Raw genomic sequence first — 72,089 nt, 5'->3', positions numbered from 1 at the left:
AGAAGCTTATATTTTTCTCTCATCTAGCCTAGTACAGTAGTTTTATAACTGGTTTTCTTGACTCCTTTCTGTTAGTTTGTAACTCTTGTCTTCATAAAATCTGTTCTCCAAAAAATAGCCAGAGATTTATTTTTAAAAAAATTATATCACTCCCTTGCTTAAAACCTTACAAGGGCTGATTATAATTATAATATAGGGCTGAACTCCTTATTATCACCTATACAGTGCTATAAAATATGTCTCTTACTTGCCACTTTGACATCATTGCCTACCACTTATTCACTCTGGTCTTCTAGGCACTCATTGAACATTGCTCACCTCAGGGACTTTGCAGTTGTTCTTGTTTTCACCAGGAACTCTCTTCCCCAGATCTTCCCATGGGTAGTAACCTCTTGTCATTTAGCTCTCATTTCTAACACTACCTTAGTGAGATCTTTCTTAATTACCCAATTAAAACTTTCGATTTCCCTCTCCTAGTATGTTAGTTTTAGTTTTCCCCAAAAGCAAATCTTGAGACAAGGCCTTGAATGCAGGTAGTTTATTTAGAAGTTGATTCCAGGAATCACAAATGAAGGAATGGGGAAAGTGAGGCAGGGGAGTAAAGAAAAATGAGTAGGTTGCTGTAGCGAGAAAATGGAGCTAAATCCTTCTAGGATACTCTAAGAAACTGTGGAACACACTTTAGAATTGTCCCATCAGAGGAGGACACTGTGGTATTTATATACTAACTCTCATCCCCCATTGGTTGAGATTGAGGCGAACCCTGCCCCTTGCACTGCTGAGTTGTGCCTAGTCAGGCATACTATTATGGTGCCAGAGAAAGTCCTCAGGCAGAGAAGCAGAAATATGCATGTGCTTGAGGTTCCAGATGGTGTTCTACCATAGTTGCAGGTGAATTCAATGTAGGCCATGGAAATACATGGCAGGGCATTAATAGCATCTGTCACACACCTCTGTCCCCCAAACACATGTACACACTACCTATGCCTATGCTGCTTGTCAACTATAGTACATTTCTATATCTTCTCATTTATCACTGTCAAATTTATCTTACATATTTGCCTTCTTATTTACGTTTGCTTTCCCCACAAAGAATGTGAATTTCATAAAAACAAGGTTCTTGTGTTTCTTATTCACTGTGACTTTCTGAGTGCCTTGGACAGTGACTGGAATGCACACAGCAAATATCTTATAAATGAAGGAGAAAACAATATTCTCTGCAAATTTTTCCTATAAGTACTGGGATCATTTTCTAGAACACTTTAAGTTAAGGTCTACCTTATCATTTTCTTATAAGTCTATGATTTTCCTTTTTTTGTAAAAGCGGGAACTGTGCTTTCTAAACCGTGACTGTCTTGCATTATTTACTACTGGAGATATCAGCATATTTTGTGCAGTTGATGACATTTCTTCTAAAAAAATGCCATCTGCCAGCCATATCAATCAGTAAGTGACAAGGCATATATAGAAAAATGTCTCTAAGCTCAAGTGACAAGAACATATAAGCATACACATCACCAACTGCATGCAGCTCTCCCAAGAAAGAACTAAGTGCTCTACATAAGAGGAAGTGGAAAGGAAAGCGAAAGAAGAGAGAGAGAGAATGAATCATTAAAGTGATAGGAGTGAAACATCCTAAGTAGGTTCTAAAGATGCCACCAGAAAACTACCAGAGCTAATCAATGAATTTGGTAAAGTTGCAGGATACAAAATAAATGCACAGAAATCTCTTGCATTCCTATACACTAACAACGAAAGATCAGAAAGAGAAATTAAGGAAACAATCCCATTCACCATTGCAACAAAAAGAATAAAATACCTAGGAATAAACTTACCTAAGGAGGTAAAAGACCTGTACTCAGAAAACTATAAGACACTGATGAAAGAAATCAAAGATGACACAAACAGATGGAGAGATATACCATGTTCTTGGATTGGAAGAATCAATATTGTGAAAATGACTATACTACCCAAAGCAATCTACAGATTCAATGCAATCCCTATCAAATTACCAATGGCATTTTTACAGAACTAGAACAAAAAATCTTAAAATTGGTATGGAGACACAAAAAACCCCAAATAGCCAAAGCAATCTTGAGGGGAAAAACCAGAGCTGGAGGAATCAGACTCCCTGACTTCAGGCTATACTACAAAGCTACAGCAATCAAGACACTATGGTACTATTACAAAAACAGAAATATAGATCAATGGAACATGATAGAAAGCCCAGAGATAAACCCATGCACCTATGGTCAACTAATCTATGACAAAGGAGGCAAGGATATACAATGGAGAAAAGACATTCTCTTCAATAAGTGGTGCTGGGAAAACTGGACAGCTACATGTAAAAAATGAAATTACAACACTCCCTAACACCATACACAAAAATAAACTCAAAATGGATTAAAGACCTAAATATAAGACCGGACACTATAAAACTCTTAGAGGAAACATAGGAAGAACACTCTTTGACATAAATCACAGCAAGATCTTTTTTGATCCACCTCCTAGAGTAATGGAAATAAAAACGAAAATAAACAAATGGGACCTAATGAAACTTAAAAGCTTTTGCACAGCAAAGGAAAACATTATAAAGACGAAAAGACAACCCTCAGAATGGGAGAAAATATTTGCAAATGAATCAACGGAAAAAGGATTAATCTCCAAAATATATAAACAGCTCATGCAGCTCAATATTAAAAAAACAAACAACCCAATCCCAAAATGGGTAGAAGACCTAAATAGACATTTCTTCAAAGAAGACATACAGATGGCCAAGAGGCACATGAAAAGCTGCTCAACATCACTAATTATTAGAGAAATGCAAATCAAACCTACAATGAGGTATCACCTCACACCAGTTAGAATGAGCATCATCAGAAAATCTACAAACAACAAATGCTGGAGAGGGTGTGGAGAAAAGGGAACCCTCTTGCACTGTTGGTGGGAATGTAAATTGATACAGCCACTATGGAGAAGAGTATGGAGGTTCCTTAAAACACTAAAAATAGAACTACCATATGACCCAGCAATCCCACTACTGGGCATAGACCCAGAGAAAACCATAATTCAAAAAGACACATGCACCCCAATGTTCATTGCAGCACTATTTATAATAGCCAGGTCATGGAAGCAACCTAAGTGCCCATCGACAGAAGAATGGATAAAGAAGATGTGGTACATATATACAATGGAATATTACTCAGCCATAAAAAGGAACGAAATTGGGTCATTTGTAGAGACGTGGATGGACCTAGAGACTGTCATAGAGAGTGAAGTAAGTCAGAAAGAGAAAAACAAATATCATATATTAACGCATATATGTGGAATCTAGAAAAATGGTACAGATGAACCAGTTTGTGAGGCAGAAATAGAGACACAGATGTAGAGAACAAACGTATGGACACCAAGGGGGGAAAGCAAAGGGGTGCGTGGTGCTGGGATGAATTGGGAGATTGGGATTGACATATATACACCAATATCTATAAAATAGATAACTAATAAGAACCTGCTGTATAAAAAATAAAATTAAATTAAAAAAAAAAAAAGAGAGAAGCCATAAAAAGGAAACACATTTTTCAATGAAATTTAGAAGGAACATTAAGGACATGGGTTTATAGAAAAAATACATCAGGAAAAGGTGAGTGAGGGTGCATTGAAGGTGAAGCAGAGATTTTAATATTAATTGTGGAAAGAAGAAAGTGGGCTTTGGAGTGGAGATCAATGCTGTGAATCACAATCAGCTAAGCTCTTTAGACACTAATATGGATGTTTATAAATGTTTACACCTGTGAAATGGCTCGGCTTTTTAGAGAACCTCAGTGGTGTTGGGGAAAAATAGCTGTGAGTTCAGCACCTATAGCTTTTTCACCTCTAAAATTACTACCATGGTATTTTTTAATTTAGGATGAGTTGCTTTGGTGATTCATATCTTGAGCAGTCCTAGAGAGGACTAGGATAATGCATGATTATCTGGATTGGTACAGTGGACTAAACAGAGGCTATTTCTGACACAAACTAGTATCTTATTGATGAAGTGCAGGTTCCTGTTTCTGTAGATCACTCCTTGGCTTTGTGCCTCACCTTTGTTTCCAGATCAATCTTTAAATCTTCTGCCTTTAATGCATGAAACTATTTGATGTGGGGCTTCCCTGGTGGCGCAGTGGTTGGGAGTCCGCCTGCCAGTGCGGGGGAGGCGGGTTTCATCCCTGGTCCAGGAATATCCCACATGCTGCGGAGCAACTGGGCCCATGTGCCAAAATTACTGAGCCTGTGCTCTAGAGCCCACAAGCCACAACTACTGAAGCCCACGTGCCTAGAGCCCATGCTCCGCAACAAGAGAAGCCACCACAATGAGAAGCCCATGCACTGCAACGAAGAGTAGCCCCCGCTCGCAGCAACTAGAGAAAGCCCGCGTGCAGCAACGAAGACCCAATGCAGCCATAAATAAATAAATAAATAAATAAATTAATTAATTAATTAATTAAAAAAAAGGAAACTATTTGATGTAACACTTCTTTAGAAAGAAGAAAAATGGGGATAAATTCCTTGAAATATTTTCTTGTAATATTTTATAAATCATTCAAGGTGGAGATTATTGGTAAAACACCGAAAATGAAAATTCGAACTATCTTAAAAGAAACTAACAAGACAATAGTTTTACACATTTCTATCCACATACATGAAGGTTCATGTAGAGCATGAAAAGATAAGCACTTCAAGGAAGATTAATAACTTTATATATCCTTTTTAATTTCACTGAAGTCAGTATCTGAGTGTATATATACAATCTCCTCTTTAAATACATGTGAAGAATCGATGTGCAGGGTGTGTAAACCATGACATACTGAAGCAGAAATGGCGCTCAAATCGATTTTAGTATCTACCATATTACAGCCTCGCATGGTGTGTCATGATTGCAGATGGACGGGGAAACCACTGTAACCCGCCCTCTTGCTTGATGGACTCTTTTAATCCAAGGGATTCTCTGAGAAAAGATGAGAATACAACTGGGATGTTAAGAGAAGAGTTAAATCATTTGCCACTTGTCCAGAGAATAGGTACAGATATGAATAGAGAGAGAAATTCCAGGGCACTCAGGGTGGAACGTCATTGGTCCTGAATTGCTCATGTCAGAATTGCTCAGGCCACAAATAGATTCTAATCGCTGAGAATAGCAACACCTTTAATAATGCAGGCTAATAATAAATGTATGAAATGGGATGGGCTGTTGATGTTCAAACCCACAGTGAAAAGGCTCTTCCAAGTGTTGGTACTGCTGCATTGGGATTGGTTTTTTGCAGTCATCCTCAAAAGTAAAAAAATCACAACAGAAGAATCTAATTTTTTAGAGGGGAGGGGATAGGCATAGTGGAAATTATACACAGCAAGAGAATTAAACAAGTGACAATTAAGAAAGAAAAGAAAGGGCAACAGTGGATTATAGGAAGGAAGAAAGGGAGGGAAGGAAGGAGGGGGGAAGGAAAGAATGAACTAATATTCTTGGGATGATTATTGAATTTTGGACTCTTGGCTCTACACAAAACAATTTAAAATTCTACTTAAAACTTTACACATAGCTCTCTAAAATATCTAATTTTATTTATGCATTTTTTGTCTATAATTGGACTCTTCCACTAGTTAAGAAAGCTCTGTGAGGAAAAGACTTTGTCTTATTCATCCCTGTATCGCCTGTGTCTAAAACAGAGTCTGACTCATTGAAGACCTCGAGGGAACATTTGCTAAATAAACAGTCTAACAAAATAGGAATTCTTTTCCAGAAAAGGTAATAACTGAAGGCTGAGCTGCTGGTGGCAGGATGGACAAGAGAAGAATTTTTCCACCAAAAAACTAAAAATCTGGGGCTTCCCTGGTGGCGCCAGTGGTTGAGAATCTGCCTGCTAATGCAGGGGACACGGGTTCGAGCCCTGGTCTGGGAAGGCCCGTGAGCCACAACTACTGAGCCTGCGCGTCTGGAGCCTGTGCTCCGCAACAAGAGAGGCCCGTGAGCCACAACTACTGAGCCTGCGCGTCTGCTGCCCGCACACCGCGATGAAGAGTGGCCCCCGCTTGCCACAACTGGAGAAAGCCCTCGCACAGAAACGAAGACCCAACACAGCCAAAAATAAATATAAATAAATAAATCAATTTTTAAAAAAAACTAAAAATTTGTGTAATTTTCTTCTATTTCTCCTTACTAAAGACTGTTTTCATACACCTGATGTCCACTGTCAAGTTCAAGGTTCTATTATCCCTGAAAAAACAAGGTACATTCTTGTCTAGGCTCTAGACATATTTAATTCTGTTAAAAACTTCTAAGGTATCATTTCATATTTTTAAAATATATCTGACTCCCCCATAATTGAGAAGGTATTTGAGGGCAGAATATATTTCTTTCTTTCTTTCTTTTTTTTTGAAAAACACATGGTAGCCTCTTGGCTGTTGTACCAATTAAAATTTCATCAATAATGTGAGAGAGTTCCTTTTTAATAAGTAACTTATACATGCTGTCAGAAAAGAGGGCAAATGGAGTTATATTGAGAGAGCTGCAACAGTTAGATTAAGGAGACAAATAAAATTTGTGTAAACATTTGATAAATGGGAAAATCATAATGGCCTTTTCAGAATAACCATTTGATTTTTTTGTGGGTATTATTTGAGTGAAATTAATGAATTTTCATTTGAGCATGTTGGCTTTTTACGCATAAAGAAAAAGCAATTCAACAGAATAGTCAAAAGCAAAAACCTTTTAAAAATTTTACGTTCCAAGGGATAATTCAGCCCTCTTTACTTCGTCACTTTGAACTAGGCTGCTTACATTTATCAAATTAACTAGATGCTTTACAAACCTTTGTATGTGCTGGATAAAACTGGCTGATGTCTGATGAACTATAGTCTACAATCTCCACATCAGTGACCATTTGTGTTTGGTAATGGTCTTTATCTAAAAGAGAAAAAAATTTCCTGGATCTTTATGACAGGAGCTAGGTTTGCAACTTAGAGCCAGATATCAGCTAAACTTAGGCTCCTGTCCTCCGTGGAAACTGGGAGATAGGGGCACTATTTTCCTTGATGATTGCATTTCAAATCATGGCTCCCTGGTCCTTGAGGAAACATTACTGGGTTGTAGAACTAAAAAGAGGCTTACTTAGCTTTTGAAAAGATTTACATACATTTCAAAGAGGCAGAGAAAGATTTTATAATTACTGAAATTCTAAAGTAAATGCTTTAAGAAAAGGAAGGGGAAGGAGCCTGTTTCCCTGTTTGCACCAGGGAGAATTGATTTTTTTTTCTTATTTTTAATTTGTATTTTTTCTTACACCTGTAAACATCAGGAATGCAGCCCACAGAAAGGTTTACACAATATATTTAAATGCTTTGGATTACTTGAGATTTACAACAATCCTGTGAGGTAAGCCAGAAAGTAATTATTTCTATTGGTCCAGTTTAGTAGATGAGGAAATTAAGATGCAGAGAAGCCAGTTGAATTGTCGAATTACACACTTCTAAGAAGAAATAAAACCAAGGCCTCTCAAATCCAGCTTCTCTGGAGCTGTCTCCAGCCCTGCCACTCTATACTACCTTCTCAAAAGCTTATATATTAATAATCCCGAGTTTATGTTTAGGATCAAAGAGTAAACACATGCACACTTCGCAGGTCTCGACAAACGTTTAGGATATATAATTTAGCCATATTAAATGTACCCTTGATTGGTTCAGTTGACAAATAATTTGGCTGAGAGCAAAAGAGCCAACAGAGTTAATATTTATTGATACATTTATTATCAATACACACATCTCACCTCATTTATGCCTTCAAAAAATATTTATTGAATGTCTATTATGTACCACATATCATTTTAGGGGCTGGGGAAACAGTAATGAATCAAATTGATCAAGTCCCTGCCCACATGAAGCTTATATTCTAGTGGGTGGAAAAGAGAATAATACTTCAAAATACATAAAATATGTATATATATACACAAAGTGATTGCAATATATACAGTGTAGAAAACCAAAGACCAAAACAAGAAACAGGGGACAATATGTGTTAGGAGGATATAAGAGCATTTTTTTTTTTTTTTTTTTTTTTTGGCAAAGGCCTGAAGAAAGCTAAGAGTAAGCCATGATGATACCTAGGGAAAAAGCAAATAAATAGGGAAAAAATAAGTAAAATGTTCTTGAAGCAAGACTATGTTTGTGTATTCAAGTAACAGCAAAGACGATATGTGACTGGAGCTGAGTCCAGGAGGAAAGAGAGGTGGAAGGGGCCAGGTTATTAAGAGCCTTGTAAGTGAGATCAGAAGCCTTTGTGTTTTGAGAAAATGACATTGATCAAACATTTAAAAAGTTCACTCTGGCTGAGAAGACACTACAGTGGGTCTAGGGCACCAGCATTGAGACCAGATAGGAAACTATTGCAATTCAGCTGAATTCATGGTACCAAATAGGGGGAAATGTCCCTGCTTTACCTTATTGTTATAGTTTTAAAATTCACTTTTTTTCAAAATGTTTTTTTAAATTTATTACAGTGGTAATAGTTAGATTTATGATACCATGTAAATAGAAAATATGGACTTTAATACATCAGAAGGGCATTTGCTTAGGAAACATTTCATTGACATTTCATGTAGAAAAATAACTTCATATTTGCCTAGGATAGGCTGAGACCATGACAGAATGAGTAGTAAGAGCGCTCTGAGCTGTGTTTTTCAAATAAGAATTTACTTGATAGTTTATCAAGTAGACAACATGTGGAGAGAAAGATAGAGTTCGCACATCCAAATTCATCTTGTAGAAACATTTGCGATTGTGATTAAGGAGAGACATACTGAAGTAAATTCCTATCTGTTTAAGAACTGACAAAACTTGATTTACATTTGTCAGTTTCTCAGTATTACTGAAATATGTATTGGTCCACTAATAAATAATTGCAGTTAATATCTTCCACAAATTCAGTAACATTTTTTCTGCATGGTGTCCCTATTTTTATCTTAAATGTGACGAATTATAGAATATATGATTCCTCAACTTTAGGATAATCTTCAAATTCCTTTGCACGTTAAGTAAATTTATTCAAAGGGCTTTTAAATTGCTTTATAATTTTACTAAGATCTGAAATACAATTTCTAGGCTCTTTCTACTTTATTAGTTTGAAATAACTAACTGAAGGCTTTGGAAGAAAAATCAGTATCTAAAAATGTTTTCCCTTTTTCTATTGTTAGAGTAAAACAAAGTAAGTGTTGAGATCTCTTTGTCACCTATAGATTTCTCATTACCCTCATAGCATTCCATTGTTTGCTACATCCTTAAATGAAGGACTATTATAAACACTCATGATCATCGATCTTAGTAAGCTCACGTAATTTAATAGACTTCTTGTGGGGTAGTTGTTCCTCAAGAAAAAGTTGCTCTTTATTGTTCAGTTTATTTTCACATTAATGGTTGTTTGAGAAGCTGCATCTATTTTTTTCTTTTCTTTTCTGACAGCTTTTAACTTCTCCTCCTTTTTGTATTTATTTTATTATTATTATTTAAAGAATCTAGATCCTACCCTCATCTTTTACATAGATTTAACAATGAGAATGACTAAGGTAAAGATGTCACTGACATCCCCATGGCCACAACATAAATTCAGTCCAAATTAAAAGCCATCATCTTCCAGGCTTCCATTTCTTTGACCTACACCTAGGTATTTTTCTTTCTCATTTGAGTATACAAAGCCAACCTTCTTCACTTTCATACTCTTTTTCTAAGATCATAAAAACTTAAGTCCCTATTCCATAAATACACTCATTCAACACAATTTATATGTAGAATATATGAATCAGTGGTATCATCAGAAAAGGCAAAGGAATATGCATTGAATCTTGGGATCAGATATCACTGAGAGCTATAATGAACCTTCCAGATTATTTATACCAGCAATTTTATTTTATTGGTAAGGAAATTCAAAGGTCTGAGAAGTTAAGTAGCATACTTCAGGATACACAACAAAGTGCAAGTACTGAATTGGAACACTGGTATCTTGACTGCCATTTAGTGTTTCTGCTACTACACCACAATGATTTCACCTACATAAGTAGTCATAGTAACAGTATAATGAAACAATACTTCAAAAAGGAGAATTAAGATTATGTTGATGATAATTATATTACTAAGCACCTGCTTGGATATGCCCTTCTTTCTTTCATCCAAATTACTAAAATAGAATACAAAGCACTTAAAAAGATACAACTTCTATATTATAGTAACTTATAAAGAAGAAATGACCATGGTTATAATATAAATAATTTCCAGAAATGCACCTAATTATGGAACATTTTCAGAAAGTAAGCATTTGCTTTATAAAAAATTAGGTGGCAAGGTTTTCTTTGATTTGAAAGAGAAGAAATCAAAGGAGGTCAGGAAAAGTTGAATATGCACTTTTATTTTTGTTTTAAGGAGAGCAAAAATTTTAAGTGGATACTTCTATGTGAATTTTTTAATGTAGAAAGTTATAGAGGCATAAGGAGTTCTAAGAGAGAGTCAAATAAAAAGGTAATTCAACAATGAACCCCGTTTATTACATTCTTACTATGTAACAGATGTTTCCTGGCTCTGGGTGGTAAAAGAAAATAAGACCTAGTTTTGGATCTTAGGAATCTCAAGACTAATATTGAAACGAATTTATACTATTTAGTAAACTACAATATAGGTAGAAATATAGGTAGAAAACATGATACAGAGGGAGTACAAAAAAGGAATTTGTTTGCTCGACCTGTCAATGTCAAGAAAGGCCCTGCCAAGAAATGATGACTAATATTGGTGTCAAAAGTTAAGAGTTCACCATAGAGACATGAGGAATATTATATCTCAGCAGGGGAAGCAGTCTGTTTAATGGTTTGGGGACATCAAACAACATGACATGTTTGAGCAAGGGCCAAAATTTTTCCTTTTGGATTATGCTTAGAATGTTTCAGGAGATGAGGATATAGAATTAGATAGAGAGCAGGACCTGGGAAGCCTTGCTCTACATAACACATCAAACAGCTTTTTCACGAGAAGTGAAACAGACACATGGACGGAGAAAAAGAAAAACAAAAGAAATGAACAAATCTGGGTTTATTTTGGTGAAATCTGTTGAAGCAAACCTCAGGATCATGATCTTATAAATATTGTAGTGAAAAGTAATGCTTTAGGAAAGACAGAAAGTCATCCACAATTGCATCATCATTTACCTTGACTTCTTGAAAGGTGGTAGCATCACACTCCCCTCTACATGCCCCTTCTCACTTTCGTTTCCATGAAGAACCCCTCACTCCAACTTTTCTTCCTAGATATCTAAGCTCTTTGTTGTCATCATGCCCGTAACTTTGTGACTTGAGGATGTAGTGGGATTGTAAAAAATTCCTCAGCAAATAGTAGTGCAGCCAGGGAAAGAGGAATGGTCAAATCAGTTAAGTCAGGGGAGAAAATAGTATGGTTAAAGGCAATGGAAATTGAATAGGAGACTCATGTTTAAGTTGAGGAAAAATGAGGAGAAAGAAGACATAGTGATTTGTGTGAAAGAGACTAGAGGACTAGGGCCGAAATTAAAACCCTTAGAGCTGTATTTTAAACTAAATGTACAAAGTAATTTGAAGCAAAGCTAGTGGAGCAAAATATAATAAAGAGTCCAAATTGTGCCTTTTCATAAGCAAAGGTCATGAACCAGTGGCATTTTCTTTGTAATAGGAACCCTATAGGAAATCTAAGATCAATGCTGGATGTAGATTTACTTGCATTAAACATGCTGATTCTACACTATTTTTGAAAGGTTAAGAAAACATGTGAGGAGCCCAATACAATGAAAAGTGTTTGCATGATTTCTTTTTTGAACCTGAATAGGTTGAAGCAAACCCTAGACTGAATCTGTAAGATGATAGTTGTAGCAGACACAGATGGCATCCCACCCATATCCTTTCACCTTTACCATCTTGATTCATACTTGTGAACTTCAAACTGCCAGCTCTTAAATTTATGTGTGTGTGTTTTTTTTTTTTTTTGGCCCCTGGGGCTTGTTTAGCAGCTAGGCAGCAGACCAGAAATTATAGGCAATTAATAGCTCCCAGGACAGCTACATGTAAAAGAATGAAATTAGAACACTCCTTAACACCATACACAAAAGTAAACTCAAAATGGATTAAATACCTAAATGTAAGGCCAGACACTATCAAACTCTTAGAGGAAAACATAGGCAGAACGCTCTATGACATAAATCACAGCAAGATCCTTTTTGACCCACCTCCTAGAGAAATGGAAATAAAAACAGAAACAAATGGGACCTAATGAAACTTAAAAGCTTTTGCACAGCAAAGGAAACCATAAACAAGACGAAAAGACAACCCTCAGAATGGGAGAAAATATTTGCAAATGAAGCAACTGACAAAGGGTTAATCTCCAAAATTTACAAGCAGCTCATGCAGCTCAATATCAAAAAAACAAACAACCCAATCCAAAAATGGGCAGAAGACCTAGATAGACATTCCTCCAAAGAAGATATACAGATTGCCAACAAACACATGAAAGAATGCTCAACATCATTAATCATTAGAGAAATGCAAATCAAAACTACAATGAGATATCTCACACCGGTCAGAATGGCCATCATCAAAAAATCTACAAACAATAAATGCTGGAGAGGGTGTGGAGAAAAGGGAACCCTCTTGCACAGTTGGTGGGAATGTAAATTGATACAGCCACTATGGAGAACAGTATGGAGGTTCCTTAAAAAACTAAAAATAGAACTACCATACGACCCAGCAATCCCACTACTGGGCATACACCCTGAGAAAACCATAATTCAAAAAGACTCATGTACCACAATGTTCATTGCAGCTCTATTTACAATAGCCAGGACATGGAAGCAACCTAAGTGTCCATCATCGGATGAATGGATAAAGAAGATGTGGCACATATATACAATGGAATATTACTCAGCCATAAAAAGAAATGAAATTGAGTTATTTGTAGTGAGGTGGATGGACCTAGAGTCTGTCATACAGAGTGAACTAAGTCAGAAAGTGAAAAACAAATACCGTGTGCTAACACATATATATGGAATCTAAAAAAAAAAAATCCTTCTGAAGAACCTAGAGGCAGGACAGGAATAAAGAAGCAGATGTAGAGAATGGACTTGAGGACACGGGGAGTGGGAAGGGTAAGCTGGGAAGAAGTGAGAGAGTGGCATGGACATGTATACACTACCAAATGTAAAATAGATAGCTAGTGGGAAGCAGCCACATAGCACAGGGAGATCAGCTCGGTGCTTTGTGACCACCTAGAGGGGTGGGATAGGGAGGGTGGGAGGGAGACGCATGGGGGAGGAGATATGGGGATATTTGTATATGTATAGCTGATTCACTTTGTTATACAGCAGAAATTAACACACCATTGTAAAGCAATTATACTCCAATAAAGATGTTAAAAAAAAAGAATGCTAAGTGGTAAATTTTGAAATCTAATTTTATATTTAATATTTCAAAAATCTCCCTGTAACCAAAGGCTACCCCCATTAGAACAGTGGTAAGGATTCAGGTGTTATTATATCTCACTGATTCCGTATTTACAGGATATTAGAGAATATAAAATATGCTTCATCAGAGAAGGAAATGAATGCTTATTATTGTGCCATTGACAAGCTGAGAACCTTGGGGTCAGAGCAGTCAAGAATATCTACCTGTCACATACTAACGGTAAGTGTAAAATGTAAGAGGAAGGAAGATTTTTCCTAACCCTACAGCTTTCATTATATTCACCTATCTGTCTTTTATATCTTTGATTAATTCCATTTAGGGGCACATAGATGTTTTCACAGACAGTTATTTTGATACACAAAATGGAAAAACAAAGGACCTTTTTTCATTTTGCTTAAGCTTTAACTTCCAATTGAAGAAACCCACCTGGAATAAGCTTTACAATAGTGAGTACATTTTGTGAGTCAGTTGTCACTTAAAACATATAATTCCTGAAACAAATGGTTTACATGGATTTTAATTTTTGTCCTCCTGTTTACTTTCTCCCAATAAAATATGCACCAGATGGATGTTAAGAAAATGGATTGAGTGAAACAATACATTTTTGCAAAGGTGATTTCTCCTCAAGTAAATCCATTCATATTACTTCACCAAAAGTTTATGTCTAAGGAGGAGAAAATCAACTATACAAATGACTAACTATTAAACAGAACATATAATGTTTAGGGACAATTCTCTATGGGTCACTTGCATTTCTGCGTATCTTGTGAGGCACTGGCTGCCCTTTGTTTGATCTTTTCAACAAAGTCTGTGTATCAAACAGCCTTGGAAGTTATAAATAATGTCTCCAGAGCAGGGGGGAGGCATGCTTTCTGCCCATTATACAAAATTCAGGTTTCGTAAGCACAGGGCTCCTTTCCTGCAATGCAACTCACTGTATATTCTGGTGTCACCTGGACCTCTCCATGTCACTCTTTGGTTACTGGGACTTGGGTAACCAGCGTAAGAAAACGCATATACTCTGGCTATTACTATTGCTTTGAGTAATAACGTTCTTTATCTCTTACCCAAGAGTCTTGTGTTTTCTGCCAGCATCCATGAAACTGTGACAGGCTAACTTGTTAGCTTGCAAGAAGAATAAAAATCTTAGCTTCTTCACAGCTCTTGACGGCAACCAAATACCTCTCTTTTCCTATTTGCAAACAAAAAACAAACAAAATTAGCCTTTAAAATAGCATTTAAAATTTTCCTTTTGCTCCTATTTTTGTTTTAATATGTATCATAAGTCTGAATTTTTTCAAATCATTTAACTAGCTTCAAATATATCATTAAAATGTGAGATATGTAACATGATGAAGAGTGAAACTGTAAATCAAGGAATATAGTTTTGATATCAGTTATTTATCAAAGTGACTCTACAACCATTTTAACTTGTCTCCTTGTAGCACTGTGTTCTTTTTTTAACAGAACATCAAATTCACTGAGGTTAAGTAATGATGATAAAACTGAACTCTCTATTGTTACATATACATTATTTTTACTTGTTTATATTTTTTACTTTAAATGTTGTCAGAACTGTAAGAATAACATATATGTGTATATATTACACATGTATACATTATTTAGATCTAAATTTATATATATTTCAGTATTATTTATATACTTACGTTATATATAAATTTTTATATTTTTATTAACATACATTTGAGGAATATGTGTGAATATTTAAGCCACATCACTATAAGCTCCTTTGCTAATTACTTATCTAAATCTGAATTTCTTCTGTATTTAAGCAGAATAAACAATTTAAAATTGTAGGCAACAAATTAATTCTACTCATAATTTGCATTGATTATCTTATATAATTATCTAAAATGGTTGTACACAATGTTTGTATGGTGTTATATGCAAGAACATGGGGGAAACAAAGGTATTTAACTACTGAAAAATTTCATGACTTTCTGTCATAGGCTTTTGTCCTATCCCCTTCCCCATGTATTTTCTCTTTTTAATTTTAAGTACTGCACAATTTCAAACATGTGCTCCTATGGAGGAGAAGGGACATGCAGTTTTATATCCAGGTGTGATGCGACAGATATCATCACTGAGTTCTGTATACACAGAACAGTATTACCAATTCCATGTCATAGTTATCTATACTACTATAGTGCTTGCTAGAGCAGGGAACATCTTCTCCCTGGATTTCATCAGCATCAGGATTAATTTGCTGGCCTCAGTGTTGACCAGGATACTGGTGCTGGTGGGGTTAGAGGTCTGGACATCATCACAAAGCTATTTCTATCACCAAACAACAAGGACTACTCTAAAGAATAGGCACAGTTTTAGTTAATCATTTTTATGCCGTTGCACTTGATGTCATTACGGGAAACTTGGAAGCTAGAATTAGAGGACATTTTTGATCCTTTAAGAAACTTTCCTAGTTCAGCAGACTATGAATACTGTTAAATCTCTTTCAGAGGTAGTATCAGCATGATGGCGTGCTTAGGATTGGACCCTAAAAACCCATATAAGTCAACATGAAAAAAGAGATTTTGGACATTCACTACAGTGCTATCAGTTTGAGAATGTTTGAAGTCTGTGCTTCTTCTTCTATTATTCCTGTTTTTAGATTAGAAACTCGAGAAAGGCAATGCTAACATTTGTCCCTAATTGCTAGGCAGTATGCTAAAAAATAAAGATAAGCAGAAAATAAAACAAAAATGTTGATGGTTGTTATATCTAAGTTATATGATGATAGAAGTATTTTTTTTTGTTCTTTAAAGCTAATTCTATATTGCCAAAAATCACAACTCATTCTCGAGCCTAATCCCTGGAGACAGATGTAAAAACAGAATTCATAATTGGTTAAGTCTTAAAGAATGGAGCAGAGATTAAGAATATGGTGAATATTAGCACATGAGATATTGTCCTAAGACGTTGGGTTGTTGCTGATGGGTAGGGGGTCACTGATGAGATATGGAGTTTAGGGATAACAGAAGTAGTAGAGATGGGGTAGGGATGCCTGTTACATGAATTACTTGCTAAAATAAGTTAGATCTTAATAGCTGGTTTGTGGTTAAAAAAAATGTGAATATCAAAATATGATCTACATGAGAATGACCATATCAAATGCCTAGGTAAAGCCCAGTGATCAATATGGTGAGCAGTCTCAAAGAGGAGTAGTCTATTTTGAGCAAAATACCACCTACCTGTGAAATGAAAAGTCAAAAAGCTTATCTTTCTGTAACAGGGTACAGATAATATACAAATATCTCACGCACTACATCTGACTCTCTTCTTTGGGGCTTATGCCTTGAGGCCACATAAACGTGTTTGCCATTAAGTTAGTTTATTATTCTCTTTCATTTTAAGTAACTTATTGAATATTTCCTGTACTTTTATGGTAATTTTACAGTAACTTGCTTCCATTATGGTGATAATGAACGTTTATCAGCAACACTGTACATAGTTAAACTACCTACATTTTTTTTTAACAGTCTGGCTTCAAAAATTGCTCATCTAGAACTTATCTAGCCTTAATTACAAAGCAATGTTACCTTGTTCTTTTTGTTATTGAGATATTTGGGATTGGGTTAATTATGAGCAACAAATATTAGGAATCGATTCTAGATGAAGGAGTAAGATGAGCTCTGAAATGTCTAAGAGATAGAAAGATCAGTTGAAGAATGTAATACAATACCATCACAGCCATGTGAAAAGGGAAAATGCATGGAAAATTACTCAGATACTTGGTGTATACAAAGCTAAGAAGGATCAAGTAATAGTTAACTTATGCTTCACCAATGCATTAAATAAAGTGGATAATTAAACATTATCAGTAAAAATTGGGTATTCCTGTTTTCTTAAAGTTCATGTTGTTCTATTCTGAATCATATCTTATTCTTATAATTCTTATACAATATTCATAGAGGCTATTCACAAAACCTAAATGTACAAATGCATACACATATGTAATCCATCCCCATCAAGATACAGTATTATTCCACCACCTCACAAAGATCAGTCATGCCTTTCCCAGCCAATTCCAATAGACCACCTCCACATCATTCCTCTTCCACAGTTCTGATTTCAACTATAGATTGGATTGGCTCATTCTAGAATTTTTGACAGTTTTATTAAGGTGTAACTGACATACAATAAACTGCATATATTGAAAGCACACAATTTGATAAATTTTGGCATATGAATACATTCACGTAACAACCAGCACAATCAACATAATGAATATATCCATCACCCCCAAAAGGTTCCTCACGCTCCTTCGTAATCTCTTTCACATCCCTCCCAGTCCACAGGCAACCACTGAATGATATTCTTTATGTCACTATACATTCGTTTTCATTCCCTAGAATTGCATATAAATGAAATCATACAGTATGAGTTATGTTGTTATGTGTTATGTTCTTTCACTCAAAATATTTAGAGAGTCATGTATGTTATAGCATGTATCAATAGTTTGTTCCATTGTATGTATATACCACAGTTTGTTTATCTTCCTCTGTTGATGGACATTTGAGTTCTTTCCAGTTTTTCACTATTACAAATAAAGATGCTATGAACTTTCATATAAACATCTTTGCACGGATATAAGCTTTCATTTCTCTCAGGTAAATACCTGGTGGTATAATAGCTAGGTCACGTTGCAGGTATATGGTTAACTTTTTAAGACACTGCCAAACTGTTCTCCAAAGTGGATGTACCAACTTACATCCTCACCAGCAATCTCTGAGAGTTCCTTCACATCCTTGGCAATACTTGATATGAGCAGTCTTTTTACTGTGCATATTCTGATATGTGTGTAGTGGTATCTCATTGGGATTTTAATTTTTATTTCCCTAATGATTAATGATGTTGAGCATCTTTTCATGTGCTTCTCTGTCATTCTTAACTGTCTTTCGGTGAACTGTCTGTTTAAACCTTTTGACCATTTATATTGGGTTATATGTTTTCTTATTATTGAGCTTTAAAAGTTCTTTATAAATGCTGGGTAGTTTTTTACCATATTAGCCTTTTACCATATATATGTTTTGCAAATATTTTCTCCCACTCTATTACTTGTCTTTTCATTCTCTTAGCAGTGTCTTTTTGAAGAACAGATGTTTTAATTCTAGTGGAATCCAATTTATCAATTTGTTCTTTTATGAATTGTCCTTTTGAAGTAGTATTCAAAAAATCTTTGCCTAGCCCAAGAACCCAAAGGCTTTCTCCTATGTTTCCTTCTAGCAGTTTTATAGTTTTGGATTTTACATTTAGATCTGTGATCCAGTTTTTGTTATTTTTCTTGTACAGTGAAAGTAATGGATCAAAGTGTGTGTGTATATTTCCAATTGTTGCAGTATCATTTTTTGAAAAGACTATCTTTTCTTCACTGAATTGCCTTTGTACCACTGTTGACAATCAGTTGCTCATATATGTTAGAGTCTATTGCCAGTCTTTCTATTCCGTTCCATTGAGCTATTTGTCTATCTTTACAAAAATACCACATTGTCTTGATTATCATACTTTATAATGTCTTGACATGAGGTAGTGTTAGTCCTCCAAATTTCCTTTTCTTTTTCGAAGTCATTTTGGCTATTCTTGTCCATTGTATTCCCATATAAATTTTAGAGTATATCAATTTCTTTAAAAAAAAATAAAGGCCTTCTGGGATTTTGATGGAGATTTTGTTGAATCTAGAGATATTTGGGGGAGAACTGACAACTAAATGGTCTCATTTTCCAATCTCTAACTCCTTTATTTCATTTATTTCCTTTTACTGGGCTGGCAGGTGCCTCTTTTACAATGTGGAATAAAAAATAGTGATAGTATCTATTCTTATCTAATTCCCAATTTCCAGTGGTTTTCCACTAAGTATGATGTTTGCTATGGAGGGTATTTTTTTGGTAGATATCCATTATCTAGTTTGATAACACCTCTTTTTATCATGAATCAATATTGATTTGTATAAGACAATTTTCTTTATCAACTTGTATATTTGTCTCATTTAATATGTCATTGTGGTATGCCAGCCCTATACTTATTTGCCCTCAGAGCCACTCCTTACTCTTTCTTTGCTCTGCTCTCTAGTGTTTTGGAGATAACTCCTGCAGGCTGCAGCTCCTAGGTTCTCCAATATTTGGCTACTATCAAGGATCGGGCAGCAAGGACACCAGCAGATTATAGTCCAGGAGGACAGAAACAGTCAGACATTTTCTCCTTCTCCCTTTCTCTCTCTGCATCAAGTGGCTTCTACTTCAATGGTTACATCTTCTCTATGACTCTAGCCCCCAATATACTGGTTAACCACGGTTCTAGATCCTGCTGACCCCAACTCCCAGTCTCCAGTAACACTACCTCTTCTCTTTGTCTCTCTATCCTAGAGATGGGAGTGATTCCCTCAAGTTGCGAAGTATTGGTTTTCCTGACTCTATCCTGTTTGGCTTCTCCATTACTTGAGTAACCAATTTCTTGCATTAAATTCTACCTGAGTTATCGATTGAAAGTAACTTCTGTTTTCCTGAATAATCTCTGACAGTTGCATTTGTAATTATTTTGTTTGATTTTCTAATGTGAAACTCTCCTTTCACTCCTAGGAAAAACTCAATTCAGTCATAAGCAGTTAAATGTGTTCAAGTCTCTTATATCATATATAACCAAAACAAAACAAAGCAAAACACCCACTGGGACCCTGAAACCTCTCTAAATAATTCTCTGCTTCTCTCCTCCTCTTCACATCCTTCTCCAAAATAATTTTCTCCACTTACTAGTATTTGTGTGTGTTTGCATATATATGTGTGTGTGTGTGTGTGTGTATGTATATATATGTATATAGATATTCAAAAAATTCTAAGAACATAAGGAATACAGAGACATTCAGCTTGTGATAAATTCCAGCACTACACACAAAGCTCTATTAGCATTACTTGTGGGAAACACCCCAAGTGGTACTCAGAGGGATATTTATAGCCTTAAATAAATTTATTTAAAAAATAATGCAACTACTATGGAAAACAGTATGGAGGTTCCTCAAAAAACTAAAAATATAACTACCATATGATCCAGCAATTCCACTTCTGGGTATTTCTTGGAAGCAAATGAAAAGGCTAACTTGAAAAGATATATGCACCCCCATGTTCATAGCAGCATTATTTACAATAGCCAAGATATGGAAACGATCTAGATGTCCACCAACGGATGAATGGATAAAGAAAATATCATATAATATATATATATATGTATATATATATATATACAAATATATATAATGTAATATTATTCAGCCATAAAAAGAAGGAAATCTTGCCATTTGCAACAACATGGATAGACCTTGAGGGAATTATGCTAAGTGAAATAAGTCAGACAAAGAAAGGTACTTATATGTGGAATCAAAAAAAAAAAAAAACAAAATGAACTCAATGATACAGAGAACCTACTGGTGGTTGCCAAAAGCAGGGGGTGGAGAGTGGGCAAAATGGGTAAAGGTAGTCAAAAGGTACAAACTTCCAGCTATAAAATAAATAAGTCCCGGAGATGTAATGTACAGTATGGCAACATGGTTAATAATACTGTATGCGTATATTTGAAAGATGTTAAGAGGGTAGATCTTAAAAGTTCTCATCACAAGAAAAATTGTAACCATGTGTAGTGATGGGTGTTAACTAGACTTATTGTGGTGATCATTTCACAATATATACAAAAATTGAATAATTATGTTGTACATCTGAAACTATTATGATGTTATATGTCAATTATAACTCAATATAAAAATAAAATCCATTAAAGAGAATAGAAAGCATAGAGACCATAGGAATAAGAAATTAGGGAAAAGAACAGGCTAATTTGAAAAAGAACTAAAACAATATCTGGAAATAAAAATATAGTTATTGAAATTAAAATCCCAATGGACAAAAAAAATTAGAAATGTTTAAAACATGCAAAAAATTTCAAGAGGGCTTCCCTGGTGGCGCAGTGGTTGAGAGTCTGCCTGCCAATGCAGGGGACACGGGTTCGAGCCCTGGTCTGGGAAGATCCCACATGCCGTGGAGCAACTAGGCCCGTGAGCCACAGCTACTGAGCCTGCGCGTCTGGAGCCTGTGCTCCGCAACAAGAGAGGCCGCGATAGTGAGAGGCCCGCGCACCGCGATGAAGAGTGGCCCCCACTTGCCGCAACTAGAGAAAGCCCTCGCACAGAAACGAAGACCCAACACAGCCATAAATAAAATAAAATTAATTAAAAAAGAATAAATGTCGTTAGGAGGAAAAAGCTAATCAATAGTGGCTAACATTCATAAAAAAAAAAAAAAAATTTCAAGAAACTAGAGAAGGAGCACCATATTAAACCCCCAAAATAGAATGTATGAAATAGTGTAGAAATGATTAATTAAAAGACAATGAAGCCAACTAACAAAAGCCTACTCTTTGAAAACGCTGATATAACTGACAGTTTTATAGTTACCATCAATTACAAAAGAAAGAAACAGAAGTAAGTGATATTAGTTGAATAATATTGTACAAAATATAGGTGCAGAAGGAATTTAAATATTCTAAGAGAACAGTATAAATATCATTACCAAATGGAGGACAAGGATAGGTTTCTACATAAATATATATTTCATCTAATAAATTCAGAAGGAATGATAGAAAGAGAAAATTAACATCGTGTAACTCTCAATTAATTAATGGATAAATATGCTAATCTTCAAAGACTGCAAACATCAACACAAATGGAGACAGACATTAGGTTCCTAGTAATAAATGTGCACAGTATCACCTATGGAGCAGTCTTTCCAGAAGAAGAAAAAAAACAAAGAGAAAAAAGTTAAACCTTAATCTGATCCAACTTCAACCGATTTAAAGAAATACAGGGGGAGAAGGACACCAGTGTTGGCATCAGCAAAATCCAGGGCATATGAAACTGGACTGAACATAAGATGAGGGTTTTTTTCCGAACAACAACAGCAACAAAATGACAAGGAAAAAGAAGTAATGTATCTATTGGAGAGGGGGGAGGATAAGATCTATAAATTAATGGACATAAAAAACAATGACAATGAACAGACTTTATTTGACTCTAATTCAAGGATAAAACATTTAAAAAATATGTCAGGTAAATGTGAAAAATAATTGGACATTTGATGATATCACAGAGTTAGTTTTTTTAAGGTAGGATATGTATAATCCTACCATATAAGGTTTATGTTTCATAAAGAGTACTTATCTTTTGGAACCAGGCACTGACATATTTAGGCGAAAGATTTATGCGTTCTGAAGAGAAACCAGAGTATGGCACTGACATATTTAAAGATAAAATGGTATTATATCTAGGATTTGTTTCTCATTATTTCAGTGGCAGAGATTGGAGTACCTATGGGTATAAATGGAACCAGACTGACTATGTATTGATAATTGTTGATTCTGATGTCAGGTGTATTGGTTTTACTACACTAGTCTCTCTATGTTGTGTATGTTTGAGAATTTCTCCAATAAAAAGAATATACATGTTGCCATTAAATTTGAAACCCCAATGAAAATAGACCATTATTTAGAAAAAATATTAATTACCCTATTGATCCAAAGAGAAATAGAAAACTGTAATTGAGAAATACAAACTGAAACTCTCCTCAAAGCTCCAGCCACCTTCAAATGTTTCAGGACAAGGCAGTTCTGCCATATAATAAGTAAAAAATGAACCATTATCTTATGTAAACACATCCAAAGCATACAAAAAGATGGGAAATCTTTCAACTCATTTTCCCAGGCTAGCTCTCCTTGATAAGAAAACCAGCTGAGGACACCCCGAAAACAGAATACTTGAGCCAAGCTCACCCACACACAGGCAAAGATCCTAAATAAACCCATAGAAGTTTCAATACAGCAGTGAATTAAATGTAGAAAAACGAGGCTGAATCCAAGACATGTAAAGATGATATAACATTAGGAAAAAACTGCCTAAAATATTACCACATTAACAGATAAAATTTTAAAACGCTTTTGTTGACCATGTACTGAAATGCAGAAAAAGCTTTTGAAAAGAACTCAACACTAATGCATAGTAATACCATTCAGCAAACTGACATTAGAAGGGAATTTTCATTTCCTAAAATCTACAGCAAAAGAATTGAAATGTGAAATGCAAAGTGTTAGTAGCATTCCCGTTAAGGTGAGGAAGAAGACACAGCAAGCAGTATGCTACCAACTCTACTGTTCAACACTGGACTGGAATGCATAGCCAGAGAATAAGAATACAAAAATCAATAAATGTTAAGACTACTAAAAAGAAACAGAAGTTATTCGTTGTAAATTTGATCATCGTTTTAGAAAATCCAAAGGAAAAGGCCACGGATTTTTCAAATGAATAAGTGACTTCAGGAAGCTGGTGTACAGATAACAGTAGTAAAACCAAGAGCCTTGCGTACAAAGCAGCAATTATTAGAACAGGTATATAATATATTCGTTATAAATGAGATTCAAAATAGAAATGAATTTCAGTACACTGTGCAGCAATGTTAGATGAGATAAAAAGATCTGGGTTACACAAAATTATGCAGGTCTGCTTCTTCCCTGTAGAAGAAGGGAAGTTCTGTTCGAACTTTTCAAACAGAAAGTTCGCAAGGGTCTGTATTGATGAGCGATGAGATCCCATCATTACTATGCATTTTCTCTGACAGCTCAGAACCTGTCCTGGTCCCCCTACCTTGTGCTACAGTATCTTCATCTCACATCACGCCTGGGACTCGTACCCATTGTCTGCAAGGGTTTAAGTTGAGAAACTGTCCAGAGCATACAGGGAGGTATTTCCCAAGGAGCCTTTAATCAATGCACCAGGAGCCAAAATGAGGCCCTAACTCTGCAGAGAGAACTTTGGGTACCACCCACAACAGAACAGAGGGGGCACCACAGAATCAGGCCCCACCTCTGCTGTCATCCCTTGGAGGCCTGGGGCAGGGGTGACTGGATATGTTGCATACTGACTTCCGTCTTGGGAATCTAGGAGGTGAGAACGTGCAGTGGGAGGAGCGGTGGCATCGGGTCGGCAGAGGGAGGAATGCAGTTCTACAGGGGTAAGCTAAGGATATTGATTAAGGTTTGAGGGACCCTCTAACCCAAAAGACAGAAGGCCCCGTAGTTGGCCCTGGAAGGTTCTGGGCAGGAATCGTCCAACGTACTGCCCTGGGAATTCTCCTTCTAGGAACTCAGAAAAATAGTAACTTTGGATCAGGGTGTTGGCATTAAGCCAGCTGATGGAGGAATTCAGGGCCTCTCAGGAGTCGATGAAGAACCCTATGTGAGTTTGGCAGAACTCCCCCTCTCCCATAACAGAGGCGTCCCCTGGGCACCCTGCCCCTGCAGATGGGCCTGGGAGACCCCAGGCATGGGTGGCTGGACTGGGCACACCTGACGTCCTGTCTGGCTGCTCCAGGAGGTGAGGATATTTGACCAGGGCGTCTGCCTCAGGCCAGCAGAGGGGGGAGTACCAGGCTTGGCCAGGAGTCAATAAATGCCTCTATTTGCATTCTAGGAGAAACCACCTCCCCAGAGCAGGGGGTGCTCTACAGAGCCCGGCCCCTGTGGTCAGCCCGGGGAGGCCCCTGGCAGGGCTGTAAGGCCCACGTGCCCCCTCGCTTCACCTTCTGGTTGGAGGGTGTAGTGTGGGGGTGGGGGGAGGGAAGGGAGGTATATAGAGCCTTGGTCTAATGCTAGAGGATTCAGGGTAGCAGAGGGAGGAGTCCTAGGGGTGGCTTTAAGTTCAGAACCTTGAGCAAGGACTATAGGGAATTCCTCCCTTAAGACAAAGAGGGCCCCACAGAGCACCACCCCTATTATAAGCCCTGGTGTCAGGCTAAGCAGGGCTGTCAAGCTAAGATATTTCTCACTTTATCATCAGTGGTCACAGGGAGATGAAGGCCCTATTACAAGGAAGTGACCCCACCCAGGCCCTTCTAGAAGTCAAAGTGAGAACTGAGGGGTGGTACACTGAGTCAGGCCCTTGCTCTGTGGCCAGCCCTGGGAAGCCGTTCAGAGATCTGTCATACTGAGTCTGCTCCCCAACCCCCCTGCATATTCCAAGATATCAGGTAGATGAGAGCCTTGGTTTGATTATTATAGGCCTCAGGTCTGCAGAAGGGACGACACCAGTTAGTCAAGGGGAGGAACTACTATTAGGAACTGGAGGGTTGAGGGTACCACTCATCACAGAACAAAGGGTGTTTCACAGAGCCCTACATGTGATGTCATCCCTGGCAAGGGTCCCCGGTGAAGATATGTTAGACTGAGACCTCCTTAAACTCCTCCTAGGACTTTCAGAGATGTGAGGGCCTTGCTCCAAAGGGGTAGGTCTAAGGTCAGCCAAGGGAGAAATCTCAGGCGCTGCAAGAAACTAAAGTAAGGACTCTGTGTGAGGGGTGAGAATCCTGATTATCCCAGAATGGAGGTGGTCCCACAGAGTTCTGTCATTACTGTCATCCCAGGGTACACGGGGGCAGGTGTGCTCAGATGACGTCCCCTTTCAGTTCCTCCTCCAGGATGTCAGGGATGTGAGGGCTTTGGAGTGAGGGGTCAGCATCAAAGCAGTTGAGCACAGGACCTCAGGTGCTGCCAGAAGTCAAGGTAATGGCCCTGAATGTGAACTGAGAGAAACACCTGCTACTCCAGAACAGGGGAGGCTCCACAGGGCCTGGACTTGCCAGACCCTGTATCAGCTCCAGTTAAGACCCAGGTAGGGCTGGAGAGCTGCAGCCTAAGGTGAACTCTAGTTACTTCCACAGAGTCCTCAGAGGAAAGGCTGATCAGAGAAGAGGAGCGTTATGGGTTCCTAGAGCAGTGCCAGCAAGGAAACCTGCAGAGATGGCCATCGATAAAGCCCAAAGCTCCTCACTAAAGAGTATTATAACACCATTTCATCCTCTTTGCTCCAGGTCACCGAGTCATCTACCTTCTTTCCCACACTCCTGCCTGCTGTCAGTCATCATGCCTCGGGGTCAGAAGAGTAGGCTTCGTGCCCGTGAAAAACGCCGCCAGGCTCAAGAACAGCCCAGTGGTCTGGTGGAAGCTCAGGCCACTGTACCAGAGGAAGAAGAGTCCCCTTCCTCCCCATCTCCTCATTTCAAAGATGTTCCCCAGAGCTCACCTGCCACTGGAACACCCAGCAGTCTCCAAGTGTCTGGGAGAGTCCGTTTCGCCACCACTACTGCTGCAGCTGTTTCAAGCATAAGATTTAACAAAGGTGCCGACAATCAAGGGGAGGAAAGGCCAAAAGCCTCCCAGGCCCAGGATACCACTCAGCACTGGCCCAGAGGCCCTATTGACAAGAAGGTTGTTATGTTGGTGCATTACCTTCTGTACAAGTATCATATGAAAGAGCCCGTTACCAAGGCGGATATGCTGAGAAATGTAATACAGAGGTACAAGAATCACGTCTATGAGATCCTCAGGAAAGCCTCTGAGCATTTGGAGCTGGTCTTTGGCCTTGACGTGAAGGAAGTGGATCCCAACAGGAATACTTATGTCCTCGTCAATAAACTGGAACTAAGCTATGATGCAAAGCCGAGTGATGACAGAGAGGTTCCCAAGACTGGTGTGCTGATGACTGTTCTGGGCGTGATCTTCACGAAGGGCAACTGCGCCACTGAGGAGCAAGTCTGGGAAGTGCTGAATATAATGGGGTTATATGCTGGGAGGAATAACTTCATCTGTGGGGAGCCCAAGAAGCTCATCACCAAAGATTTAGTGCAGGAAAGGTACCTGGAGTACTGCCAGGTGGCCAACAGCGATCCCCCACGCTATGAGTTCCTGTGGGGCCGGAGAGCCTGCGCTGAAACCAGCAAGATGAAAGTCCTGGAGTTTGTGGCCAAGGTCAATGGTACCGTCCCCAGTGCCTTCCCACCCCACAATGAACAGGCTTTGAGAGATGAGGGAGAGAGAGCCCGAGCCAGGGCTGCAGCCAGGGCTCGTACTGCTGCCCTGGCCAGCGTGCGCTCCAGGGCCATAGCCAGCAGCTCCTCCCGCCCCAATAGAGTCTGAGGCAGATTCTTCACTTTGTTGTTAAAAAGAGAAGTCCACATTCTAAGTAGTAGAAGGTTGGGGTGGGGCTGCAGACAACATAGTGTATAACATATATTTGTGTTTCTGTTCTATGTAGTAACTTGGATAATTTTAAAAAACATTGTTCCTTTTAATAGAAGGTTTAAGTAGCTTCAAAATCCAAATTTATGAGTGATGTTGCTCAAACACTGATTGCTGTGAATGATATTTAAGAGTAAGAGTTTTATTATTTCGTAAAACTAATTGGAAAAGTTCTACCTTATTCAGTAATTTGGAATAAGATAACGGCAATAGACGAGGCATTTCCTTGGAAATGTGAAAAACTCAACAATGTAATAGTTGGGGTCAAGAAATGGAGAAATAAATAAAAGATGATAAATTCTTGGCTTCATTTATCACTTTTGGCCTGTTGTTTCATAACATGATATATATATGTATATAAATAAAATAATATTGTAATAAATATTATTGTAATAATAATATTTATTATTATTAATATTGGAGAAATAATATTGTAATAAATTAGACCTCTTTTTCAGTGGCCCACTTTTTTCTCCCTTAACAATAATTAAGCATCTAATCTTTGCAAAGCTCCCTGTTAGTATGGGGAATACTAAGATGAACAAGAATCATTCCTGCCCATAGAATTTTAAAGTAGAATTTTAAAGTCTTGGAGCAGCTATGACGTAAGGAATATTGTAAGATATCCCCTACAACTAAAAGGACAAGTCAAAAGATGGTGTGAGGACTTGGGGGTTTTAATTGTAGTGAAATGTAAATATCCCAAGGTAAAGGGGTTTGAGACCTTGGGAAACTGCAAGCCCTTCAGTGGGAGGTAATTTTAATTAAGCTGGGTGGTGGGTCAGAGGAGTTTGTTTGAGTGGTAGGCAGAGACTAAAATCTCAGATGATGTGTCTCAGATTGAGAGACTAAAGCCTGGAATGGAAAGCTGCTTTTAGCAGTTACTTCAAGACCATGTATAAAGCAGAGCGATCTTCACTTGGGGCGGGAGTGGAAGAGGGCCTGTGCTCTTTTTCCAGTGTCGGGGAACACAGTCCACAAAATAGGTGACTTGTGCACATTATAACAAGGGAGTGTCTGAGAAATAAGGGTGATACTTATATGAGGCGGGATGCTCAGAAGCCACTGTGCTGGCAATCTTTGCCTTGGGCTGGGAGAGACATAGTCCATCCAATAGATGGGCATTTTAATTAGGTTATCTGGGATGTAATTTGGTAAACTCTAAGCTAGAACTAGATTTGTGATGGAGGTAAAGTAATTGCAAACACAAGTGTTTTGGATGGAAGGGAAGATATAAGGGAGGGATGGAAATAGACTTTGACACAAATTTCAGGAATTTTGAGTTGCATCAAACTGGGTAGGATCCCCCACACCAGTAATAAATAATATATCCTAAGAAAATTTATACAGCAAGTAACTTAGTTTAACATGCTAAGCAACATATTGGCTGATTTCTTATGCCATATCCTAGAGAGCTACAAATTCTATATTTCCTGGATTAAAAAAAAAATAAACCAGAGGGGGAGGTTAGTAGGTTTTAGGGTGAAAATAATTATAGTAATAACTAAAGTTTAGTAAAACCCAATAAATGCCAGAGACTGTGCCAGTGTCTTGCATAAGTTACATTCCAACATTCCTATTTACATGATATATGAGAAGCAAGAGCAAGAGGACTACTTTTCAAATCCATTTCACAGATGAAGACTCTGAGGCTCACAGAATTTTGCAACTTTCCTGAGTTCACCTGGCTTGTAAGTGACAGAGCTGGGACTAGAACCCTGGTCTGAATTCCTCTAGAGCCCACACTGTTGCACCCCTCCCAGCCTGAGGCCAACCTTCTATCTTTTAATTCATTTTTCTTCTCATTACTTCACAATGTCTCCCAGGAAATAAAAAAAAAAGGTATCTGCAGCCAATGTACTAAACCCAGGTGTATTAATAAAGTGAAAATGAGAATTAAACACCAAGTTGGGACTATCTATGGCCTGCATTTGCCTAAGATTCTCCTGCCCCTATCCAAAGGGTTCTTTTAGAGCTGATTCTACCCAGTGCTGGTACATGGGACCAGATCCAGTCCTTTCCGAATTACATCGCTCTTCCCCTGGGTCTTCCCCAGTGTGCCCTCATGCCCACATCTGGATCTTGACCTGCTGTCCAGCTCTCCCCTGCTTCCTTTTATAAGGCTGCACTCTGCTCTCAGTGGAACAGAAAACCCAGAATCACCCACCTTTCCCCTGATTTAGAGCATTCCAACTCCCTGCAGACATCCCCTGTCTGTCCCATCCCTGACTGTGGAATCTCTCTTCTAGCAGCAGCCCCAACCACTGTTGTTTACTTTGGAGGTGAAGTTTAGAAGTCTGCTCATCTGCTCTGGGTGCTTCTACCACACTTTCAAAATTTTTTCCAAATTGGCTTGTGAGTAGATTAGGCACAGGATCTACAGGTTCTTGCAAGATAAACCTGAAGTTAGAAGGTTTTAGAAAGCAGACAAGGTTAGAAAGAAACGAATTTAATCTGCTGACTTATTTGAGACTGGCCACTGAATCTGTACACTGATGAGTGAGCTTAACTAAGTGGCAAAGAACCAAAGCCTCCCTTCTAAATGGTAGATGAGGAAGGACCAAGGAAATCACTGTGTCACAATCATCTGCCTAGACTGGATTCTAACAGACCCTGTAGCCCTTCCAGAAGTTTATGCCAGTATTCCACACATTGCCACAAATCTAGCAGTTTACAACAACACAAATTTATTCTCTCACATGTCTGTGGGTGAGAAATCCAAGTTGCTTCTGCTGGTTTCTCTGTTCTGGGTTTCACAAGGCCCAAGTCAAGCTTTCAGCTGCCAGACCTCTCCTCATGAGTTCTGGGAAGAATTTCCTTCCAAAAGCATTCAGGTTTTGGCAGAACCCAGTTCTTTGTGATAATAAGACCGAGGCCCTGTTTTCTTGCTGACTGTCAGCTGGAGCTGCCATAGTTCCTCCAGACCTCTCCCCCATCCTCACATGTGGGCCCATATATTTTGAGTCAGCAATTAAACTTTGAATCTTTCTCACGCTTGGCATTTCTCAAACTTCCCTGTCTGCCGCATCTCTCCTCTGCAGCAAGCCAGAGAAGGTTCTCTGCTTGTAAGGGGTCATGTCATTAGATTACCTGGGGTCCAGCCAGGTATTCCAGTATAATATCTTTATCTTAAAGTTGCTTGCATAACCTTACCACATCTGCAAAGTGCCTTTGGCCATGTAACATAACATATTCACAGGTTTTAGGGATAAGGTATGGGCATCTTCATGGAGCAATTATTCAGTCTACCAACAATGTAGAACATGTCTCCCTGGTGGACATGCCACCTTTGATAAGAAAAAAAAATTGACCATCATTTTCCTGACTCTTGCCTGTATCTGTCCAAGAGGAAAACCCTGGTTTTCCAGTGTGCCTAAAGACACCTGTACAAGTGTTCAGGCATGTTCATCAGGTGACGGGCAGCAGAGGCTCACAAGCTGTGATTTTTGACCACGCAGAAAAAGGAAGAAGAAAAGTTTCAGTGTATTGAGACTACTGTAAAGGTAAGTGCAGAAAGGTACTATTTAGTGACAAAAGGTGACCGACACTTCCCTGCTGAGATTTACAGTGTCCTTTAGAAAACTGGTGTGAGCCTGTATCTGAAAACACCTGTCACATAGCAGACACTAGAAAAAGTTGGAGTGTTGCAAGGCAATTTTTGCCTTCTCAGAAACTTCTCCAAGAATGAAGAGGGCTTTTGTATACAAATTGTAAGTGTTGTACTTTACTGATGATCTCCTACTCCGTAACTGTTTGTGGAGAGATTGCAAGACTGTATCGTCCAGTCCACTTGTATTAGAAAGGGTTTTGTGACTACCCTTGCCACTGAAATATGAACAGAAACAATGTTTGTCCTTTTCAGACCAAGGCATTTGACAGTCAGTGTGCTACCTTGATGCTTTCTGTTCAATTCAGCAGCAAACATGCAAACCCTGTGCTGAGATGTGGATCCACATGGTGGAAGCAGGCTGGATCCCTGGGTCACATGACAGCAGAGACACTGGCCAACCCAAGGCAAGCCTTATGTGTAAGAGAGAGAAACTTCTGAAGTGTTGTCATTCAGGTTTCCGGCTTCGTCCTACATTTCTGCTAACAGATACTTTATCTGAATAACACACAGCTACAATCATTTCTGTTGTCCGTCTTACTTAACTATACTAATTACAATAGAAATACTGCATATATTCTTGATGCTAGAAAAATATAGATGAATCCAAATCCCATTCCTTATTTCATCCTCCAAAATTCTGCCTTAATCACAGGTAACCATAATTTTTAAATGTTAAACATTTAAAATGTTTAAAAATTTTTAAATTTTTAAATGTTTAAATTTTAAAATTTTTAAATGTTAAACATTTTTAAATGTTTAAATTTTTAAATGTTTTAAATTTTTAAATGTTAAAAACATTTTAAAATGTTTTTAAATGTTAAATTAAAAATTTTTTAAATGTTTTTAAATTTTTAAAAAGTTTTAAATTTTTAAATGTTTTAAATGTTTTAAATTTTTAAATGTTAAATGTAAAAAAAACATTTTTAAATGTTTTTTAACATACATAGATAATGATGTACATATTGTTTTGCCTCTTGTCCCTGTCACTTAATGAAATGAGTGCAGGATTTTCCGTGAAAGCACATATGGATCCATCTCACTCTTTTAACTACCCCCAATAATTCTAAAGTGTGTATGTGCCATAATTAAATTAACCATTCTCCTTCTGATGGGCACATAAGTTGTTTTCCATTTGTTGCTATAACTAATAGAACTGATACCAACATCGTTAAATATAAATTATTGGGCAAATGTGTATTTTTTCTTATGGAAAGACATAGAAATGAACATTGGGTTGAAGTGGAAATAGTGTGTTGATTGTAAATTTTTATGAATATCACTGCTATTCTGTTTCAATAATACTGTACCAACTTATACTCTCACATATTAATGTATGTAAATATCATAAACTCACAGGCATTTTATTTGATCAACTTTAAATGTTGACCAATCTTTTATGTGAATATATATCCTCAATGTTATTTTATTTTGTATTTCCATTTTCTAATTATGTTACTCAAAAAATAATTCCTCATTAATTAATTCCTCATCCATACAAAGCAGGATTTTTGTAAGGTATCTTGAGTACTGGGATATCTCTGGGTACGTGTTTTAAAATTCTATGTCAATAAGATTCTTTTCAATTACTTTAAGAAGCAAGGATTTGGTTAGAATGACTAGATCCCCAGGAAGAGTCTAGACAGGATATCCTCAGCTAGTAAGGAGCACCAGGAGGCCTGGGGGGTAAAGAAATTTCCAGAATCCATGAGAGAGGCCACATACTAAACCAAGTACTGATAGCCCAGGGCAGGCTGGCAGTCAGGGTTCTGAATTCAGAGCTCAGCAGATAGTGGAAAACGGAACAGAAGGACAGAACACGGGGAATCTTGGAGGGTCCTGGCCAACTTCCGTGAAAAGGCTTAGAAAATCTATGAATCATTACTACCAGCTTAAAGTTGCAGAGCCATCTGAGTGGGTAGATCTACTGGATGAAAGGACCAGATGCTTGCCTGATACCCCTTCCTACCTTAGAATCCCCCCTGCTCACTGTCAGTCAGGCAGAGTATAGATAGCTCCCCCCTGTCATGCAGTGATAATATTAATGAATTCGGGGAAAGCCTACATCTCTTCACTACTCTGGTGGCTCTGTGCATCCTTGCCAGTGTACCAGGGCTGAAAGCTCTCTTGATGCCTGATGACAAAAGCTATTTCTTCTGTGTACAGAGCCCTTCCAGCACTGAAGTTGGGGCTAGAACATTAAAAAATAATCTAGATGCTATCCCCACCTTAGACTGCCTCCCTTGGTTCCTGAGTTCTTTGCAGCCATTAGGCAAACGTGTATTCGGTAGTCTATGTTGCCACCAGATACTCTCTGGGGTAGACAGCTGGCACCAGGTATGTAAACATTTTACAGACTGGGTGGAGAGAATCATTGCAAATGGTGCAGATTGGGAGTTTGGGATTGACATGTACACACTGCTATGCTTAAAAGAGATAACCAACAAGGACCTACTGTAAAAAAAATAAATTAAAAAAATGATTGGAGTTGATATGTGATGTCCAAGTTGTTGTAATAACTCCAGATTGATTGAATTAAACATTAAAATTAAATTCTGTGTTAGCTATTCTCAACATTTTCAATAGTTTTCTAATTACAGAAAAGCTGCAAAGGTAGTACAGAGAGTTCCCTTATACACAGCACTCACTCTCCCCTATTCTTAATATCTTACATTAGTATGATAAATTTGTCACAACTATTGAACCAATATTGATACCTTACTAGTAGCAAAAGTCCATACTTCATTCAGTTTTCCTTCATTTTTTTTCTAATGTCCTTTTTCTGGACCAAGATCCCACTCACAATAGCACATTACATTTAGACATCACTTCTCCTAGGCTCCTCTAGACTGTGACAGTTTATCAGACTTTCCTTATTTTTGATGATCTTGACAATTTGGAGGAGTATTTGTCAAGTATTTTGCAGAAGGTCCCCTCTATTGGGATGTCTTTGATATTTTTCTCATGATTAGACTGGCATTATGGGTTCTTATGAGGAAGGCCTCAGGAATAAAGTGCCATTTTCATCACATTATATCAAGGGCACACTATCAACATGACTTAACAACTGATGATACCACCTTGTTCACCTACCTAAGGTAGTGTTTGTCAAGTTTCTCCACTGTACAGTTACTCTTTCCTCCTCCTTTCCATACAGTACCCTTTGGAAAGAAGTCACTATGTTCAGCCCACACTTAAGGGGTGGGGAGTTATGCCCCACCTCCTTGAGGGTGGAGTAGCTATATAAATTATTTGGAGTTATTCTCTACATAAGATTTTTCTATTCTCTCTGATTTATTTATTCATTCAGTCACTTGTATATAGCAATGTAGACTCATGGGTATTTATTTTATACTTTGGGCTATAATACAGTATTAGATTTATTTTCCCACTCATGTTGTTCCCTTGCTATTAGAGTCTTGTTGCTTTTAAGCCCTCTCAAAAGATAGAGCTTAGAAAATGTCTGTATACTAGCCCATGTACCCATATACATCTATAATTATTTATACATCTGTCCATTTGTATCTATATTAAGATACACACGAGTCATACTGATGTCTGCAACTCTAATCTAGTATCACGTTGATTCATTCTAGCCTTCCCCACTGCTTACCTCTGTGAGAAAATTGGCTCCAACTATCCGTATACTTATTTACTCAATCCCAGTATACACGTATATTGATTTCAGATTGTTAGTTCATACTCTTCTGAGAACCTTACCAACTAGAATACAGTATCTATATACAGTTCCTTTTTTCTTTAGTCTTACAGTATCCACTCATTTCCAGAGTTACTTAGGTCAGCACTCCTTTTCCCCATACTCTATTTATTTATTTATTTATTTATTTTTGGCTGTGTTGGGTCTTCGTTTCTGTGCGAGGGGTCTCTCTAGTTGCGGCGAGCGGGGGCCACTCTTCATCACGGTGCGTGGGCCTCTCACTATCACGGCCTCTCTTGTTGCGGAGCACAGGCTCCAGACGCGCAGGCTCAGTAGTTGTGGCTCACGGGCCCAGTTGCTCCGCGGCATGTGGGATCTTCCCAGACCAGGGCTCGAACCCGTGTGCCCTGCATTGGCAGGCAGATTCTCAACCACTGCGCCACATACTCTTCATTGATGTTATTTCATACGTTTGTAAAAACAGCTAGATTTTTTTTTTTGTCATAATCTGCATTCCTTCCTGGGATACCTAGATCTCTGAATTGATTTTTTATTTGCATACGTGAAGGTTCACTCTTTGTTCTCTAATGTTCTATGGGATTTAAAAAATGCATAGTGTCTCATATCCATCATTACAATATCATAAAGATAGTTTTACTATTCTAAAAAATCCCCTGTACTTCATTTGTTCAACCACTTCCCCCCCGACAAAAAAATGTCTAGAAACTACTGGCCTCTTTTTTGTCTCTTTTGTTGTGTCTTTTCCAGAATATCTTACAAATGGAATCATATAGTATGTAGCATTTTCAGACTGGCCTCTTTTGCTTAGCAATGTGCATTTAAGGTTCATCCATGTTATCCCGTGAATTAGGAGTTGATAGTTTATTACTTTTTATTGTTGAATAGTATTCCATTGTATGTATGTACCACAGATTATTTATTCACTCACCTATTAAAGGCATCTTGGTTTTTGGTAAGGTAATTATGGATAATGCTGTTATAAGCATTTATGTGCAGTTATTTGTGTTGACATTAAGTTTTCAATTCAATTGGATAAACAGGAGCACAATTTCTGGATTGTATCAGAAAACATGTTTAGCTTTTTAAGAAACTGCTAAACTGTTTCCAAAATAGCTGCACCATTTTGCATTTTCAACATCAATGTGTGAGAGATCCAAATGCATCCTTGCTAGCCTTTCAGTAGGTGTGCACTGGTAAAAAATTGTTGTTTTAACTTGCATTTCCTTAATGCCAAATTGTGTTGTGCATCCTTTCATATGTCTATTTATCATCTGTCTATCTTCTTTTGTGAGATATTTGTTGAGATCTTTTGTCCACTTTTAAAATAAGGTAATGTATTATTTTTGTAGAACATCTGTAATAACACAAACTGGGAGGCTTACAACAAAAGGAGTTTATTCTCTCACAGTTATGAAGGCCAGAAGTCTGAAATCAAGCTGTCAAAAGAGTTGGTTCCTTCTGGAGGCTCTAAGGGAAGATCCATTTCCAGACCTTTCTCCTACCTTCTGGTAACTACCCAGCAATTCTTGGATGTTCCTTGGCTTGTAAATACATCTCTCCAATCTCTGCCTACACCTCCATATTCACATGCCTTTCCCCTCTATGTCTGTGTCTCAATTCTTCCTCTGTCTTTCTCTTATGGGACCTGTCCTTGGGTAGATCATCCTTAATCCAGGATGATCACATCTTGAGATCTTTAACTTAATTACATCTGCAAAGACTTTTTCCAAATAAGGTCACATTCATAGGTTTCAACAGTCTCTTTTTAGAGACACCATTTAAATCACTACTGGTTCCTTGTTTTATTATTGTTGAGTTTTAAGAGTTCTTTGTACATTCAAATACAAGTCATTTATCAGATATGTGATTTGCAAATATTTTCTCTCAATTTGTGGCTTAGTTTTTCATTCTCTTAACAGTATCTTTCATAGAGCAAAACTTTTTAATTTTAATAAAGTCCAACTTATAAGATTTTTTCTTTTATAGATTGTGCTTTTGCTATTGTATCTAAAACTCATCACCACATCCAAAGTCATAGATTTTCTCCTGTATTTTCTTCCAGAAGTTACATAGTTTTGCAGTTTACATTTGGATATATACTCTATTTTGAGTTAATTTTTGTGTAAGGTGTGAGGTTTGTGACTAAGTTCATTTTTTCCCATATGAACATCCATTGCTCTGGCACTACTTGGTGAAAAAAATTATTTTTCACTTATTGATATTTGCCTTTGCACCTTTGTCGAAAGTTAGTTGACTATATTTGTGTGGGACTATTTCTGGGCTCTCAGTTCTCTGGTTCAACGATCTATTTGTCTATTCTTTCACCAATACTATGTTGTCTTGATTACTACAGCTTTATCTTAAGCCTTGAAATAGGGTACTGTGAATCTTCAAACTTCAGTCTTCTTTTTCAACATTGTGTTGGCTCTTCTAGGACCTTTGCCACTCCATATAAATATTAGAATCAGTTTTTTTTTTTTAATATCTACAAAGAAGTTGCTGGGATTTTGATTGGGACTGCATTAAATGTATAGATTAAGTTAGAAATAATTCACATCTTAATGATGGTGAGTCTATCAATTCATTAACAGAGAATATTTCTCCATTTATTTAGATCCTCTTGGTAAGTGTTTTGTAGTTTTCCACAAATCGATTTGGTATATATTTTGTTAGATTTATATTTAAGTATTTCATTTTTTTGCATTGGTAAATGTTTTTGCTTTTTTAAACTTCTAATTTCAATTGTTAATTGCTGGTATATGGTAAAGCAATTATACTCAGTTATTAGTTCCAGGAAGCTTTCTTTATAGATTCTTTGTGGCTTTCTACATAGACAATCATTTCCTCTGCAAAAAATATATAATTTTAATTTATCCCTTTCCTATCTGTATACCTTTTATCTATTTGTTGTTGTTTGTCTTGCACTGGATAGGACTTCCATCATGATATTGAACTGGAGTAATGAGAGGACATCTTTGTTTCATTTCCAGTCTTAAGGGGAAAGCATTCACTCCCTCATTATTAGGTATAAGGTTAGCTATAGGTTTTATGTACCCTTTATCAGGTTACGGAAATTCCCGTCTAAACCTACTTTTTAAAGTTTTTATCCTAAATGGGTATTAAAAATTTCAAATTATTTTTCTACATCTATTGATATAACATTTTTCTTATTCAGTCTATTACCTGATAAAATCACTAATTGATTTATAAATGTTATATTAGGCTTGAATTCTGGAAATGAGCCCTACTTGGTAATAATGTATTACTCCTTTTACATACAGCTGAATTCCATTTGCTATTATTTTGTTAAGGATTTTTTTGTCTATGTTCATAAGAGATATTTGTCTGTAGTTTTCTTCTCCAGTAATATATTTATCTGGCTTTGGGCTTAGGGTGATGCTGGCCTCATAAAAAAAACTGAGAGTGCTTCTCTCTTCTTCTATTTTCTGAAAAAGATTGCAGATGATTTGTATTATTTCATCCTTAAATATTTAATGGAATTCATCAATGAAACTATCTGGGCCTAAAGATTCCTTTATTTAGAAGGTTTTTAACTATTAATTAAATTTCTTTCATAGGCGTAAGGCTCTTCAGACTATCTATTTCAATTTAAATGAGTTTAGGTAGTTTGTGCCTTTCAAGGAGCTAATCCATTTCATCTTTATCAAATTTGTAGACATAGAGCTGTTCATAACATTCCATTTTGATAAAAATCCTTTTAATGTCTCTGGGATCCAGAGTGGTGATCCCTCTTTTATTCCTGATATTGGTAGCTGATGTCTTCTCTATTTTCTTTCTTGGTTATCCTGGCTAGTGACTTACCAAGTTTATTGATGTCATTGAGGATTTTATGGATTTTCTCTACTGTTTTCCTATTTTAAAATTTCATTTATTTATAATTATTTTTTATTATTTCCTTTCTTCTGCTCATTTTACGTTTAATTTGCTCTTTTTTCTCTAGTTTCCTAAGGTGGGCTCTTAGGTTATTTGCATTAGAGCTTTCTTTTTTTTCTAATATTTGCATTTAATCCTCTAAATTTCTCTCTAGGCAGTAGTTTAGTAGCAATCCACAAATTCTGGTAATCTGTATTTTCATTTTCACTTATTTCAAGAAATTTTTAGATTTCAAGAGAAATTTTAATTTTAAAGAAGAAATCTTTGATATAAATTTTAAAGAAGAAATCTTTGATTTATGGGTTATTTATAAGTGTATTGTTTAAGTTATAAATATTTGGGAACTTTCCAGATATATTTCTGTTATTGATTTCTAATGTCTGCTATGATCTGAGAACATACTTTGTATGATTTGTATTCTTTTAAATTTGTTAAGGTGTGTTTAATGGTGTTTTATGGACAGAGATATGGATGAAAATGTGGTGTATACAGTAGGCCCTTATTAGTTATCTATTTTATGTATAGTAGTGTGTATACTGTATAGCACAGGGAACTCTACTCAATACTCTGTAATGGCCTATATGGGAAAAGAATCTAAAAAAGAGTGGATACATGTATATGTATAACAGATTCACTTTGTTGTAGACCTGAAACTAACACAACATTGTAAATCAACTATACTCCAATAAAAATTTTTTTAAAATTTTAAAAAAGAAAGAAAAAGAAAATGTGGTCTAGCTTGGTGAATGTCACATGTGAGCTTGAGAAGAATGTATATTCTGCTGTTGTTGTTGGATGGAGTAGTGTATGTCAATTAGGTCAAGCTGATTGTTAGGATTGCTCATGCCATCTATATATTTGTAATGATGTTCTGACTTCTTCATCTATCAATTACTGACACAGAAGTGTTGATGCCTGCAACTATGACTGTTTATTTCTTCTTTCAGTTCAATCAGTTTTTGCCTCATGTACTGTGATGCTCTGTTGTTAGGTGCATATATGTTTGAGGTTGTAATACATTCTTGGATAATTGATCCTTTTATTATTACATAATGTCTCTTCACATCCCTGATATTATTCCTTGTTCTGAAATCTGCTTTGGCTGAAATTTATATAGCTACTTTAGCTTTTTTTGACTACTGTTATCATGGTATATCTGTCTCTATCCCTCTACTTTTTTTTAAGCAGTCTACTCTGAAGTGCATTTTGTTGAATTCAAAGGTGAAATGCCTAACCGAGATATAAGAAACTAAAATAAAGTTAGACAAGCATGCATCATGAGACAAACCAGTGATGAGTCCCATTCAAACAAAATCAGAGCAGATACTAGTTCATACCACAGCCCCCATGAATGTGTTTCTATTTAATAGAAACATACATTAACAGTAGCAACACAACGGCCACATAATGAGACCATAAGTGCACTTGAACTTTTAGTTAGTTCTGGCTAGGCTCTGACAAGTCTACCATTCTTTTTTCACCAGCCAAGTAAACAAAAGAATTTATCTGTTAATGTCAGAAACCTTAAAGTTCTTTATTCCGCTGAAAATTACCACAAGTAAGGGTGCATTTTCTAGCTTCCTGCTTCCTCAATACAGATTTGCCTAACAGGTTAATTTCAGCGTAACAGAAGGTGTCATCTGGCTGGCTGCACCACGTACTGGTGAAAGGAACAAGTTTAACGCGCTTTGCGCTCAGGTTGCTAAGCTTCTTGGCTGGCCCTGTCTTTCCCTGCACCTTGGTTCTCAGCATTCTGAGACTTGGTCAGCTGAAGATAAAAGAAATCTACCAGACAGTTTAGAGGTATGTTCTTAACAAGATAATCCATCACATCATCTAAAGACTCCTTCTTTTCCTGTAGCTGACTCTTGCTTGAGTGCTTTAGTTCAATTACAATATAGATTTATTCCAATTACAGTAAGCTGGTTATGTGTCTACCATGTATGTGAATTTTCCTTGCTCTCGTTTTAATTAATAGACATTATTTTTAGAGCAGTTTTAGACTTACAGAAATATTGAGCCGAAAGCACTAGTTCCCATATACTCCCACCCTGACACACACACACACAGTTTTCCCTATTACTGACATCTTGCATTAAGTGTGGTACATTTGTTACAATTAATAAACTAATATTAATATATTATCATTCACTAAAGTCCACAGTTTACATTAGGGTCACTCTCTGTGTTGTATAGACCTTATAGATTTTGACAGATGTATAATGTTATGTATCCCCCATTACAGTATCATAGAGAAGAGTTTCACTGTACTAAAATCCCTCATCCTTTTGCTTTTAACCTATCAGAGTCTTGATACACAAATGGGTTTCTCATAGATAGCATATAGTTGAGTCTTTTTTAATTTATTTTTTATCCACTGTGACAATTTCTGCCTTCTAACTCGTGTTTTAGAGTATTCACATTTAAAGTGATTATTGATATATCAATAGTTTTACTAAAATCTACTATTTGTATAACTATTTTCTATTTGTTGCATTTTCTCTTTTTTATATCCTTTTCTTATGCTCTCTGGTATTAACTGGGCATTTTATATGATTCTATTTTATCTCTTTTCTTGATATATCATTCATACTTTTCTTTAACCTCTTCACTGGTTTTCCTAGGGTTTACAATACACATTTCTAAATAATCTTAATCCACCCTCAAGTAATACCATATTGTTTCACATGTAGTGCCGATTCTTTGTAACAGAGGATTTCTAATTCCTTCCTGTCTCTTGTGGCATTGCTCTCGTTTATTTCACTTGTCCATGTGCTACAATCACCTAGTCCATTGTTACTATTGCTGCTTAAAACAAACATTTTTAAATTAATTAAGAATGACAAAAGTTAAAGATTTCATTTTATCTCCATTTATTCCTTCTCTGATGCTTTTCCTTTTTTATACTCATCCGAGTTTCTGACCTATATCATTTTCTTTCCACATAATGAATTTATTTTAACATTTCTTGCACAGTAGATCTACTATGAGGCCTATGAGGCAATGAATTGACTCAGGGTTTTTTTGTCTGTTTGCTTGACTGAGAAAGTCTTTATTTCCCCTTCTCTCTCTCTCTCTCTTTTTTTAATTTTGTTGGATACAGAATTCTAGTTGATACTTTTTCTTTCAACATTTTAAGGATTTCACTTCACTCTCTTCTTGCTTGCATGTTTTCTGATGAGGAGTTTGCTATAATCTTTATTTTTCTTCCTCTTTAGGAGACGTGTCTCTCCCACCCCCAACTTTCTTCAAAATGTTGTCTTTGCCTTTGGTTTTCTGCAGTGTGAATACGATATACCCAGGTGTAGTTTGTTTGTTTTGGTATTTATCTTGGTGTTCTCTGAGCTGTCTGGATCTATGTTTTGGTGTCTGTCACTAATGTTAGAAAGTCCTTGGCCTATTGTTTCAAATGTATTTCTACCCCCATTCTTCTCTGTCTGGCATTGGAATTATCTGTATATTACACCTTCTGATATTGTCCCATGGTTTTTGGGTGTTCTGTTAATTTTTTTCTTCTTTGTTTCTCTTTTTGATTCAATTGAGGAGGTGCAATTCACCTATCTTCAGATTTACTGATTGTTTCCTCACATGTGTCACATCTACTAATGAGCCTGTCAAAGGTATTTTTTCAATTCTCTTACTGTATTTTTGATTTCTAGCATTTAGTTTTGATTCTTTCTTATAGTTTCCTTCTCTCTAATAACATTACTTATTTAGTCTTGCATGTTGTCTATTTTTCCTATTAGAGTTCTTAAAATAGTACTCAAATTTATTTAAATTCCTTGTCTAGAAATTTCAAAATCTGTGAAGTAAAAACCTAACAAATGCTAACTGGATTAATATTTACCACTAACTATTATGTTTAACCTCTAACTATTGATGATTGTTGATTCTGAGTGTCAGGTATATTGGGTTCATTTTACTCTTCTCTGTACGGTTGTATACCATTAATAATTTCTCTAATGAAAATGTTCATGATAAATATCATATCTTTATACCACATTTTCTTTCTCCAGTAATCTGTTGATGAGAAATTGCTAAACTCATTTTATTAGGTGTGCTGACCTTCATACAGAGACCAAATAATGACACCCCAAGAAAAAAAATCACTTGAGCTAAGCTCACTTACATAGAGGCATCTATCCTAAATAAATTCATGGCATATCCAATACAGCAGTGAGTAAAGAGGCTGACTTCAAGAAATGCAAAGATATTATGACATTACAAAAAACTGTCAACTGGAATTTCTCTATATTAATAGATTAGAGGATAAAATGTATTTGATCATGTCCAGGGGTGTAGAAAAAGCCTTTGAAAAAATACTTAACACCATGGTAAAAAGCCTTTAGTAAAATAACATTTGAAGAGAATTTTCATTTCCTAAAATCTACAGCAAACTTAGATAAATGTGAAATGTTAGAAGCATTCCCATCAAAGTGAGGACAAAGACACAGATATTGTGGTACTGTATCTACTGTTTAAAAGTGGGCTGGAATACATAACTAGAGGAACAAGAATACTGAAATAAATAAGGGGAAGGAATATTGAAAAGACAGAGATAATAAATGGTAACAATATAACCCTCTAATTAGAAAATCCCAAGGAACCAGTGCACAAAATACTCAAATGAACAAGAGACTCCAAAAGCTGTTGTATATAAGATTACTATACCAAAATCAGGAGCCTAGCCACACAAAATCAATAGCTAATTAGAATAATTAATAGAAAATACTCCCATAACAACAGCAGCAACATGCAAAACCTAAAAGGAAACTTAACAAAAATGTACATGATCTTTTTGTAGACAACTATAAAAATGTACTGATAGAAAAAGAAACCCCAAATAAATAAAGAAGTACACTATGTTTATTCATGGGGAAAAGAATATTGTAAATATGCCAATTCTCCTTATTTACAGATTTACCACGTGGTATGGACTGAATTGTGCCCTCCCCACCCCCGCAAATTCATATGCTGAAGCCCTAATCCACCACTGTGACTGTATTTGGAGACAGGGTCTTTAGGGAGGTTATTAAGGTTAAATGAAGACATAAGGGTGGGGCGCTAATCCAATAAGGCTGATGTCCTTACAGGAAGAGGAATGGACACCAGATATCATTCTCTTTCTGTGTATTTACAGAGAAGAGTCCCTGTGAGGACACAGCAAAAAGCCAGAAGGAGAGCTCTTACCAGAAATTGAGTCGGCCAGCACCTCTATTGGGAACTACTAGCCTCTAGAACTGTGAGAAAATAAATTTCTGTTGTTAAGACATCCAGCCTGTGGTACTTTGTTACAGCAGTCTGAACATGCTAATACACTGCCTCATATGTAGCTTCCAAGATGGCTACCAGACTTGGGCTGCTGTTTACTAAACTCAATCCAGGAGAAACTATAAAAGGGAGAATGAAACTTTGTTAGTGGATGACAACTGGCCTTTTTAAATGATCATCTTAATAGACTATCACACACGGACTCAGAGAGAATAGCAAGTAACACAGCAGTTGTACAAAAGGACAGAAATTCATTTCTGAACTTTTGGGCAATGCCCCTGATGTCAACAAAGAGAGACCACAGTGAGAACTGTCAGGCTAAGGAGCCCCTCCACTAACTCCTCTGGGATTCTGTGGGGCATGGTTGGGGACAGGGATGGAGTCATACCAGAGAAGGATGGAATCGCAGGCCCTGCCAGCAGTCAGTGTGAGGACCTTGCGTGAGACCTGACGGGCTCCAAACCACAGAAGAGAGTCTCGCCTCCTTTCCCCTCAGCTCATCTTACCTGCACCAGCCATCTCTGGGAGGCTCCAGGCAGAAGTGTCCAGATGAGGTGTGCCTGCACTTCACACCAGCAGTCTCAGGGAGCTGATGTCTTTGATGCGAGGCCTTGGCCTCAGGTCAGCGGACGGGAGGTAGCCCAGCACCTACAGGGAGTCAAGAGAAGACACTGAGAGGGGATTGAGAGCAGCATCCACCATAGAACAGGGGGCCCCAAAGAGGCCTCACTGTCAGTCTCGGGGGACCCAGGCATGGCTGTGAGGCTCAGGCCCCCAGATACTTCCGGCTGGGGGTGCCGACAGAAATGAGAGCCAAGGTGTGACGCCTGCTGACTCAGCTCAGCAGAGGGAAAAGTCCCAGGACCTGCCGAGAGTCAATGAAAGGCCCACGTGCCAGTCCTGCGGGAAGCTCCGCCGGCACCACCCCACACCTCCCGCCCCGCCCCACCCCGCCCCGCCCCGCCCGGGCCGGGGTCCGCCCCGCCCCGGCCCGGCCCCGCCCCGCCCCGCCCCTGCTGTCCTCCTGGAGCCCAGATGCGCATGACCGGAAGTGACGTCCTCCTAACCACGCTGCGGGGGCGAGGCCATTTTTGAGAGCTGCCGTCCAGCGAGGGTGAGTCGCGGGAGGAGTCCCACGTCTCGTCAGGTGTCAAGGTGTGAGGTGACCCCAGTTAGAAGTGCGGGGACACGCCCCCGACACCCCCAATCCCCTTTCCCTCCGCAAAGAGGCGGCCACGCAGGCCCCGCCCACCCCGCCCCTGCTCTCGGCCCGAGAGGCTCGGGCCTGGCCGTTAGGCCCCAAGTCCATCCGCTTCCCCCGCGGGGTCTCGGGCAAGGAAGGCCTCGCTCTGAGGCTGGTGGACCCTGGCTCAGCTCAGTAGAGGGAGCGCCCCAGGCCCTGTGCAGTGAAGGACGGGACCCTCGTGGGGACCGAGGGGCTCCACACCCCAGAATGGCGGCCACGCGGACCCCGCCCCTGACGTCAGCCTGGGAGCCTCCGGGCAGGTCTAAAGACGGAGGGGCTCCCCCAGTGCGAACGCGGGCGGACGGACGGACGGACGCGGGAGACTCAGGGAGGAGGGGGCCTTGTTCTGAGGGGCTGGCCGCAGGTCAGCAGAGGGAGGATTTCCAGGGCACGGGAGGAGTCAGGGTGAGGACCGTCCTCCCCGTCGCAAGGGCACCTCAGAACCCCTCCCCTGTTGTCAGCCGCTTCCTTCTGGCCACACACGGAGAAGGGAGGGCTGCTGTCTGAGAGGGGAGGTGCGGGCCAGCAGAAGGCGCGTCCCTGAGCACTCCCAAGAGTCAGCCCAAGCCCTTGAGTGAGGACCAGTGGGGCCGCCAACCACAGGGCCTCGACCTGTCTGCCGCACGCTGCAGGCTTGGTAAAACTCGGCCACATGCGGCCGCGTGCTCACCCTCACTGCCTCCTAATGAGACTCAAGGAGGTGCCGGCACTGGTGCGAGCACACGGCCCTCGGGGCAAGAGGGGAGCTCCAGGCTGCACCGGCCGTCCAGGGAGGACCCCGAGTGAGGACTAAGGGAGCCACCCACCCCGAAGAGAAGGGACGAGAGAGAATATGGCCTGTCCCCTCCTGCCAACCCGTAAACTCCCAAGAAAGGACTGTCAGGCTGAGACTGCCCGTAATTTCCTCTGCCAGGTCCAAGGGAGGTTAGAGCTTTGTTCTGAAGGGGCCATCACCAGGCAGCAGAAGGGAGGGTCCCAGGACCCTTCGGTGGTGGGCTGAACGCTCCCTCCTTTCCTCCTCCTGGGTGTCATGGAAGGTGGTGGTGTCAACTTCAGAGCAGCAGACGGGATGGGGTGGGGGTGGGGGTGGTGGGGGAGTCTTGCCAGCAACTGTCATCCTGACTCTGAATGGGAACCGCGAGGACCTACCTCCCCTGCCAGCCCCCACTGTCACCCCCGTACCGCCCAGGCAGGGCTGGCTGGCTGTGCCCCAAGGCTCACTCTACCGTCCTCCACAGGGGTCTCAGGGGACAGGCGGAGCAGGAGAACGGGAGCCCTGTGGGTCCTCGAGCAGTGCCCTCAAGGACCCTGCAGAGGCGGCCTTGGTTAAAGCCAGGGAGGAATCTCCCCGCTGAAGGTGCTCACAGCATCTCCTTGTCCCTCCCCCAGGTGCCCTCATTGCCTGCCTTCCTGCCCACACTCCCGCCTGCTGGCCCTGACCTGTGTCATCATGCCTCGGGGCCAGAAGCGGAAGCGCCGTGCCCGCGAGAGACGCCACCAGGCCCGGGGGGAGACTCAGAGTCTCGAGGGTGCCCAGGCCACTGAGGCGGCGGCAGCGGCGGCGGCAGCAGAGATAGAAGAGTCGCCCTCCTCCCCCGCTTCTGTTTCTCGGGGTACTCCCCCGAGCTCCCGTGCTGCTGGCGCTCGCCGGGAGCCTCAGGGAGCCCCAGCCACTAGCTCTCGTGATGCAGGGGTTTCCTGCCCAGGATATGAAGAGGGTGCCCGGGCGAGCCAAGATGAGGAAAGTGCAAGTACCTCCCAGGCAGCACCTTCCACTCACAGCACTTGCATAGATCCTCTGTCCATGAAGGCCAGCATGTTGGTGCAGGTCCTGCTGGAGAAGTACAAGCTGAACGAGCCCATCCCGCAGGCAGAAATGCTGAAGGCTGTCGGCAAGAAGTACACGAAGCACTTCCCTGAGATCCTCAGGAGAGCCTCTGAGTGCATGGAGCTGGTCTTTGGCCTCGAGCTGAAGGAAGTCGACCCCAGCCGTCACTCCTACGCCCTCATCCGCAAGCTGGCCCTCCCCAGCGCGGGAAGTCTGAGTGATGAGTCGGGGCTGCCCACGTCCGGTCTCCTGATGAGCCTCCTGGGCATGATCTTCAAGAAGGGCAACCGTGCCACCGAGGAGGAGATCTGGGAATTCCTCAATGCGTTGGGGTTGTATGCTGGGAGGAGGCACTCGATCTTTGGGGAGCCCAGGAGGCTCATCAGCGAAGATTTCGTGCAGCAGAAGTACCTGACGTACCGCCAGGTGCCCAACAGCGATCCTCCGCGCTATGAGTTCCTGTGGGGCCCGAGAGCCCTGGCTGAAACCAGCAAGATGAAAGTGCTGGAGTTTGTGGCCAAGATCGCTGGTACCGTCCCCAGTGCCTTCCCAGATCTCTATGAGGAGGCTCTGCAAGATGAGGAAGAGAGAGCAGGAGTGAGAGCCGCGGCCAGGGCTGCAGCTGTGGCTGAGGGCAGTGCACTTCCAGGGCCAAGGCCCCGCAGCTCCTCCCACATCTAGGGAGGGAGGCCGCGGGCAGTTTGTTCACTTTGTTTTGGAAGGGAGCAGTCAAGCTCCTAAGTAGTGCAGAGTAGTAGGGGTGGAGGGAACAAAGTATAGATCTTATTTATCTTCCTGTTTTAAACTAGTAACCTCTATACCTTATTTATTGACTTATTTAGGTTTTTTCAAATGTTTTTATCTTGTAATAGATAGTGTGTTTTCTTAAGAATATGAATTCGTGCATGACATTGCTTGCATATTTATTGCTGTTTTAAAGAGTTCTAAAGTTACAGTTTTGGTATATGTAAAAGAAATTCACGAACCATCTATATTCTCTGTATGATCCACAAGTAGAAAACATGGCACTGCAATAGAGATTTTCATGGAAACGTGAAAGACGACCACAGAAAATATTTGGAAACAAAAAATGGAGAAAACATAGAGTAAAAGGTATTTAATTCGTGGTTTGCCTTATTTCTTTTAAACTTTCTCATTTGTGAGTATTTGTTTCTTTTGTCCTAGTGCACTGCATATTCTCTGCTACCTACTGGATTAAAAATAAACTCCGATGGGAGGGTGGTATTTTGGGGGTTCATAATAATCACATCGTAACTGCCATTCATCAAAAACCCAATATTTCTTAATGAGTATGCCACTGCTTTATATGTAGTACATAACATTCCAACATTCATGCAGGATAGGATTTGGCAGACTCCCTTTATAGGTGAATAACTTGCAAATTTCTCAAGTTCACAAGACTGATTAAGTGACCTTGCTGGGTCTAGTCCCCTGGTCGGGAATAGTCTAGAGCCTACACTCTTCCACTCCTCCCAGCCTAAGCCAGACCTTACGTCTTTTAATTCATTTTTCTTCTCACCACTCCAAAAGGTATCTCATGGGATAAAAGGGGCCCTGTTCCCAAAGCACTGTTTTGGAACACAGTAAGAGTAACGCTGAATAAGTGGATGGTATGAATAAAAAAAAAATATTCGGTGACAATGGGGTCTTCTACATATGCAATGCCAGATAACCTGAAAAGATCAGCATCTCCTCATTTACTTACTCTTCAAGTTTCTCAGGGACATAAAAGCCTTGGTTTAAGAGCTGTGTCCTCAGGTCAGTGGAGGGAGGAGTCCCAGCCTCTGATAGTTATTCAAGGTGAGGACCTTAGAAGAGAAGGGGGCCCCACAAAGTGTACCCTGCTTTCTCCCTTGTGTGGCCATGGGCAGAGCTGTGTGTCTGAAGGTACCCCTTCTTTTCCTCCGGGGCAAGGGTGGAGAGGTTCTCAGGGAGGCGAGTTCCTTGGTCTTGTGGCAGCATCTCCAATCCTGCCCAAGTAGGGGATCCTAACAGGCCTTAATTTGATTCAGGGTGAGGACACTGGGTGCTGATGAGTGGACTCCCCATAACAAAGGGGACCACACAGAGGCCCCCGGCAGGGGTAGCCAGGGAACAGGTCTCTTACCCCCCCTTCTGGTGTCTCAGGAAGGTGAAAGCCTTGGCCTGAGGCTGGCAGGCAGACAGTCAGCAGGGAGGCTGGAGTCCCATATGCTACCTGAAGTCAAGGTAAGAAACCTGAGTTAGGACTGAGGGGCCACTGACTCCAGAAGAGTGGGGCCTTGTAAAATCCTGCTCCTCAGAAGACCCCAACAGCTTTGGACAGATCTGGTTCATCCTGACTTCCAATTCCGAATTTCCAAGAAGGTAACGCCTTTGTTCTGAGGAGCACAGCTTCAGGGGAGTGGAGGGCGGAGTCCTGGGTCTGGTCAGGCATCACGATGAGGACCCTGAATGAGGAGCAAGGGGACCACTCACTCCAGAACAGAGGAGAATGCAGAGTCCCACCCCTGATGTCAGCCCCAGGCGGCCCAGGACAAAGCTTTCTGGCTGACGTGCCCCCTCTTTCCACTGGGAGTGGTCTCAGGGAGGCGAGGGCCTTGGTCTATTGGGAACAGCCTCACTCAGTAGAGACTGGAAATCTAGTGACTCTAAATGAGGATAAAGGGACTCCACCTAGAACAGAGCCCTGCCACTGGATACCTCCCCTCGGCAAATCCAGGAATGTTGGCATGATGCGCCCCACACGTTTCCTTTTAGAGCATCTCCGGTAGATGAGGCACTTGGTCTCAGGGGCCAGCCTCACGTTCGCACAGGGAGGAGTTCCAGGTCCTGCCAAGAGTCAAGCAGAGGACCATGAGGACTGAGGGAACCACCCAAATCATAAAAGTGGGGACGCCACAGAATCCCTCCCTTACTGTCGGCCATGAGTGACCACAGGCAGTCATGCCCACGTGAGGCAACCCTCACATCCTCCTAGGTGGTCTCAGGGAATTAAAGGCTGTAGTATGAGAGGACAGGCCTCTCTAGGTCACGGGAAGAGTCAGTGTAAGGACTCTTGAGTGAGGACCAAGGGGAACGCCCAACCGAAAAGAGAGAGGAACACAGAGCCCCACCACCCTTTCGGCCCTGGGAAGCCCCAGGCAGGGGTAGTTCGATGTGTCACCCACTTGCTTCCAGCTCTGGAGGGCTCAGGTCAGTAGAGGGAAGAGTCCCAGATCCTGGCACAGTGAGGACTATTGAGGTCACAAACCCCAGAAGAGTGGAGCCCGGAGAATCTTGCCCTCTGCTGTTAGTCCTCAGAAGCCCCTCAGAGAGAGCTGTGGCTGCATGTGGCCTACTGTGACTTCTACTTCTGGGGACTCAGGGTGGTGAGGACTTTGCTCTGAGGCTGGCTGACTCAGCATAGGGGAAATTTCCAGGTTGTGCTAGGAGTTGGGGTGAGGACCTAAGGCTGGAGTGGAGCAGGAAAACCATAACAATGGGGGCAGCACATCATCTCTCCCCTGCCGTCAGTCCTGGGAGACGCCTGGATAGATGTCAGGCCGAGCAGAGGCAACCCTTAACTCCTCCCAGGGTGACAGAGAAGTGAGGACAGTTAATAGGTGAAGAGAGCGAGAAATTATAGGTCTTCCCAGGAGTCAAACGGAGGAGGCTGAGTGAGGACTGGTGCGGCCAACCATAATAAGGCCTGGATTTGCCTGCCACAGCTTTCTGCCTTCAGAGACCACAGGTAGATGTGGGAAATCAGGCTACCCTCACTTCCTTCTGTTGGGTCTCAGAGAGCTGTGGGCCTTTCTACGAGCACATGTCCTCAGGTAAAGAGAGAGGAGCCACAGGCCTTCCCAGGAGTCAAACTGAGAACGCTGAGTGACGACTAAGGGGAACATGCCCCCCCCCCCTGAGCTGTGGGGACGACAAAGAGTCTAGCCTTGCCCCTGCTTTCAGCACTTGAAGGCTCAGGACAGGGCAGTCGGGCCAAGGCTCCTTTACGTCAGGTCTGAGGGAGGTGAGATCCTTAGCCTGAAGGTAAAGCCATTAGAGGGCAGAAGGGTGGGTCCCAGGCCCTACGTGAAGCCAACTGAGAGCACTGAATAGGGACTGAGGACCCAGTGATCCCAGGATAGAAAGGACTCCACAGAGCTGTCAGCACTGTGTTCCCCCTGTCAGGGCGGTGAGCTGGGGCACCCCTCACTTCCTCCTCATGGGTCCCCGGGACCACTGAGGTGTCAACTGCAGAGCAACAGAGAGGAGGAAGCCCAGGCCCTGGCTGCCGTCCACCTAAAGATCCTGAAGATGAACTGAGCAGACTCCCCGCCCTAGAACGCGGAAGGTCCCACTGGCAGCCCCTTCTGTCACCCCAGGGACACTCAGGTAGGCTGGCAGCCTGTAGCCCAAGGCTTACTCTACCGTCCTCCACAGGGGTCTCAGGGGACAGGCGGAGCAGGAGAACGGGAGCCCTGTGGGTCCTCGAGCAGTGCCCTCAAGGACCCTGCAGAGGCGGCCTTGGTTAAAGCCAGGGAGGAATCTCCCCGCTGAAGGTGCTCACAGCATCTCCTTGTCCCTCCCCCAGGGGCCCTCATTGCCTGCCTTCCTGCCCACACTCCCGCCTGCTGGCCCTGACCTGTGTCATCGTGCCTCGGGGCCAGAAGCGGAAGCGCCGTGCCCGCGAGAGACGCCACCAGGCCCGGGGGGAGACTCAGAGTCTCGAGGGTGCCCAGGCCACTGAGGCGGCGGCAGCGGCGGCGGCAGCAGCAGAGATAGAAGAGTCGCCCTCCTCCCCCGCTTCTGTTTCTCGGGGTACTCCCCCGAGCTCCCGTGCTGCTGGCGCTCGCCGGGAGCCTCAGGGAGCCCCAGCCACTAGCTCTCGTGATGCAGGGGTTTCATGCCCAGGATCTGAAGAGGGTGCCCAGAGCCAAGATGAGGATAGCGAGTCACAGATGAGCGGGCCTGCCCCATCCTGGACGGTTCGTCTTTCCCTCCCCTACCTGGACACCGGTGGTTGGAGCATGCCCAGAGATCCTCCCTCTCGTGGTCAAGGACCACTGCTAGGTTTCCAGCCATACCAGGACCAAGCAAGACAAAACCGCCAGCACAGGTTGACGCAGGCGCACCAAGACCTAAAAGGTGACTCAAGGTAACCCAGGGTTCATTATGCCTCATTTGTAATAACTGAGCATTGCGGCGTTTGCTTCCCCGCCCCACCCCATGGGTTCTGCTTGGGTGCTTATGGGTAAGTGCCTGCCTACTAGCAGGAAAGTTACATAACCTAAAGCTGTCAATCGATTTGTCAGTCAAATAACACAGGACACAGGGAGGGACCACCACTCTACAAAACACGGCCCTACCCCACTGCGGGGCTGCTTCTGGTTTCCAGACAGCCCGCGCTCCTGCTTTCTCGGGAGTGTACTTTTGCTCTGCTTAACTGAACTCTTGCTACTTAAAACTGCTCTACGCCTCTCGATTGAATTCTTCCTCTTTGGGAGGGCAAGAACCAAGGAAATCGCCATTCTGCTGGTGACAGTATGGATCACACATTCATTACTTTCATCAGGTACAAGTTAAAGTTTTGATATTTTATAAAACAAATTTAGAAACCTTCCATTTTTTTTATGACCTCGAACAAGAAAACACAGCAATGGAAGAGGGATTTCCATGGAACTGTGAATAGACTCGGCAGTTAAATAATGTGGGTCCAGTAAAAAAAGAAAAGAAAAAGAGTAAATGGTGGTACATTTTTGGTTTGGTTTATTCTTTTAGTGCTTCTTTTTGTAAAATTGAAAGATGTTTTCTTAGATTATTCAAGATTGTGAGAGAAATTAAACAATAATAAAGTAGACCTCCTTATCGTTGCCACTCTTATTCCCAACCATTAATTGAGCATCTACTCTTCGGAAGGCTCCATGGCAGAACTGGGGATGGTAAGAAAAAGAAGACTGAGCCACTGTGCACAGAACTTTAGAGCCTAGGAGCTGCCGCCATATCAAGAAGATGGTGAGACACACTCTAAGACCTAAATAAATGACAAGTTAAAACAAGGGGTGAGAAAGACAGGAGGTTCCAGATGAGAGCAGTCAAGTGTAAATGCTGTTTTTTTCTCACAGATGACCTAACTGTCTATGTAGGAAATCTCAAATAATCAACAACAAGAAAACTCCTGGTATTAATAAGCCAAGGTTAATACTCAACAGTCAATTGTTGTCCAATAAACAAATGGAATTTGCAATTGAAAAACCTAATGCCATTTACATTAGCACCAAAAAAAGATTGATTATAAATAATTCTTAAAAATATACGTATAAGATTTATATGAGAAATACAAACGTCACTGAAAAAAATTAAAGAAGATCTAAATAAATAGAGAAACACTCCATGTTCATGGATAGGAGGATGCAAGATTGTTGAGATGTCAGTTACTCCCAACTTGATTTATACACTCAATACAATTCTGCTCAAAACTCCAGCAAGTTATTTTGTAGATAGCAACAACCACTCTAAAGTTTATATAAAAAATGAAAAGATCCATAATAACCAACTCAAATCAATACCGAAGAAGATCAAAGTCAGAGAACTGATATTACTGGATTTCAAAACGGACTTTAAAGCTACAATAATCAAGACCACATACTATTAGCAAAAGAAGAGACAAATAGACCAAGGCACAGAATAGAAAACCTAGAAATAGACCCCTCATACAGTCAACTGATCTTTAACAAAGGAGCAAAGGCAATTCAATAGAGAAAGGAGTCTTTTAACTCACAGTGCTGGGACAACTAGACATGCGCATACAACAAAAAAGAATGTTGATACAGACTTTACATGTTGCAAAATAATTAACTCAAAATGGATCACAGACCTAAATGGAAAACTCAAAATTTAAAAAAAGCCCGGGCCTTCCCTCATGGTCCAGTGGTTAAGACTGCACTTCCACGGCAGGGGGCATGGGTTTGATCCTTGGTCAGGGAACTAAGATCCTGCCTGCCATGCGGAGTGGGAAAACAAAACAAAACAAAACAAAAACAGAAGGAAATATAGGAGAAAATCTTGGGTTTGGCAACCAGATTTTAGACGCAACACCAAAAGCACAATCCATGAAAGAGAAAAATGATAAGCTGAACTTCATTAAAATTAAAAACTTCTACTCTGTAAAAGGTACTATTAAGAGAATGAAAAGACAAGCCGCAGACTGGGAAAAAATAATTGTAAGACACATATCTGATAATAAACATGAATCAAAAATATACAATGAACTCTTAAAAAACTCAACAGTAAGAAAACAAAAACGTCAATTTAACAGTGGTGAAAAGAGCTGAACAGACGCCTCACCAAAAATATACACAGATGGCAAATAGCATACGAAAAGACGATCAACATCACAGGTCTTCAGGGAGTTTGGGATTTAAACAACAATGAGATACCTATTAATATGGCTAAAACAAAAACAAACACCTGACAATACCAAATGCTGGCAAGGATGGGGACCAATAGGAACTCTCATTCAGTGCTAAAGGGAATGCAAAGTGATAGAGACACACTGTCTGGAAACTGGCTGGAAGTTTCTTTTAAGCTAAACATAATCTTATCATATGATCTAGCAATTAAACGCCTAGGTATTTACTCAAAGGAGTTGAAAACTTACGTCCATCCGAAAGCCTTCAAACCAATGTTAAGAGTACACAAATTCATAGTTGCCAAAAACTGAAATCAACCAAGATGACCTTCAGCAGATGAATGGGTAAACAAACTGTGGTAGTCCACATGATGGAATGCTATTCAGCCATGAAGAGAAATGACATTTCAAACCACAAACAGATATAGAGAAACTTAAATGTATACTGATTAGCAAAAGGAGCTAGTTTAAAAAGCCTACATATTGAGTTATTTGTAGTGAGGTGGATGGACCTAGAGTCTGTCATACAGAGCGAAGTAAGTCAGAAAGAGAAAAACAAATACCGTATGCTAACACATACATATGGAATCTAAGAAAAAAGAAATATGGTCATGAAGAACCTAGGGGCAAGATGGGAATAAAGATGCAGACCTACTAGAGAATGGACCTGAGGATACGGGGAGGGGGAAGGGTAAGCTGGGACAAAGTGAGAGAGTGGCATGGACATAGATACACTACCAAATGTAAAACAGAGAGCTAGCGGGAAGCAGTCGCTTAGCACAGGGAGATCAGCTCGGTGCTTTGTGACCACCTAGAGGGGTGGGATAGGGAGGGTGGGAGGGAGGGAGATGCAAGAGGGAAGAGATATGGGGATATATGTATAACTGATTCACTTTGTTATAAAGCAGAAACTAACACACCATTGTGAAGCAATTCTACTCCAATAAAGATGTTAAAAAAAATCAAAAAAAAGGAAAAAAAAAAAAAAAGAAAATACACCAGAGACTAAAGCAATAATATAAAAAACATACCTAGAAAGAAACCATACAAAAATGTATATAATCTACATGGAGGCAATAAGAAGAATTTCCTGACTGACTTAGGAAAAAGAAGTCTCAACCAGAATAGTATGTTATGTGTATTCGTGAGGCACAGATATTGTAAGAATATCGATTTTCCTTAATTCATTTACAGATTTAGTACCTTATCCATAGCAGCTGATGACAATCAAACATGGGCTACTGTTTCCTGTACCCAAAATCAACCATGGAAAAATTACAGAAGGAATAAAGAGAAAACATTAACAAAAGCAAAAACACAAAACTAAATAATCCCTGAGGGACAGTAAGTCTCCACTGAACTAGAACCTGAGTGTGGGCAGGTAGGGGGATGCCCTGAATTCGAGACAGGTCTGTAGCCTGCAAGAGAGGCAGGTGACAGGATTGATTAGAGAAAAGCCTTTAAACTTGAGCCCTGGATTCTTCCACTGTGCTCTGGGACCATGACTCTCCACTGCTTCACTGAAGGAACCTGAGGCAGCATTTCAGAGCCCACGGGCCAGGATGGCACCAAAGTTTGGTGTTGTTTGAAACAGAATGAGTCCAGAGGCTGTGCAATAACCACCTGAAACCTCTTTAGAGGATCAGGACTGACATTTTAAAAAAATTAATATTATGATCAAACGTAAGGAATGGAAAGAATGAATCACACTTAACAAGGGTAGGTATTCGTTCATGAAAAAATGCATATACACACACACTTGTTAGAGATATAAATATATTTCTTAGTATGAATGAGGGTCAAAAAATAAAAGTGACCACACTGGACTGAGCAATGTTAGATAATATAAAAGAGCTAGGTCTCACAAAATCCTGTAGCTTAGCCTCTTCTCCTCAGAAAGTAGATCTTTTAGAGTAGAAGGTTCCCCAAAGTCTAAGTATGGCTGGCGAACAAACGCTATGGGCCAATGTGCCTTTTCTTTTACAGCCCACCACGTGTCCTGGGACCCCGCCTTACACTGCAACTTTCCCGTCTGGTATGTAGCCTGGGACTCATCCATTTTCTGCAAGGTTTGCAGGGAAACAGCTCAGAGCTTTCAGAGAGTTAGTATTTCCCAGGAAGCCTTTAAAGAAGCAGCCAAGAGGAGGACACCCTACTCCATGCCTCCACCTTGAGGAATGACGCGACAACCCACCCCAGAATAGAGGGACCCGCACAGAGCCCCGCCACCGCTTTCACTCCTGGGAAACCCAGGGCAGAGCTGTCACCATGAGGTACTGACTGACTTCCACCTCCAGGGTCTCAGGTCTCTGGAGGGGAGAGGAGATGCTGAGAGTGAAAGGGGGATGCTTAGAATTGCAGGAACATGCCTCCTTAGAGCAAAGGAGACATCATAGAACCCCCGCTCCAATTCGCCGCGTGCTAAAAGGCTAGCGGCATAACAGTTAGGTCCAACGCACTGTCAGTTCTGTCTCGGGGTCTCAGGGAATGAAGACGTTGATCTGAGGCTGGTGGTCTCAGATCAACAGAGGAAAACATCCCAGGCTTTATTTGGCGTCAAGGAGAGGAGACTGAGCGCAGACTGAAGGCACGCTCAACCCGGCACACACACTTTCTGTCCCTGTGGTCCACCCTGGGAGGCCCCGGGCAGGGCTGTCAATCTCCGGCGGGGGCCGGGGTTGGGGGGCGGCTTGGCCTGGTGGGGGTGGCGACATGAGCGACGACTGAAAACCCTAACAAAGGGGGGTCCCATCAAACCCTGCTCCTGTTGTCAGCTCTGGAAGGCCCCAGCAGGGGTGGCCCGCTAAGGCTCTCCCTCATTTCCTCCTGGGGTGGGGGGTGGGGTTTAGGGAGGGAAGGCCATTGGTGGAAGGAGTTTAGCTTCAGAGCGGTAAAGGGGAGGATGGCCGGGCCCTGCCAACAGTTGACAGAATGATCCTAAATGTGAACTGAGAGGATTATAGAGGGGACCACACAGAGCCTAGACCTGCCAGCCCAAGGCACACTGACTTCTCTGCAGGGGTCTCAGGGGACAGGCTGATCAGAAAAGGAGCCCTTTGGGTCCTAGTGCAGTGACCTCACAGAAACCTGCAGAGGTGGCCTTGGTTAAAGCCAGGGAGAAATCTCCCCGCTGAAGGTGCTCACAGCATCTCCTTGTCCCTCCCCCAGCTGCCCTCATTGCCTGCCTTCCTGCCCACACTCCCACCTGCTGGCCCTGACCTGTGTCATCATGCCTCGGGGGCAAAAGAGTAAGCGCCCTGCCCGTGAGAAACGCCACCAGGCCCGGAGTGAGGCTCAGCGTCTCCAAGATGCTCAGGCCCCTGCAGCAGAGGAAGAAGAGTCTCTCTCCTCCCCCACCCCTCCTCTTGGTGGTAATCTCCAGAGCTCCCCTGCTTCTGGGTCAGATAGAAGATCCCAGGGGTCTCGGAAAGCCCCATCCACTACCACTACTTCTGCAGGTGTTTCATGCACAAGATCTGATGAAGGTGCCAAGAGCCAAGATGAAGAAAAACCAAGCACCTCTCAGGCATCACTCAGCACTGATTTTTCCTGCAGAACCACTGCAGACCAGAAGGCAATTCTGTTGGTGCAATTCCTGCTGTGCAAGTATAACATGAGAGAGCCCATTACAAAGGAGGGTATGCTGAAGCATGTCATCGGAAAGTACAAGGAGCACTTCCACGAGATCCTCAGGAGAGCCTCTGAGCTGATGGTGCTGGCTTTTGGCATTGATGTGAAGGAAGTCGATCCCACCAGGCACTGCTATGCCCTTGTCAGCAAATTTCAGCACACCAGTGATGACAGGATGACGGGTGAGGAGATCATGCCCAAGACCGGCCTCCTTATGACAGTCCTCTGTGTGATCTTCATGAAGGGCAACTGCGCCACTGAGGAGGATATCTGGGAAGTACTCAATGTGATGGGGATATATGCTGGAAAGAAGCACTTCATCCATGGGGAGCCCAAGAAGCTCATCACCAAAGATTTGGTGCAGGAAAGGTACCTGGAGTACCGCCAGGTGCCCAACAGTGATCCTCCGCGCTATGAGTTCCTGGGGGGCCCGAGAGCCCTGGCTGAAACCAGCAAGATGAAAGTCCTTGAATTCTTGGCCAAGATTCATGATACGGTCCCCAGTGCCTTCCCACTCTTGTATGAAGAGGCTTTGAGAGATGAGGAAGAGAGAGCCCGAGCCAGATTTGCAGCTATGCTTCTCACTGGTGCTGTGGCCAGTGTGCATTCTGGGGCCGACTTCCGGGGCAGCTTCTCCCACCTGTAGTGAAACCTGAAGCACCTTCCTGCAGTAGTGTAGGGACTGAGGTGGTGTTGGAGGGATCACAGTGAATAGCATATTAGAATAACTTACAGATTTATGTTTTGTTGTTGAAGGTTTTCAAATGTTGCTTCTTCTTTAAAAAAGTTTAATTAGCTTCAGAATCTAAGTGTATGAATGATACTGGTTACATACTTAATGCTGTTTATGAAGTTTAAGAGTAATAGTTTTGCCATTTTATTAAACAAATAGGGTAACCTTCCATCTTTTTTAGTGACCTGGAACAAGAAAAGATAGCATTGTAATAGGCATTTCCTTAGAAATGTGAAAGAAATTAGCAGTAAAATAGTTGGGATCAAAAAATAGAGAAAAAAGTAAAAGATGGTCAATTCTTGGTTTCCCTTATTCCTTGTATTTTGCTGTTCTGTAAAATAAAAGTTATACACCTGAACTTGCTTCGTTTATTCAATAATGTAGGAGAAATAAAATCATAATAAATTATTCACTTTTTTCCCCCTCAAACATTAATTGAGCATCTGCTCTTTGGAAGGCTCCATGGTAGTATGCGGGGTGGTAAGAAAAAGAAGACTGAGCCTTTTCCCATTGAATTAGAGTCTAGCAGCAGCTAACATATAAGGAAGATGGTGAGATGCCCTCTAAGACAAAAAAGACAAGCAAAAAAGAAAAGGATGAGGGGGAGGGGGAGGGCCAGATGAAAGCACTCAAGTATAAATGTCCTGAGGCAAGAAAACTTGGAGCCTTGGAAAAACCTCAAGTCCTTCAGTGAGAGGTAATTTTCAGTTAAGATGGGTGGTGGGTCAGAGGAGGGTGTGTGAGGGTGGTGAGCAAGGGCCAGACCCTTGCGTGGTGTGTCTCAGAGTTGAGAAACTAAGCCTCCGATGGAGAACTGCTTTTAGCGGTTATTTTGGGATCATGGATTAACCAGAGAGAAATCTCCACCTGGGGAGGGAGTGGAAGGTACCCTGTGCTCTTGTCCCAGTGCAAGAAAACACAGTGCACAAACTAGGTGTTTTATCCACATCATCACCAAGGAGATTCTGATAAATAAGGGTGATACTTCCTTGAGGTGGGATGCCAAGAAGCCACTGTGCCCATATCCTCTCTTTAACCTGGACTGGGAGAAACAGAGCCTGCTCCATTAGTAGGGTATTTTAACTGGGTTAATGTGAGTAAAATTTGGCAACCCCTATGGGAGGGCTTGATTTTGGTAGGGGTTAAATGAATGAAAATAGGGGTGATTTGGATCCAAGGGCAGCTGGGAGGGAGAGAAGGAGTTGGTTCTTGACACACATTTAGCCTTGAGTTGCATCCAGATGGGGAGGATTCCCCAACATCCAAATTAAATAATACACCCTCTAAGGGGCATGACTTACTAAGGTATATTTTCTTGTTAAGCAGAATTTTTGGCTGAGTTGATGTTCAGTGTCCTATAGCACTGCATATTCTCAGATATCTCCTGGTTTAAAACAACAGCAAAACAAAACAAAAAATCTCGGCAGGAGGGTTGGTATTATCTGGGTCAAAAAATCATGGCAAAAATTGCCACTCTTTAAAGTTTCAATGCACACCAGTCACTGTGCCAGGTGTTTTACATACATTATACACATTCCAACAGTCCTAGAAGACAGAGCTTATCAAACACACTTCAATGAGGAAGAATCCGAGGCTCACAGAATTTGGTAATGTGCTGAGTTCACATAGCTAGTGACAGGGCAAAACTAGAGCCCTGGTCGAAATTCCTCCAGAGCCCATACTGTTCCACTCCTCCCAGCCTGAGGCAGCCCTTCTGTCTCTTAATTCATTTCTCTTCTCACTGCTCCATGATGTCTCTCAGGCAATAAGAAAGAGGAGCTTGTAGCCAAAATACTAAAAGCAGGACTAAAGAAGGAAGGTGAAAATGAGAATCAGACACAATTTGGGGATTGTCTGTGGGCTTCGTTTACCTAGGATCCTCCTGCCCCTCGCCCCAGGGTTCCCTGAGAGCTGACTGCCCCAGTGCCGGCACGTGTGTCCAGTCCCAGCACTTTCTCGCGTTACAGCGCCCTTCCCCTGGGTCTTCCCCAGTCAGTGTGCCCTCGTGTCCAGACTGGAAGCTGACCTGCTGGCCAGCTCTTCTCTGCGTCTTCCTCTGGAGGCTGCACTCAGCTCCCAGAGGAGCAGACAGCCCACATCCCCTGCCCTCCCCTGACTCGGAGCATCCCGACTCCCTGCAGATCCCGTTCCTCACCGTGGACCCCTGTGACAGCAGCTGCCCTTTCCATGTAACTGTTCACTTCAGACAGTGACGTTTAGACACCTCCTCATCCCCACTGGGTGCCTCCACCACATTCTCAGTGTTTTCAAACCTGCTGGTGACTAGACTCTGATTTGGCATAGAATCTACTGGTTGTTAGGGTAATAACCCTGAAGTTAGAGAGGAGGTTTTGGAAACCACCCTGGCATTTGCAGTAGGATTTTAATGGGCTGAATTATTTGAGATTGGCCACTGACCACATACCAATGATTGAGTTTACCTTTTTGGTCAAAACCAAAGCCTCCTCCATAAGAAGTAGATGAGAAAAGATCATCTACGTAGACAGAATTCCTAAAAACTCAGGTGTACTTCTAGGAGGTGGAGAATGGTTCTGTGGCAGACGTGCCATCCTTGATAAGAAAACAAAAAGTCAACATTCTTCCACTGCCTCTTGTCTCTCTGTTTGCCCCTGAGGAAAATTTTGGTTTTAAGTAATAGTACAAATGCTCTTATTGCCCCCAGATTCTAATAGTATGGATAAGTCACAATTCCCCTTCCCTATCACATTCCTCTAAAATTCATCCCTCTCCTCAGAAGCAACCACAATTAAAATTTTGTGTTATTTTAAAATTGATTCTAGACTTTTTCTTACATAGATGTGTTATAAAAATACATTGTGAGTTTCTTAATATACATGGATAACAGTGTACATATTGTCCCGCCTCTTGCCCTTGTCACTCACTAAAACGAATGCAGGGTCTTTCCCTGAGAGCACATATAGATTCATCTCACTCTTTTAACTACTCCCAAGTATTCTAAAGTGTGTATGTGCCATAATTAATTTAAACATTCTCCTTCTGATGGACACAAATTATTTCCCATTTGTTGCTATGATTAATAGAACTCGTATCAACATTACTGAGCATGAATTCTTGGGCAAATATGTATGTTTTCTTATAGGAAATACATAGCAAAGTGCAAACTGGATTGAATTGGAAAGAATGTGATGACTGTAAATTTTTATGAATATTGCTGATACTCTGTTCAAATAAAGCTGTACTGATTCATATTCTCACATATTAATGTATGTAATTTGCACTCTCACAGGCATTTTATTTTATCAACCTTTTACATTTTGGTCAAACTTTTAGGTGAAAACATATTCTCTCACTGTTATTTTAATTTCCAGGTTTTCTAAGTAGGTTGAGCAGAAAATTAACTTAATCCCTCATCCATAGAAAGTGGGATTTCTTCAGTGATGCTTTGAGTATCAGAATTCCTCTGGGCATGCTTTAAAATTCTGAAATGTCAATACGATTTTTCTCTTTACTTTGAGAAAGAAGGATTTGATCAGAACGACCAGGTGTCAGTGAATGGGTTCAGACAGAACACCCCCAGCCAATGAGGAACATTAGAAAGAACCGGGGAGAGAGCAGTGACCCGAGTCCATGAGAGGGAATATGAAGTCCAGAGAGGCCAGAATTTCATGACACAACCTGTTATCTAACTGGTCTATAGCAGCTATAAACATTTTAGACTTAGGGCCTCTTATTCCAACTTAAGCCTTCCCCAGAAATCCAATCTGTGATTTGAAGGCAGTTAGGATGCTGTATGGTAGCCATTATTTTTGGACTACACTCATCCTATTCCTACAGCTTAGACTTGTCTGAAACTCTACCAAATTACTTTGGGTGTTCAAAGAGGATTCTCCCCTCTGGCTGTTCAATATTTAAAAGTCTCCCAGCCATGTTTGTCTTCCAATAGTTGTTCAGCTCACTGCTCTCCAGTATTTTTTTTTAACTCCTCTGGTAGTTGCTCTTTGCCCAGCCCCATGGAGTCCTGCCCTTTACGTGAGCAGCTTAATGTTCAGTGAAAGATCCAAGGGGACCTTCTACAGATTTCTGGAGCATTAACTCCACCCAGCTCTCTTCTCTCCACCAACTTGCCCTGCAAATTTCAGCAGCTTTACTATTCCCAAACTCTACTTACTGTATCTTCAGTTCAGTGAGTCCACTGTGCTCTGCTGTGGCTTATCCTCCTTGCACTGCAGTCTAGACATTGCCTCTAAGCAAAAATACAGGGTCATTTGGGGAGCCTACCTCATCTGCTTTCCTACTTTTTGGGATCATAATCTTGTGCTGACTGTTTTCCAGTCACTTCATATATTCTGCCTATTTTGAAAGTTGTTTACAGCAACTAACGTGGAAGTCCTCCTGAATATTTTATAATGGCAATTTTTAAAAACGTTTTATTTCAAACTACTTTTAGACTTATAGAAAAGTTGCAAAAATAGCACAGAGAGTTTATCCCTCATCCAGCCTTGTCCATTGTTAACATCTTAGGTAACCATCATACAAGTACCAGAACAAGGAAATTATTGTTGTCTTAGTAGCATTAACCAAACTAACTACCTCATTTAAACTTCATAATTTTTTCCACTATTATCCTTTCTAAAGATCCTTATCAGTGCCCCCACATTGCGTTTAGTTGTTATTTCTCCCTGGACTCCTACAATCTACAATAGTTCCTCAGTCTTTCCTGCTTTTTCAATACACCATCAGCCCTGAAGAGTATCGATCAGTTATTTTGTTGAATGTCCATCACTTTAGGCCTATCTGGTATCTTCTCATTACTGGACTGAGGTCATAGTTCCTTGGAAAGAACCACAGAGGGTCTTCCTTGGTGGCACAGTGGTTAAGAATCCGCCTGCCAATGCAGGGGACACCGGTTCGAGCCCTGGTCCAGGAAGATCCCACATGCCGCGGAGAAGTTAAACCCGCGTGCCACTACTGGGCCTGTGCTCTAGAGCCCGTGAGCCACAACTACTGAGACCCACGTGCTGCAACTACTGAAACCTGCGCGCCTAGAGCCCGTGGTCCGCAACAAGAGAAGCCACCACAATGAGAAGTCCATGCACCGCAACAAAGAGTAGCCCCCGCTCCCTGCAACTAGGGAGAAGCCCGTGTGCAGCAACGAAGACCCAACACAGCCAAAAATAAATAAATAAAATAATTTATTGGAAAATAAAAAAAAGGAGAACCACAGAAATGGTGCCATTTCTTTCAACAGTGCACCAGTATCACAGGGTTCCTGATTTCAGTGCATCTTATTACTGGCGATATTGACCTTGATCACCTGGTCAAGATGATCTCTGCTGGGCATTTCCACTGTAAAGTTACTATGATTTCTCCTGTGGTCAACAAATATCTTGGAGGAAGATAATTTGAGACAGTGCAAATATGTTCTCTCTTCAGATGCACTGATTGTAGCACCCATCAGTAGATTAAGTATGCAGTAATCACCACTGTGATATACGCCTAATAGTGGCTTCCATTTCCCTTCTTTAAATACTTATTAATTGCAATTCCACTACGAGGAGGAGCTGTCGTGTCTCTTCCATCTATATATTTAATTATTTATATTGTTATGGACTCAGGAATTTTTTTTATTCTTTGGGTTATAATCCAATATTAGCATTATTTATTTTGTTGCTCAAAGCTTTGGCCATTAAGAGGTCCTTCTCCTAATGTTGTCTTCTTTCAACAATGCTCTCTTCCCCGTATCTTTTGAGAATATTCTTTTTTTTTCTGGTTCTACAAGATGTTCCAAGCTCATTTTGATTTTTTCCATCTCAGCCCTGAAAGAACCACCTTTCCAAGGATCCTTGGTTCCTTTTATAGAAGAATGATGCTTAAGAAACCAAGATCTTGTCTCTAGGTATGCTGATTACTACTGGAATGTCATTGTTTCTAGGCCCTCTCAGCAGCCAGGACTGGGAAATATTTGTGTATTAACCCATGTATACACACATATCTATTTTTATATCTGTGTGTGTGTCTGTAATGAGTTTATACTAATACCTCAGATTCCAGTTTAACACCATAGGAATCATTTTAATCTCCCCAGTTTATTTAATTGTAATTTCTTTCTCCAATTGTAAGAAATCTTAGTTTTATTGTTAACAACCTATTTACTTATTTGTTCAATTCTAGTATTCACATAAATTAGTTTCAGAATGTCTTATCAATGCCTCTATGAGAAACACATTTACTGACTACATAACATTCGTGCACAGTTCTTTTCGTTTTTATCCTTTTAAGCACCCAGTCAAGTCATTGTTTTCTAAGGTTATTTGGGTTAGTTCTTTCCCCCTTACCTTCAGTATAGTTATGTTATTGATTTTTATTACTGGTAGTTTCATTTGCTAGTGTTTGTATCTCATGTTGGGTTTCTCCCACATCCTGATTGGTTTTAAATATTCATTTATTAATGGCAGCATTTCTTAACCAAATATTTATTTCTATTGATTAATGCTTTACCAACAGACATCATCATACACACAGTAGGTGACCTCATAATATCCGTATCAGCTGGCTGTGATCATAAGGATGTGCCAAAAATATGCATCCAGATATTTAAATTAGAAAAATCTGTTTGTCTTGTGCATTCCAGGGGTACTTTGTTTATTCAGGTGAATGCCTCATATTTATTCACTTTTTTCCACATACTAATACACATACAATGGCTAAAATGTTTTACATTGCTGCACATACCAGAGCTCAACCTGATCTTATGCACTGGGCTTAATTCTTGAAGGCAAGAAATTTAATGTCTCCATATGGCCATTAAAACCAGCTGAGGAATTACTATTTGTCATGATGTTGATGATGGGTCCTTTACTGCTTGTGTCTTTTTTTATTATTGTTGCCAAGTAACTGAAAAACTCATGCAGCATTGCTGAGGATAAGACCTTTCCCTATTAAGAAGAAAAAGATGACAGCCTGCTGTGTGAACAATAGGGAAACTACTCTTATCATTCCCAGCACAAACACTTCATCAGTAGGGGTGCATCTTTACAAAAAAAACTCTTTGAAATTTTTCTGTAAAATATTCTGTTCCTGTTCACTGACATGAAACTTTTAGAGCTTTTAAAGAAAAAATAATATGTTAACTGGCAGGAAAAAAAAGGAGATAAAAATCCAGAAAATGTATTACACATCTGTCTTTACCAAATAGTTGGTATCTTAAAACTTCACATTAGGAGAGATAGAAGCAGTTATTATTATCACATGGCATCTTGCCCCACTTAATTCCAGCAAATAAGCCGCCTCTCACTGTGTTGTAGAGAAGGATAGTCTCAAGTCAGATCAAAGGCCAAGTTGTGATTATTGTGAAAAGAAGAGAAGAAGATTGCATACTCTTTTTTTTAGCTATCTATCCTCTCAAGATATAATTTCCCATTTGAAATATTGCTACATGAATGTCAAAAAAGTATCAGATGGTAAAACAGTATCAATAGCTCAACTCTGTGAAAAATAGCCTTTGAAAATGGAGGTCCATGGAAACACAGTTACTAAGCTCTTTCAAACCATATTCTTAGCATTCCACAGTGATTCCTTCAAGAATAAAATTACAGACCTAAACTCTCATCTGACATTTAATCCCTTTTTTATAAATAAGAATTTTTTTCATATAACATGGAAATGTAGAAAATTTATGCTTTTAGATTTATCTTCATGACTTGGATATTATTAAAAGTTAGAGATTAATCTTGCTCTATCCTCAAATGGACAATATGATGCATATGTTTAACTATATTATAAACAAGAATACTATAGGAATTTAATATGTATAGCAAAATTGATGTGTGCCTCTTTAAAGCAGATATTCACCTTTAAATGTTCCCATGTGCTAAAAAATACTGACATCTTTATTCATACAGCCTTTCCCAGGAATAGCTAAAATTCTCCCTTTTCCATGCCCTCTAAAGAGGCAGTTGAATACCATGTGCTGATTTATTATCAAACAAATGAACAAATATATGATACTATATTTCGAAAAGTAACCCAAACTACTTATTGTACATATGATGAATAGAAATTAATTCTCCCCACCTTCTGGGTATCTAAGTGAATAGTCTTTTACATAAATCACATATTAAAATATACAAGATAAAAATCTTTGAAAAGTTCTAACCTCAAATAAACAAAAATAAAATAAATCCAGTATATATATATATATTTTTGGCCACTCCGTGTGGCATGCGAGATCGTAGTTCCCGGACCAGGGGTCGAACCCACGTCCCCTACAGTGCAAACACAGTCTTAACCACTGGACCGCCAGGGAAGTCCCAAAAATAAATCCTGTATTAAGACCAGTAACAAAACATATTCAAGTCACGTGATCAATGACAGAATAAATGAGCTTATGTTCGTCTCTGATTCAATATTTCATTTCTCCAACCCAATTTTCAAACCAAGAACTGGAATTTTTTAAGGCACTTTATTGTGGTATGATTGACATACAAAAAACTGTGCACTTTTAATGTATACAACTTGATGAATGTAGAGGTAAGAATATATCAATGAAACCATCACCATGATTTATGCCATAAAGCTATCCATGACCTCCAAAAGTTTCCTACTGCCTTTTTATTATATAATAATTATTATTTTGTGATAAAATGCTTAATATAAGATTTACCCTCTTAACAAACTTATAAGTATACAATATAGCATTATTAACTACGCTGTACAGTAGATCTCTAGGTCTTATTCATCTTACATAAACAAAACTTTGTGCCCTCTAATACCTCCCAGTTTCCTTCTCCCTCCAGGCCCTGGCAAACATCATTCTTTTCTCTGCTTCTATGAGTTTGACTATTTTAGATTCCTCTTATAAGTAGTATCGCGTAGTATTTGTCCTTCTATGTCTGGCTTATTTAACTTAGCATAATGTCCTCCAGATCTATCCATGTTGTCACAAATGGCAGGAATTCCTTCCTTTTTAAACGTGAATAATATACCATTTTATGTGTATACTTTATGTGTACATTTCTTCAAACCAAGAACTTGAAAACAGATTCTCCCTCACTAAAGAATAAGGATATCTGTTAGACCCTTTAAAATTTAGAGGTCGGGGGGTGCTTCAAGATGGTGGAGGAGTAAGACGTGGAGATCACCTTCCTCCCCACAAATACATCAGAAATACATGTACATGTGGAACAACTCCTACAGAACACCTACTGAACGCTGGCAGAAGACCTCAGACATCCCAAAAGGCAAGAAACTCCCCACGTACCTGGGTAGGGCAAAAGAAAAAAGAAAGAACAGAGACAAAAGAATAGGACGGGACCTGCACCAGGGGGAGGGAGCCGTGAAGGAGGAAAGGTTTCCACACACCAGGAAGCCCCTTCGCGGGCGGAGACGGCAGGTGGCGGAGGGGGGAAGCTTCAGAGCCACGGAGGAGAGCGCAGCCACAGGGGTGCGGAGGGCAAAGCGGAGGGATTCCCACACAGAGGCTCGGCGCCGAGCAGCACTCACCAGCCCGAGAGGCTTGTCTGCTCACCCGCTGGGGCGGGCGGGGTCTGGGAGCCGAGGCTCCGGCTTCGGAGGTCAGATCCCAGGGAGAGGACTGGGGTTGGCTGCGTGAACACAGCCTGAAGGGGGCTAGTGCGCCACAGCTAGCCGGGAGGGAGTCCGGGAAAAGTCTGGAGCTGCTGAAGAGGCAAGAGACCATTGTTTTGGGGTGCACGAGGAGTGGGGATTCAGAACACTGCCTAAATGAGCTCCAGAGACGGGCACGAGGTGCAGCTATCAGTGAGGACACCAGAGGCAGGCATGAAATGCTAAGGCCGCTGCTGCCACCACCAAGAAGCCTGTGTGCGAGCACAGGTCACTATCCACACCGCCCCTCCTGGGAGCCTGTGCAGCCCGCCACTGCCAGGTCCCGTGATCCAGGGACAACTCCGGGAGAACACATGGCACGCCCCAGGCTGTTGCAGCATTATGTCGGCCTCTGCCGCCACAGGCTTGTCCCACATTCTAATTATAACTACGATACCCCTCCCTTCTCTGTGGCCTGAGTGAGCCAGCACCCCCTAATCAGCTGCTACTTTAACCCCCTCCTCTCTGGGTGGGGAATAGATGCCCTTAGGAGACCTACACACAGAGGCAGGGCCAAAACCAAAGCAGAACCACAGAAGCTGTGCAAAAAAAGAAGAGAAAGGGAAATTTCTCCGTGCAGCCTCAGGAGCAGTGGATTAAATCCCCACAGTCAACTTGATGTACCCTGCATCTGTGGAATACCTGAATAGACAATGAATCATACCAAAATTGAGGCAGTGGACTTTGGGAGCAACTGTAGACTTGGGGTTTGCTGTCTGCGACTGACTTGTTTCTGATTTTTATGTTTACCATAGTATAGATTTTAGTACTTGATATCATTGCTGGGTTTGTTTATTGGTTTGGTTGCTCTCTTTTATTTTTATTACTTAAAAAATTTTTTTTTATTTTAATGATTTTTTATCTTTAATGATTTTACTTTATTTTATATTTTTATTTTTTAAAATTTATTTATTTATTTTCTTTCTTTTTTTCTACCTCTTCTTCTGAGCCGTGTGGCTGAGAGGGTCTTAGTGCTCCGGGCTGGTGTCAGGCCCGAGCCTCTGATGTGGGAGAGCTGAGTTCAGGACATTGGACCACCAGAGACCTCCTGACCCCATGTAATACCAATAGGCAAGAGCTCTCCCAAGATCTCCATCTCAATGCTAAGACCCAGCTCCACTCAACAGCCAGCAAGCTCCAGTGCTGGACACTCCATGCCAAACAACTTGCAAGACAAGAACACAACCCCACCCATTAGCAGAGAGGCTGCCTAAAATCATATTAAGTTCACAGACACCCCAAAACACACCACTGGACACGGCCCTGCCCACCAGAAAGACAAGATCCAGCCCCACCCACCAGAACATAGGCACCGGTCCCCTCCACCAGGAAGCCTACACAAGTCCCTGAACCAACTTTACCCACTGGGGGCAGACACTAAAAACAATGGGAACTATGAACCTGTAGACTGCGAAAAGGAGACCCTGAACACAGTAAGTTAAGCAAAATGAGAAGACAGAGGAACATGCCGCAGATTAAAGAGCAAGGTAAAAACCCACCAGACCAAACAAATGAAGAGGAAATAGGCAGCCTACCTGAAAAAGAATTCAGAATAATGATAGTAAAGATGATCCAAAATCTTGGAAATAGAACGGAGAAAATTCAAGAAACTTTAAAAAAGGACCTAGAAGAACTAAAGAGCAATCAAACAATGATGAACAGCACAATAAATGAAATTAAAAATTCTCTAGAAGGAATCAATAGCAGAATAAATGAGCCAGAAGAACGGATAAGTGACCTGGAAGATAAAATAGTGGAAATAACTACAGCAGAGCAGTAGAAGAGCTAACACCTATCCTTCTCAAACTCTTCCAAAATATAGCAGAGGGAGGAACACTGCCAAACTCATTCTACAAGGCCACCATCACCCTGATACCAAAACCAGACAAAGATGTCACAAAGAAAGAAAACAACAGGCCAATATCATTGAGGAACAAAGATGCAAAAATCGTCAACAAAATACTAGCAAACAGAATCCAACAGCACATTAAAAGGATCATACACCATGATCAAGTGGGGTTTATCCCAGGAATGCAAGGATTCTTCAATATACGCAAATCAATCAATGTGATACACCATATTAACTGAAAGATAAAAACCATATGATAATCTCAATAGATGCAGAAAAAGCTTGTGACAAAATTCAACATCCATTTATGATAAAAACTCTCTAGAAAGTAGGCATAGAGGGAGCATACCTCAACATAACAAAGGCCATATATGACAAACCCACAGCCAACATCATTCTCAATGGTGCAAAACTGAAACCATTTCCACTAATATCAGGAACACGACAAGGTTGCCCGCTCTCACCACTATTATTCAACATAGTTTTGGAAGTTTTAGCCACAGCAGTCAGAGATGAACAAGAAATAAAAGGAATCCAAATTGGAAAAGAAGAAGTAAAACTGTCACTGTTTGCTGATGACAATATACTATAAATAGAAAATCCTAAAGATGCCACCAGAAAACTACTAGAACTAGTCAATGAATTTGGCAAGGTTGCAGGATGCAAAATTAATGCACAGAAATCTCTGGCATTCCTATACACCAACAACAAAAAAATCAGAAAGAGAAATTAAGGAAACACTCCCATTTACCACTGCAACAAAAAGAAGAAAATACCTAGGAATAAACCTGCCTAAGGAAATGAAAGACTTGTACTCAGAAAACTATAAAACACTGATGAAAGAAATCAAAGATGACATAAACAGATGGAGAAATATACCATGTTCTTGGATTGGAAGAATCGGTATTGTGAAAATGACTATACTACCCAAAGCAATCTACAGATTCAATGCAATCCCTATCAAACTACAATGGCGTTTTTCACAGAACTAGAACAAAAAATATCACAATTTGCACGGAGACACAAAGACCCCGAATAGCCAAAGCAATCTTGAGAAAGAAAAACGGAGCTGGAAGAATCAGGCTCCCTGACTTCAGACTATACTACAAAGCTACAGTAATCAAGACAGTCTGGTACTGGCACAAAAATAGAAATATAGATCAATGGAACAGGATGGAAAGCCCAGAGATAAACCCATGCACCTATGGTCACCTGATCTTTGATAAAGGAGGCAGGAATATACAATGGAGAAAAGACAGCCTCTTCAATAAGTGGTGCTGGGAAAACTGGACAGTTACATGTAAAAGAATGAAATCACAACACTCCCTAACACCATATACAAAAATAAGCTCAAAATGGATTAAAGACCTAAATGTAAGGCCAGACACAATAAAACTCTTAGAGGAAAACATAGGCAGAACGCTCTATGACATAAATCACAGCAAGATCCTTTTTGACCCACCTCCTAGAGAAATGGAAATAAAAACAAATATAAACAAATGGGACCTAATGAAACTTAAAAGCTTTTGCACAGCAAAGGAAACCATAAACAAGATGAAAAGACAACCCTCAGCATGGGAGAAAATATTTGCAAATGAAGCAACTGACAAAGGATTAATCTCCAAAATATACAGGCAGCTCATGCAGCTCAACATCAAAAAAACAAACAAGCCAATCCAAAAATGGGCAGAGGACCTAAACAGACATTTCTCCAAAGAAGATATACAGATTGCCAACAA

At 40.5% G+C, this 72,089-nt stretch overlaps 2 protein-coding genes and 1 pseudogene across 3 annotated transcripts; all 3 read left to right on the top strand.

The window, feature by feature from the left end:
* The first annotated feature begins 24,840 nt into the window (after positions 1-24,840).
* Positions 24,841-32,380, top strand: LOC309620307 (melanoma-associated antigen B10-like). The gene has a single exon (XM_082376452.1). It carries the CDS (start codon positions 26,340-26,342, stop codon positions 27,513-27,515), a length of 1,176 nt encoding a protein of 391 aa, XP_082232578.1. The 5' UTR covers positions 24,841-26,339; the 3' UTR covers positions 27,516-32,380.
* Positions 32,381-45,619: 13,239 nt separating this feature from the next.
* Positions 45,620-50,190, top strand: LOC309620308 (melanoma-associated antigen B4 pseudogene; annotated as a pseudogene). Its single transcript has one exon. The product of its transcript is annotated as a melanoma-associated antigen B4 pseudogene (transcript).
* Positions 49,584-68,307, top strand: LOC309620988 (uncharacterized protein; the record flags this gene model as incomplete). The annotated part of the gene is made up of 3 exons (XM_082377807.1): positions 49,584-49,912; positions 51,659-52,279; positions 57,644-68,307. The coding sequence occupies 3 exons, from the start codon at positions 49,584-49,586 to the stop codon at positions 58,806-58,808; spliced, it is 2,115 nt and encodes a 704-aa protein (XP_082233933.1). The 3' UTR covers positions 58,809-68,307.
* Positions 68,308-72,089: the final 3,782 nt, after the last annotated feature.

The sequence above is a fragment of the Balaenoptera borealis genome (genome assembly GCF_965194805.1).
Source record: "Balaenoptera borealis genome assembly, chromosome: X".
NCBI classification, from domain to species: Eukaryota; Metazoa; Chordata; class Mammalia; order Artiodactyla; family Balaenopteridae; genus Balaenoptera; species Balaenoptera borealis.
This window is presented reverse-complemented; position numbering and strand designations above follow the sequence as displayed.

Excerpts from the sequence above, each read along its gene's own strand:
- LOC309620307 (XM_082376452.1), top strand. The coding sequence starts at position 26,340 with ATGGCCATCGATAAAGCCCAAAGCTCCTCACTAAAGAGTATTATAACA.